This window comes from Talpa europaea, assembly GCF_964194135.1.
Source record: "Talpa europaea genome assembly, chromosome: 4".
In the NCBI taxonomy this organism is placed as follows: domain Eukaryota; kingdom Metazoa; phylum Chordata; class Mammalia; order Eulipotyphla; family Talpidae; genus Talpa; species Talpa europaea.
In genome coordinates, this window is record NC_140070.1 from 3,836,307 (window position 1) to 3,908,395 (window position 72,089).

General features: G+C 42.8%; 1 protein-coding gene across 2 annotated transcripts; it reads right to left on the reverse strand.

The window, feature by feature from the left end:
- Positions 1-2,591: 2,591 nt before the first annotated feature.
- On the reverse strand, positions 2,592-58,576 carry FZD3 (frizzled class receptor 3; the record flags this gene model as incomplete). 2 transcript variants are annotated; one of them, XM_084231361.1, is made up of 6 exons in its annotated part: positions 2,592-2,805; positions 8,751-8,984; positions 13,521-13,669; positions 41,738-41,988; positions 46,451-46,583; positions 58,388-58,576. In XM_084231361.1, the coding sequence occupies 6 exons, from the start codon at positions 58,574-58,576 to the stop codon at positions 2,592-2,594; spliced, it is 1,170 nt and encodes a 389-aa protein (XP_084087487.1). The 2 variants fall into 2 exon arrangements, with proteins under 2 accessions (XP_084087487.1, XP_084087486.1); XM_084231360.1 differs by having other exon boundaries at positions 41,738-42,755; positions 46,387-46,583.
- Between the last annotated feature and the right edge of the window lie 13,513 nt (positions 58,577-72,089).

A 72,089-nucleotide genomic window follows, 5' to 3' on the forward strand; every position in this document is an offset into this window, starting at 1 on the left:
CAAAGAATATCTACATATATATCAACAATCATCTTAATAGAGGCGATAAAATGAATATATAAAAATCAGGAAGCACAAAGTTAAGATTTTTATGGCAATATCCACTTCACTGTCTATACTTGGCCCACTTGTACAAGAAACTAATTAACATGTTGGCAATTGATGATATAATGCAGATGGTGATAGCTGACAACATCTTTGAGATCAAACTGGTACCTTCTATTTTAACTTCTTATTTTTGTATCTGAATGTTTGTTTTGTTCCTCTCATGCTGTTCTCAGGAGAGATTCTCAGACAAAAGTCTCATGAGTTACTGATTTATTTAGAAACAAGCTGTTACAGATTTGGTCATCAAAGAAAAGGTTTGCTGTGGGTGACCAGGGAATTCAGACTCCGCCTGTCCTGAGCACTGACTGCAGTTCCCAGGAGAGAGACAGTGACAACAGAGGAAAAGGAAAAATGTTTTGGGTCAAAAGTTCAAATACACCTTATGGAGAATTAATAACAGTGATGACTAAGCTATGAAAAGCAACAACATGACACACAAACAAATTATCATGATCAGAAAACTGTCTGATGAAAGCTTCTTTCAACATTTGATTTCTTGGTACTTTTGTTTTAAAGACCGAGAGAAAAGCACACGTGGATTAAACACACCCAGGGACTGTACTGCTGTTGCCCTCAAACTACTCTCTTGAATCCTCAGGAAACTTCACCCCCTAGTCTCACCTCTCACCATGCTTTACAGTTTTCAGGGAGTTTTCAGGTGGTTTTTCACATGCTCCCCATTTGCTGACTATGTGAGGTAGGTGTTTATCTTCTATCTTCATTTATAAACAAGTGATCGGAGTCTCAGGGAGGTCGACTTGTTAAAGGTCAAAAACCAGCATATGGCAAAGCCAGGCCTCTTTGGAGCCCAGAACGTTTTTCAAAGTGGGATTCTTGGACTGCCTGCATAAGAAATCACCTGTGGTATTTTATAACTATGGAGTTTAAAGTCCTACTGCCTTTGACTAACTGATTAAGAATCTCCAAGAGCGGGGCAGAATTCCACATTTTTAATGGACGATAAATAAAATGGAGAACAATCATATGTCAGGTAATGATATAAAAACACAAACATTGAGTCCAGCTAGGTGTCCACACGGTATAATAGGATGCTATCAAACCGTCCTCAGGGGCAAGTTACTTAAAACAGAAAGCTTCAAGCCTGGCTGCAGGTGAGAATCATCTTGAAAACTTTAAAAAACAAGCAAACAAAATAAACAATACCAAATCTCACCTCCATAAGAGGAAGGTGTTGGGAACGAGGTCCCCAAGTAATTCTCACCTATAGTTAGAGCTGAGGACCACTTGTTTAAATATGCTTTTAAACATAAAAAACACCCAGCATTTTCCAGAATTTTTCTTTCCTTTCTGATCATTTTCATGCCTAATAAAACAGTTTTTCTGTAAATTATTTAAACACTACGGGACAAGATATCATTTTTGAGTTGATATTTTTAAGATTAAAAGATACTTCACAGCAAGACAAATCATGCTTCATTTAGCTACAGTGATTTTTAAATACCGAAATGTCACTACTTTGGACTCAGGTTATATACATATACTTCAGTTGTAAACGAGAACAATCTGGAATCTGAAAATAAGGGTGTGGGGTGAAAGCTGTAGCCACTGGTTACTGGGCAAGGCAAGTGCTGCCCATCACTGCACCGAGTGGAGAGGCCTGGGCACAGAGACCTGGGCTCTGGCAAGGTCACATCTCACTGCACAAAAATACAACAATGGATACAGAGAAAACATTTTGCTGCTTTGCAACTGTGGTGACTACAAAAAACCTTACACTGGGTGATGCTTACTCTACCACATGCCTCCGCACCAGGTCTGAGCATGGCCTCCATGAGTCAACACGTCTACACGGGCGATGGTGGCAAATTAAAAATTTTCCATCATGCATATGGATGTTATAAAAAGTGTCAAAGTAATATTTACAAAAGTAATAAAAACAGCACAACTACCGAGGGATAAGTGCCCATCTCTGCATTAGTCCACGGCTGACCCTGACCCGCGCGCCTGGCCCAAGCTGTCCCCCTCTGGGAAGTGGCCGCTCCTCTGCTGCTGCGCTCGCGTTCCCGAAGCTCAAATACCCTTGCTGATTTATCAAATTCCCCTGCAGTTTAAAAACAGTTCTTTTTTTCACTTTGCGGAAAGAAAACTACAAAGTCCTAGGATTCATCTGAGAAGTAAACCTTGCATAGAAAATGTAATTCTGAGATTTTGCCTTATGAACAGAACGAGCAGAACGTCGCTCACGGCCAGTTCATGATAGGAAAAGTCCACTACAAAGCAGTCGCCGCACTCTGAGGAGCTCTCTAGATACAAAATAAGTATTGAATAGATTTATAAAAATGCTTACCAGACAAATAATTATCTCTTCGTAGCCTAGAAATAAGGATTATTTACGTGATGACACAATTCGCAGCACTGTGGACGCCTGGACGTTGGAGTCTGACGGGCAGCCTGACCGGGCCGCGGCCTGCTGGCCCCCCGGCCCCCTGGTCCCCCGACCCCCCTGGCCCGGTCCCGCCCGCCTAGGCGCTGGTGCCGTCCTCCTCGATGACCCGGTTCATGCTGGTGCCGTGCGTGATGTGGGTCAGCGGGTTGCCGCTCAGGTCGCGCGCGCTGCTGTGCCGGGACTGCTCGTTGAGCCGGTGCGAGCTGCTGTGGCGCGAGTGGTCGGTGAGCCGGGACATGCTGCCGTGAGGTAGTCGCTCCTCCACGCCGCGGTAGCTGCAGGGGGTGTACCTGCGGGCGCAACAGGTGAGAGATGGTGATGGCTCTGGCGCCCGGGCACCAGGGAGGGGCTTGGTCTCGGCGCTATCAAGCTCAGCGGATCCGCCTGTTCTGCTCCCCACTCTGTCTTGGTGAATCCTTTCACCCCGCACCTCTGGCCTGCACCCCAGCTCTTGTGTGCATGAATAAATAAATCTTTAAAAAAGAAAAGAAAGTAAGAAAGGGAAGAGCCGGCTGGTGATGCGCGGGGGCCTCGCCATGCGCAAGGGCGCATTGGATGCGGCGGCAGAACTGGCTGCCCAAAAGGGGGCGAGACCACCCCACCCAGGTGCAGAGTGAGGGCCCCTCCTCGCAGCAGGCCCCTCGCAGGTGAGGGGATGGGGCTGGCTGGAGGGAGCCACGCTAAGTGTGGACAAGTGCCTCGTTCAGGTGCGTCTGGACCAGGGGTGGGTTCAGGGGGGAGAGGAAGGAATGGAGACGGGCTATAATCGCAGCCATCTGCTTCCTCAAGGGCTGGGAAGAGAAGAGGCCTGTGAAATTAGTGGAGAAATTGGTGTAACCTACAAAAGAAAAAGGTGAATGAACTGGCAGGGGTGATGACGGGGTATGCCAACAGCTTCCTTCCAGACGGCCCAGTTAACAGCTGAGTTAACTACCTGTAAATGGTCTTAATTACTTTTCACTAGGGCTGGAGGCTGTGAAGATCCCATTTCAAAGAAGCTGCATCTATTTAAGCAGACTGGCAACCACGCTCTAATACTTTGTAACCTATATTCCTGTTAAAGCAAATTCTCTGTATTCCTGGCCCAAGACCCAGCCTTCCAGTCAGTCAGTTCCCGGCTCTGATCCGCAGGCAATCTCCCTGCATCACTGTACTTCACCTTGCAAGACAGATGTGCAGTTTCCTTCTGTTGGAATCCTGACTCACTGCGTCCCCATCAAGGGTAAGAAAACCCACACTCACATACACACCTTTTATGTGCGTGTGTGAATGGATGCATGCATATGCATACACAATATGTACATACACATACATAGATATGGTATTTAATTTAACATCACAAAGCTCAAAGAAAACTGAATATAATCTATCACTTTAATATACTGTTAAGTGACATTTCTAAAAATAAAAAGGATGTAGCAGAACTCTCCTTTTAAAAATAGTCATCAAAAGAATGAATCATAAGCAGCTGAAGACCTACTTACTGTCAAAAAGCATTCATTTGTCATAATAACAAATTTCATGACTCAATGTGAGTCATTTGTAAAAGTTAAGGACTTTAAAGGTGGTTCATTCACTTAGCAAGGTAACTAATCTTATAACGGAGCTTAAAAATTGAGTAGTCCTTTAACAATTTGTAGGGTAAGGAAAAATGTCAGGTTTTTCTGCCCTCCCGCCATCAGGATAGATGAGGGATCCCTGCGGTCCTGAATGCATGCCTGATGGCGGGCACCTGGAGTAGGGTGTGGGCATAGGTAGATGGGATTCACCTGGGCTGAGACTGCTTTTTAAGCGCAGCGTCACGGGGACGCCACTAGAAGCCGAGGAGAAGCTGAAAGAGAAGCCAAGAAGCCGAAAACGAACAGAAGCTGAGAGAGAAGAAGAAAACGCCGGAGAGCCCAGATACAGTGAAGACTTGCTGGGGGCTGGGAGGCCTGCCAGCCTCCCGGCCCCCCAGCACCCCTGCCTGCCGTGTACCTGGTAATCCCAATAAAAGACCTGCAAAAAACCACTGAGGACTCTGACTCCTCCTTTACCCAGTCTGCTGGATCCTAGAAAACCTGAACTGTGTCCATTCCTGCCTCTATACAATTACAAATGAAAGCATATCTTTTGTTTTCAATTTGAATAAAGTAGAAAAGAAAATTTAAGAATGAAAAGATACTTTTTAAATACTTAACAAATGTCTCATGATAATGGGTAAGAATTATTTAATTCTAATTTATTAAAAGGCAGTCCATGTTCAGGACCTAAACAGTTTTAATTTGGTTTACATAAAATAATGACAATATTTTCAAATAAAAATATCCCAGAATGTGCTTGTTCTAGTTGGTAATCATTATTTTACATAACAACTACTGCCCTAAACTGAAAGATTTTCCTCTCGATGACTTCACGTTTCTAGTTCAAAAAAATATGGCAAATGAAAAAAAGCAAAATATGATTCAGTATCCTAAGGTATCAAATCAAGAACAGACCGTACTTTACAATTTAAATTGGGTATTTTCTTAAATGAAACCTAAATCTTTAGGTTAAAAATAAGATTAAAAAAAAATTTATAGGAAAAATCACCATATTGAGTACTTATTTAAGTGAAATGTATGACTAGCCACAAAATTCTAGCATATGAACAAGGTACTCATGGATAATTAGAAATCAACTATGTAGAAAAACTAAATTATAGTACTTAACTCAATTGCATATGAGGTAATTATCAAATTTACTTATCTTTTGATAACCATTTAAACCACTGTGACCACATACTTTAATATACACTATGAAAAGGCACGGTGATTTTAAACTAAGTTTAAGCAAAACAACCATGAGAATGGCTAATTTGCTGGAAAGATGATATGGTACATTCCAAAGGCAAAGTGAAAGAATTTTGAAGATGATGTGTTTTTTTTTTTTTTTTTTTGATTCTCTACACTATGGCGTTCACTGTAGCTACACCAGGGTCTCAGTATTCATTCCCTAGCTTTTCCTCGTCATGTCATTCCCTTACTAACGCAATCATCCACTCCAAGCCGCCGTCCACCGACTCGCCCAATTCCTGTCCTGCCACCCTCTCTCTCTCTGGAGTTGACACACGTGTGTAGGTGCCTTTACCTCAGCCCGTGTTATTCTGCATGGCGCTGAGATCAAGTTACCTCTCGAGGAGTCTAGAGGGAGACTTGAGAAGCAGGTGTGTGTGCGCAAGTGCAACCTCGGGGCCAGGAGATAGTGCTGATTTGCAAACCAAAAATCGACTGATGCAGAAAGGTTTCCTGGAGATGGCTCTTGGAATCATGAAAACCCTTGTTTAGGTGCCATGTGGTTTGGGCAACTTTCAGACCTGCCCCTACGTCCTGCAGTGGGAAAGGGCCTACAGCGAGGAGAGCTCCTATCTGGCGTCTCGGAACACCCTAACCAGACAGACCCCGAGTTTCTGGGAAATGCCCACATTTCCAAAGTCATTAGTCAGAGTCATCTACAAAGTAGATGTATTTGTCCCATAACCCATTCATGCCTGACACTGCCAGATACTGCAGGGGGACAGCGGCACCTGCCACCCTGTTCCCATTCTGGCAGCCGCAAAACTACGTGAGGAAAGATAGTGGTAGTAAAAATAGACCACACCAAAAAAACTATAAAAAGTAATTAACTGCCATAGATAGGGGAATTAAGCAGGCCTTAAAGGATGGGCTTGACTTTGATTAAACAGAGGAGAGGCCATCACAGGAAGCCAGCAGGTAGCATCCACCCCGGGGTCCCTACGGCTCCACCTCCGAGTCCTGGGGGCCCACAGCACAGGCTCTGATCAAAGGCTGCTGCCCGCTGCCTGTATTATTTTTACTGTAAGTATTTACCAAGTGTTGTTCTTGATCTTTTTTTTTTTTTTAATGATTCGAGGAATTCTCACAATTTGATTGTCCAAATACCTTATACTAATGATTCAAACTTTCTTCTCTGAGCTCCATTTCCATTCAAGATATCAGAGACTGAAAAGCCCTGCATTTAACAGGCTCTTCTGTAAATGTTTCCTCGTTCCTACAAGGCTGCCCATGCCTACAATGCACAAATCATGCTTACCTTTCTTCTATATGTCTCTTCATACACAGAACGCCACAAGCACAGGATGTGCACTAAGATATTTTTCATTCTGCATGGGAAAGAACGAGGCTAACTCTTACATCAGGCTGAGAGCTAGCTCACAGAGAGCAGTGCTGAGAAAACCTAGTTTTAAAAACTCTCTGGCTCCCTCTTTATGGGGAGTTTAAGTTAGGAACCCTCATATTCTGTAGAAACATCCCAAATGGGCTTTTTTTACAATCTTCTTCTCCCTCATGCTGTTGCTAAGTGATCTTTTTAAAACACAAATCTGACTTTATCAGTGCCCAAGGGCCTTTGATGGTTTCTCATTGCGGTCGGGGAACCCATGCTCCTCACCAAGTCTCAGCTCTTGTAATGACCCAAAGACAGGGGACTCTGCGCCAGGCACGCCGGGGCTCTCCCACCTGCCCCCCTCGCCTCTGCATGCGTTACCTCCTTGTCTTTAATTCCCAGCTGCCGCCTCTGAATCTTATTCACACAAAAATGTGCTATTCGTTGGCGAGGTTTTCTCTGCCTTCCTGTGATGAGTTACGTGGTTTTCTGCCCCAGGACCTAGTGTCTCATCTCATTAAAGCCATGCTGTGCACTGTGCTGACTGTTTTCTCTCTTCCACCCCACGTCCCCAGCGCTGAGAATAACGCTTCGCACAGGCCGCCGGGTGAAAGAAAGGATCTTTGAATGGAACCGTAACATAGATCACCGGCGAAGGTGCAGTCCAGGTGGCAAAGGGGAAAAAAGGGAGCTAGGCAAGAAATGAAGAATGGAGTGGGAAGAAAGGAAATCTTCAAGAGTCATTTCAAAAGTCTAGTAAGGAGAAAGAAATGAATAAAAGATAGAAAATGTCTCATAGTCAAAGAGACTGCTGCTTTTTAAAACACAGAGTAGCTGACCTAGTGAGAAGGCAAAAGACAGCGAGTGGGGAGGTCTGAGAAGAGAGCTCAGCACCACCGGGGGCCCCACCTGCCCTGGGAGGCAGAGAGGAGCGAGAGGCAGGCAGGACGGGGCTGGAAGGCACAATACAGTTGTAGAGACACACGTTTTAAACGAGGAGAGAAGGCTTTCCTTTTTAGGCATCAGATTTTTCATTCCTCCAGTTTCCCAGAAATATGGGAAAAAAATCTTTGGCGCATGCCTTCCTCCAGTTGCCACTATTAACCCATAACCCACCTGACTCCTCATTTCTCTTTCTGAGTATCTGCTGGAGAGCGCCTCCTCTCCTCCATGCCCTTGCTCGTCCACGAGCCCTCACCGTCTCTCAAGCTCCTAGAGAAGTTTCTAATTCTTTCACATTTACCTCAAACATTCTCCCTGTGGAACTTTCTCTGATCCCGCACCCCAGCCAGAATTAGGCCCCCCTCCTCTCCGCGCAGGGGGGACACCTGCCCATTTAGCAGGGTGAGACACCTGAGTGGCTCCTCCTGCTGTGAACCAGCAGGACCTGCGCATAGCGGGGGGGGGGGGGGGGGGGGGCTCAGACCAGCATCCTCTGGGGCTGCAGAGATGAACAGCTGTGCCAGAGACCCCATCCCTCAAAGCCTCAAAGATGTGACCTTTTATGGGAAAAGTTGCCAGCCTCTGGACTACCCTATCACGCTTACTACTTTAATTGCTCACTTACTATGATAATAGAAGGCATTTATTGAGACTGATGCTGGGCCCAAAAATATATTATCTAACTTTGACACTGTTCCTGCAGGGGAAGATATTATTACTATTTCTACTTTATAGATAAGGAAACAGACTTATCATGACAAATGCCATTTTTTTTAATCTTTAGCAGATTATGCAAAAAGTTTATGAAGAACAAAGATCATACTTAAATCATCTTTGGGTTCCCAGAGGCCAACACAGTGCTGGACACAGTAGGTTTTCCATAGATGCCGTAAGTTAATCTCACCAGAAGCACTGCTGTCACCCTGCCTCTCCTTGCCAGTGCCCCACACGACCCCACCTCACTGCATCTCCTCTAACCACTGAACGCTCCTGACCGCCTTTGAATCTGACCGTGACCTGGTCAGCTGTACCTAGCCAAGTTGAAAAACTTAGTAACGTTCACCTTCTTCTCAGAACTGACTGCTGCTCCTCCTCAGGGGCGCAGCCACAGCCTGGCACGCGCAGTGGGCCTGGCTGCCTGGACTCGTACCTGCCATCCCGCGACCTGTGGAGGCTGCCATGGTAGCTGCTCACTTTGCTGTGGACACTCCCTGCTTTGCTCCTCTGATCATCCACCATGGCCAGCTGAGTGGAAGAGGCGTGCGTCGATGTTCCTTGGGTGGAAGTTCCTCTTGATTTTCTTATAATAGGAGTATTGGGATCCCGCAGGAGGGACTGAGCAAAATCCGGTTCCTGGAGCACCTGCCGACTCTCATTCACTATCCTGGACAGCAGAACAATAAGTTCAGTGTACAGGCTGACATACCCACAGGCCAATAAATAATGTTTTTGCGACACACTGGCATCATTCTTGAAATTAACTGCTCTCCAAATAATGCCTTTAGGACAGACATATGGTAGCATTGTTGGCCAAGAAAAGAATACAACAAAATCCATGCCAACCTGTCCCCTACAGTGGTGTGGTGGAAAGAGGCCTGTAGTGAAATAAGGAAATTGTGATTTTAGTTCCAACTCTATAAATAAACACGGGCTCTTAGGCCTAAGACTACAAGTCACTTCACTCACCTTCCTCACCTATAACTTGGGCATCTATAAAATGTCTCTTTCGGGTAGAGAAATTTATGATTCTTAAGGACACAGACATTACAAAGATATTAGTATATTTTCTTGCATGGTTTCTGGAAATAGTGGTGGCCTTGGTGTAGCACAGATACATTTTTTAAACTCGTAAGAGCAGTTATTTTAAACTATAAGTTGAGCTTTATGGCAGAAGTAGTTGTCCAGCGCTGGAGTAAACATACATAGTCATAGTTAGAATGAAACATGAAAACTTAATTTAAGCAAACATACAATTAAGTCCCAGACATATTAGAGACATATTAAGGGGGATGAAAATTAAGAGGATGATACTGTCGAGCAAAAGTTTTTAACTACTGTGAATGGGAAAAGCAGACAGCCATTTATCATGATGAACAAAGCAGTCATTAAATTAATAAAAGAGCCATTTAAGTAGTGGCAAAGCCCACGCCTCAGTTCAGGTAAGTGACAACTCTGGGAACCAAAGTCAAAGTGAAGTTAGGTGAGCAATGTTACTGAAAAACAACACTCCAGAATAAAAATGGATCCTACGCTGAGAAAGCGCATGTCCTGTTTTCAGACCACAGACGGGTCTGGTGTGGCTGGATTAGTGCTGGGTGGAGGGAGGGTCATGTGCCCGCATTGAGCGAGCTGTTTACATACATTCTCCTTGATCCTCTTAGTTTCATTATGGAGATCAATGTCCTAAGGGGAAACTTCTAAGAAGATATTAGATATATGCACTAATAACAAGAAGTGCGGTCCCCATTTCATAGACAAAGAAGCGAAGGTCCTAAGGTTAAAAAGCTTTCCTAGTCACTCAACAAAGCCGACAGCTGGGTATCAAACTTTAGTTTAAATGGCTTAAAAGTCAATCACAAAGTAGTGATGAATCATAATTTTATGTAGATCCTGAAAACAAAGTGTCAAAAACCAGCTAGAATAAAGAACAGTCCAAAATCATTTAAAAAACCCAGTTTTTGTTCCTCTGTCCTCAGTGACCCTATTCACATATAGGGTCGTGGTTACTAACGTTGTTTTCTAAACTTGGTTCAAACTGACTTCTAGTCTTTTCAAAAATTTAATCTACCTTCAGATGGTGAAGGCTTGTCCCCTCATTTTACAGAACAAAGGTTCAGAGACATTAAGTGAGGTGACCCAGATAATTCCAAAAGAGGACTTCTAAAAATATTTCAGGGTCAGAATTATTAGCATAAACATAGTCTTAAACGTGGCTTCACAGAGGGGGAGAATTTTAAATTTGATTAGCACAATTCTAGAAGCCAGTCTCTTTATAGCACAGTAGATAGAGTGGTTAGGAGCAAAGCTCAAGTCTTGAGTCAGGCTGCTGGGGCTTGAGTTCTAGCATTCACGAGTGATGAAAACCTTGGTCTTGTGCCTCAGTTTCCTTATCCATAAACTGATGATCTTCCCTCCTTTCCTCACAAGGTTGTTTAGAAGATTAAATCATTTAATAACACATAAAATACTTAGAACAGTGCTTGGCATATTAAATATGCTTACCTATTTGGTAACTGTTCTTAGGATTACTTTATAATCCTATCTCAAAGGTAAAACCAGACAAATGCTGGAAATAGTTTTAGGATGCTCACAATCTGTTAGTCTAGATTTTTGTCTATATTTTGCTAAGTGACAGATTCAAAAAATCCGGATTCAAAATCTAGGTTCTAGGGCCTCCCCGGTGGCGCAGTGGTTGAGCGCTGGGTTGCAAACCTCTGCAGCGCCGGTTCAATTCCCGGCTGCTCCCCGGCCACCAGAGGAGGGTCCCACATGGCGCGCAGACCTCTCCTGCTGCCCGCTGCTCCCCTCAGCAGTGTACTTCAGTCCTTCTGCCTGCTCTGCTCCCCGCTCTGGCTCTGGTGAATTCTCTCACCCTCCTGTGCTTCTGACTGTACCCAGTGTTTGTATAAATAAATAAATATATATTTAAAAAAACAAACAAACAAACAAAATCTAGGTTCTATCTAGAATAAGGGGCTGCCAGCCCACACCACAGTCCTGGCCTGGCGGATCAAAATGACTGTTGGATGGGGATCCATGACTACAGAAAACCCCAAATTGGAGGGTCCTTGGGAGTCCTAACCAATTCCAAAAGGATTCTGGCTTCCAAGCAAGATCCCCCAAATAACCAGGATGATTCTCCATAAGGGTATTTTGGGTTTAACTCTATTAGGCATTTTTAATACAACCCTACTACAAAAATTATTCACGTATGGTCTAGAGGGGGCCAGGGATGCTTAATTCAAACCTTTTCCCCAACACCCTATCATAATGTGATTAAAATATATTAAAAAATTTCCAAGAGTACACAGATAAATCACAGTGTATCCCACCAGAAAGGAAGGTCTATGACAACTGGGAGTTGGCCTGTTTTGTTTGCTATCGAATCCTTGGTACCCAGACAGTTCAAACCCCATAGGAAGCCTTCAGTTAATTTCTTAAAGGATGAATAAATGACTAGGAAGTACATTTTTGTAGACATTAATTGAATCTCTTTCCTTCTCTGACATGGGAAACTGTATTTAAAGAAGAAACACAGTCCCTGATCTTACTAGCAGCAGTCTCAGATAGGATAATAAATATATATTTTAAAACTGGTTATTTTTATCTTAGTCTAATCTTACTAACAGAAACTGCTAATTAATGGCATTTCAGAAAATACAAATTCTGTTGAAGAGGTACTTTAAGCTGTATCAGAGAAGGCAGAACATTTAAAACAAAATCTTAAGGGCTTTTCAAAGCACATATTCATGATCATCAGGTTAAGTAAAATCTGAAGAATATGGACTCTACCAACTTAGAATTTTTTTTTTTAAGATTTATTTATTGATTAATTGATACAAGCACTGGGTACAGTCAGAAGCGCGGGAGGGTGAGAGGATTCACCAGAGCCAGAGCGGGGAGCAGAGCAGGCAGAAGGACCGAAGTACACTGCTGAGGGGAGCAGCGGGCGGCAGGAGAGGTCTGGGCGCCATGTGGGACCCTCCTCCGGTGGTCGGGGAGCAGCCGGGAATGGAACGGGCGCCGTAGAGGCTGAGGGCAGCTTCACAACCCAGAGCTCAACCGCTGCGCCACCGGAGGGGGCCCAACTTAGAATCTGTGGTAGTTCATATATAGCACACACATAAGACATGAAATAAGTAAAAGGTTTGAAATCATTTGCCTTTTTGTGACTTCTGCGGGTTATGTTTTGTCTTTATAAACTAAGTATCAAGATTCCTTAAATAGGCCCTCAAAATTGGCTTTAGCTCTTGTGTCATGACCATAATACAGTGTGGTCAGCTAGGAATTAAAATAATTTCTTTAACATATTTCACTTTATGTACAAATGTTTGTCTATTTCGGCTTTTTTTTTTTTTCATTTGGCTTTAACACATACGGCATCAGAATGGAATAACATTTGTCATTTATGGTACACTTTGGGGAATGACAGCAAGTGGAAATGGAAATCTAACCTTAACACCTCTGTGCCTTTGGCCAGGACACTAAAGCTCTCTGTGTGCAGTTTCTCATTTGCAACACAGAGGTGATAACATACACCCACATGCACAGGAACAGCAAGAGGGTCAAATATGGATGCATATAAAAAGTGTTAGTTTGATTTTAATTTTAAGAAAACATGGCCTCCCTGGTGACACAGGGGTTAAAGTCTCAGTGCTATCAAGCTGTGTATCAGCATTATCAAGCTATGGCTAGCCACTGTGGCCTGAGCCAGGGAGTTGACCCACATGGTGCAGCAGACCTCTCCTGTCTCCCCGCTGCTCCCCTCAGCAGTGTATTTCAGTAGATCTGCTTATTCTGCTCCCCACTCTGTGAATCCTCTCACACCTTTCCCCCTATACCTCTGGCTTATACCCTAGTTCTGGTATGCATAAACAAATAAAAATAAATCTTTAAAAAAAAAAAGAAAAGTATCATTCAGAATTTTTAAAATAAAGATTGGCCTTCCCCCAGGTAATGTGAATTTGTAAGGAACACCCCTTCAGCCTGGTTCCGCTTGCCTACCTTTTCAGAATTAGTTTGCAGTTTTTAATTAAGATGAGCTACTATACTAATCATACTAACACAGCGGAGGTTGCAGTTTTACTGGAAGATTTCTACCATACCCAAATTGTTTTTTTCCAAATTGTTTTAATATAAACAACACAAAAAAATTACATGAATATGAGATTTGTGAACATCACGATTTATTTCAACTTACTCTTTTTTCCTACGACCATGGAAAAAACTGGCCCATTCAAAGCATGTCTTTTTGCTTCCAACCCAAAATATGGATGGAATCCCGACGATGAGAGCCATCAGGTACTTCATCAGAAAGAGAATCAGGTCTGGACGGCTCATCTGAGTGACCTATAAGAAGGAAGGAAGAGTGTCTTAGACATACCGAGGGAACTTCCTATTAAAGACCATTTAAATAAACAATAAAATAACTACAAATTTGATATTTTCACTTATACAGTTTTGAGGTTTTCTTGTTATATGGAAGAGGTACTCCTGAAAATGACAACAAATTTATACTCTACATTTTGAGTCCTATGTTCTTATTAGCTTGCTTTGGATATCTTCTAAAGAAAAAGATTATTAATGTAGAAAATAAATTATAAATAGGAATAGAGATGCAAACAATAGCTGCATTCTTCTCGGTCAGTTTTGCTGCTTCTACCATTCACCCTAACATAGTATTAGGAAAGTATTAACCCCCCCCCCATCTTATTGTTTCTTTTCCTACCTTTTATCCACCCTCCCTTTCCTTCTACCGACTTCATGTTTATGCTGCTGGCTGTTTTCAAGCTTCCTCTTTAGCCTATGAATTATTTATAAGTGCATTTTCTAGTCTGTAATCAGATGAGTTTTTTTTTTTTTTCTTTTTCATTGCTGGCTTCCAGTTTAATTACTATGGTCAGGGAACGTGGTCTATATGATTCTGGTTAGCTTAAATTGTGGAGACCTGGTGACTTAAGTCAGTCAAATTTTTAAAATAATCCTTACGGGCTCGAAAAATAGTGCCTATTCTCCATTTGTTGGGTAAAAAAATCTTCTATAGGTATTAGATCAACTTTATTAAAATTGCTGTTCAAACCTTCTACATTCTTGACTAATTTTCTGATTGCCCCTGTGTGTTTCAGCAGTTACAGGAACACCTCTCACGTAACTGGACCCATCAGTTTCCTTCCAGCCCTGTCATTTTTCATATTCCAGCCTGTTAGATGTGCGCAAGTTCAATAATGCCCCAGCAGCTCGATGTACTTTACTAATGCCCTTCCTCTAGACTGCACTTCACCTGACACCAACATTCACACATCCGCTCTCCACCCCAGCATACTTTCCAGGGATATTTTTTCCAATTACCAATATATTTCTTTCAAATCTGTCTGTTTGGGTTACACAAGTTTCTTTTAAGCAGTGTATAGTTTACTCCTACTAAAGTGTAAACGCCACGAAAAAGTCTCCTCTCCTCCCCTCTCCCCCCACTGTTTCATTTCCAGAACCTGGGCCAGTACCTGGCACATATTAAGTGCTCAGTAAATACAAGCACTTAAATATATATATGGATATTTGATTTTTAATAGAAAGAACTTGCAGCTAAAAATTATTCAGTACTTCCTTCTTGAACGAGCCAGTGCTCACTCTAGCTACATTTCTTGTTATTTTCCAGCGACTCATAACAAGTTTTACAAAATAATTGCTTTTGTTTTATCATTGCTAATTAACTTTGCAAAAAAGCACACCCACGCCTACCTTTGCATTCCCTCCTCTTCTTTCTAAAGATGCCTTTTAGACACTCCTACAGATGGGTATGCCAAATAGAGACCACTCGAGCCTTTGCCTGAAATTGCCCTTATTTTGCCCTCAGTGGTGAATGGTGGTTTAGATGGATAAAGTTATCATTTCCCAGCTACTCCAAGACATTACTTCATTGTCTCCTAAATCTTACTGTCACTGTTGAGAAGTCTATTTAATTGGCATTCTTTCATTTTTTTTCTGGTAGCTTTCAAGTTTCTCTTTGTCCTTTTGTTTATGTTTCTCATTGTGCTAATTTTTATCTTGCTTAGTATGCAGAGTACACTTTTAATCTGAGGACTCAAGTTTCAGCACTGGAAAATTATCAGACATTAGCTCTTTGTCTATTGCTTCTTATTCATTCTCCTACTCTATTGTTCTAGAACTCCTATTAGATGTATATTGAAGTCTCTTGATCTATTTTTTAGGTCTCCTAACTGAAAAATTACAATTTTGAGCATTTATATCTTTCTATATTCTATATTCTCAGTGAACTCTTCAGAATAATCTTTAGTTTCGCTATTTTAGAGTTTATTCTATCTACTGATTTATTTCTATAAATTCATTTCTAAGCTGTTCTTATACTTTATTCTTACATCATTCCTGCTAGTTTATCATAAATTTTTATTCTGTTAATTTCTTTTTAATTTACCTTTTGGGTCATCCTAAACGTCCTTATTTTTAAATAAGTCATAAAAAATTAGTTTACTACTTTTATTTCACCTGGAAGTGAATCCATCTTCCGATTGTTGATCTTGTTGCATGCCTTTCTAGGGTTTAGCTTTTTGCTTTTAATTGTGCTTTGAAATTTCACTTTGCAGATCTTAAAGTTCTCCCTCTCTCTCCCTCTTTCCCTCCCTCCTTCCTTACACTTTCTCAACCTGTCTCGTATTTGTGGTTGGGGCTGCAGACATGCTTGGCTGTCACTGATTCAGCTCTTGTCACTGCAGTTTGGCTTTGGTATTGGTCCCAAAGCTGCATTAGGACCTCCTGGCTATCTCCATAAGTATTTTTATGTTAACTACAGCTTCAGGAAACAGCAGGTAGCATTTTTATATAAACTTCCTTTCAGGAGCTAGGGAGTTCCCATTTCCAGTTCCCAATTAACAGTGAGTCTCAGCCCTCCCTGGTGAAACAAGGGATTAAGTCTCAGCACCATGAAGCTATCCACAGCCACTGCAGCACAAGTTCCATCTCCAGCCAGGAAGCTGACCCACATGGCGCAGCACACCTCTCCTGTCTCCCCGCTGCTCCCCTCAGCAGTGTATTTCAGTCAGTCTGCCTATTCTGCTCCCCACTCTGTCTCTGATGGATCCTCTCACCCCCCAACCTCTGGCCTGTACCCCAGTTCTTCTATGCATAAGTAAATAAATTTTAATGAAACAACAAAAAACAATGAGTCTAGTCCTGGTCCTGCCTTGCATGTGACACTTTTACTTCTTAATACCTGTAGAAACCAAATGCCCAGCTGCCTCCAGCCACTTCAGACCTGAAGTTCAACAGGTCCATGTGTTGCTCTCTGCTCATCTTCTTGCATTTCTAATCTACTAAGTAGTTTATCTTGCCTTTTAGATTTACTGTGCTTAGAATTTTTCTTATGGTATTTTATAACTGGCACATGATTGGTCAGTTTCACAAGCTTAAAACATGGAATTGAAATTACATTGTACCCTGAAATAAAGGTGTAATTCCTCTAGAATGTACATCAAAGTCAACCAATAAGTATTCATGGATCATCTATTACTCTAAAATTAATACTGTTGAGACCCAAGCGAGACTTATTAACAGAAGTAAGGTTTGATTAGTGTTCCCATCCAGCTGATAATCTAGATGAAGATACAAATGAAAGAAACCACATAATAGTTAAGAACTATAATTAAGAAGCAGATAAAGAGGAACTAAGACAGATCATAAATAAGCTCCATATTAACAATTACAATAGCTTCTTGGTGGCTAGCTTTTTTTTTTTAATCTACTTAGCATCAGCAGTCATTCTGATGACCATCTTATATTTCATGAATTTTTCATCTCCCCTGTCTTCTAAACTACTGCATTGCTCTGCTTATTCTCCCGATTAGGCATGACATTTTCTTCTTCAGTTCTTACTCTTGCTCTTTCTTCTACCCTGTCCCACCCCCAGTACCATCAATATATTTCTTAAAGTCACTCCTTATTTTCTCTCATTATAACCTCAACAAATCATTTAAGCTTATAAGCAATCTATTCTTACTCTTTATCTATCAAATTAATTTTCTTTCAGTTTATTGTTCTACCAAATATAATTGGTACAGAGGTACTGATAAAATGCAAAGTTGTCTCTTCCATGTTCAAATATCTCTAGCTGTTTTCCCATCCATCTAGTTCTATCCTCTGAGTCTATAAAGAATATGGTCACCACTTCAGAAGTTCTTGTAGATTCAATAAAAGATTGAGACAAAAAAGAATAAACTCCAAAGTTAGTTATGGGGAGGGAGAAGCACCTTCTCACCCGATCAAAAGAATAAAGGGAAGAAAACAGCAACAAAGAGAAGATTAAAAATAAGCTTTGCAGATTACTTTGCTCAATTCCATGCAAATAAAATTGAGAATTAGTGAAAACAAATGATAGGAAAATATAAACAAAATTGACTCTAGAAGCAAGCATAAAATTGTTCCTAACTCAACAGCCTCCATAAAACAAAAAGATACATTCTCACTTACTAATTTTTATGGAAAGAGAACTCAAAAGCAAATTCAAAGAATATTCCACAACAAAAATAGAAATGCAAGGATGGTTCAATATTAAGACACTGATTTATAAAGCTAACATATCAAAGGAAAAATCAAAGGAAAAATCAAAGGAAAAATAATCATTTTCATGTATGTTAAAAGGCATTTGATAAGATTAAATATCTATCCCAGCTTTTGAAATACTGTAATAAAACCTAAGTAGATGATACTAAGCCCTTAAAGGGACAGGATAAATCTTTCTCAATCCAAAATCCAGTAACATGCTTAATGGAAACACAAGAAGCCACTTAAATATCCTCATTAGTCATGAATATGAGAAGAGTATCTATTACCATCACTCTTAATCAACCTTTTTCAACAGTTCTAACAGATCACAATGAGACAAAAGAAACAAATGAAGGCTATAAAGATGATAAAAAATGAGATAAATGATTACTTACAAAAATACTATTTTTACCTGATACTAAGAGAATAAAGTAAAAAAAAAAACATATAAATCATAAACAAGGCAGCTAAATACAAAATAAAATACAGAAATCACTTTCATGTATATAAATTACCATCCATAGATAAAAGTCATCATTTGCCATTGTTATGGGCTGAACTGTGTCCACCTTTTAAAATTCATGTTGAAGCCCAACTCCCTTCACCTCAGATTGTGACTTAATTGGAAGCAGATTCTTTGAAGAGGTAATTAAAGTTAAATGAGGTCATATGAGTGGGTCTTAAACCAGTCTGACTGGTGTCATTATAGGAAGAGGAAATCTGGACACATAGACAAGAGGGTTGAGTGTCTACAGAGAAAAGACCACATAAGTAAAGAGCAAGTCAGCCATCTGCAAGCCAAGGAGAGGAGCCTCAGCGGGAACCAACCCTATCAGAATCTTGATCTTGGACACCCAGACTCCATGACTATGAGAAAATAAATTTCTGTTGTTTCAGCCACTGGCCTGTGGTGTTTTGATATGGCAGCTCTAGCACACAAATATAGCCATAGTAACATAAAACACCTAGAACTAAATTTATTAAGAAAAGTTACTGACGTGTTTGAAAAAGCTTTAAAACATACCCTCCTTAAAACATGGCTAGGAAGAATTGCTGTCATAAAAATACCAATTCTCCTTGATTTAGTCATTAAATTTCACACAATTCTGGCAGAAATTCAACAGAGTTACCAGGAATTAAAAAAGGTTCTAAAATTCATATAGAAAAGCAAATAAGGGCCTCCCTGTTGGCACAGGTGGTTGAGCGCAGTGCTGTGAAGCTGTCCTCAGCCTCTGCAGTGCCAGTTCGATCCCCGCCAGCCTTGGAGCAACCCACATGGCACAGCAGACCTCTCCTGTTTCGCCCGCTGCTCCCCTCAGCAGTGTATTTTGCCAGTCTGCCTGTTCTGTTCCCCACTCTGTCTATGGTGAATCCTCTCACCCTCCCACGCATCTGGCCTGTGCCCCGGTTCTTGTATAAATAAATAAATCTTAAAAAAAAAAAAAAGAAAAGAAAACAAGCAAAGACTAAGTGGGAAAAAGCTGAATGGGAAGAGAACTATAACATAAGGCTGTAATAAAACTGTTGAATACTGAGGTTTAGACAGATTTGGAATATACATAATATTTCAAACCATTCAGAAAAATATGAATTATTCAATAAATGGATTCTAAATGGCATCTAGAAATAGTGCTGAAGTCATGGCAGATTTTGTACCAAGATGAATTCCTAGATAAGAATTTCAAATGTAAAAAACAAAATTTAAGAATAACAAAAAAGACAAAGTTCAAGATGAAAATTTTTATACCCTCAGGGTAGAGAACGGATTTCTCGTTATTATAAGAACTCTAGAAGCCAAAGACGATGGATAAATCTGACTACATTAAACCCTGACACTCTGCATTGCCAGAACTTCCACAATGACCAAAAGATGATATAAAAGTTGGCATAAAATAGATGCAAATGTAGCATATAAAATGGGCCATTTTGTTAATTAAAAAAAAAAACACCAACTACAAATAAATGGCTATTGCCTAAGGAAACACATGCAAAAGAATGGATAGTTTACAGAAAATGAAATACAAACATAAAAGCTCAGACTCGTTGACAGTCAAAAACAATTCTCAATGACATGCTGATTCTATTTTCTAACCTACTGGGTAAGAGCCAAAGTCTGACAGTGCATTCGTATTAGCAAATATGAGGATAAATGGATACTTCACATATTGGAGATGGAAATTCGTACAACCCTTCTAAGAGAAAATTTGGCAATATTTGTCAAAATTATACCCTTTTGCTACAAATATTTTCACATATGTGTAAGACGGTAGCAGAACAGGGGCTGTTGGCCGTAGTGAAAATATTACAATCAATGTGGTTTATCCAATCAATGAAAGACTAGGAAGATAAAACTACTGAGGAAGCATTTGTGTTTTAGGTATTGATTTCCAAAATATATTGCTAAATGACAAAAGCAAGGTGGAAAGTTTGGTGTAAACAAGAGAGAAAAGGAATGTGCCTGCCTGTACATGCGTCCACACCTCTGAAAGGACTTGCACAGTCCTTGAAACATTCAAGTTACCCTCAGAGAGAGAGCAGTGGGAGCTGGGAAACCTGGGAAACACAGGCCAGTGGGAGGGAGACCTTTTCCTACATACTTTTGTAGCTTGGGGTTTTGAGGTATGTGACTATCTTTTCTAAAATATTAAGAATAAAACAGAGAACTTACGTCTTTAAAGTATGACTACTCCAATAAATTAAGAGCAGGAAGACTGTCCTCGTTGTTGAAGAGAAACATAAACTGGTATAATCAGGTAGGTGGCCTATTCATACTTACCAAAAATGTAAATATGTATACCACTTGATCCAGTAATTCTTTTTCAAGGAATTTATCTTACAACCAACATTTAGGTAAAACCTGAAACCATGACATATAGGGGAAAACACCAGTGATGCCCACCTTGATGCTGGCCTTACAGATGTCTTTGATAACTCAATTCCAAAACAAAAGCACAAATAAACAAATGGGACTATCTCAAAATAAAAAGCTGCTGCATAGCAAGAAAAACTATCACCAAAATGAAAACACATCCTACTAAGTGGGAGAAGATATTTGCACATCATACAACTGACAAGATAAATATAAAGAATTCATAAAATTTGCCAACAAAATCAAATATCCCAGTTGAAAAATGGGCTGGGGTTCCGAATAGACACTTCTCAAAGAAGACACAGAGATGGCCAACAGGCCCATGAAAAGGTATGCACCGTCTTTGATCAGGGAATCACAAATCCAAACAGTAAGATACTGTGAGAATGGCTGTCATCCAAAAGACAAGGAGCCACAGGCATCGGCGACTACATGGAAAGAAGGGAGTCTTGTGCACTGTGGACGGTACCTTGGTGTAGCCATTCTAGAAAGCAGTCTGGAGAGTCCTCCAAAAATTAAAACTAGAAATTCCTAAAGATCCAATTATCCCCCTTCTGGGTATTTATCCAAAGAATAAAAAAATACTAGTTCACAGAGAGCTATATTGATTGTTGTATTATTTACAAAAGCCAGGAGTTGGAAACAACTTAAGCGCCCCTTGGCAGATGGCTGGATAAAGATGATGTGGTGTAGACACACAAGGAATACTACTCAGCTGTCTCGAAAAAGAAATTCTGCCATTCGCAACAACATGGGTGGACTTAGAGAGTATTATGTTTAGTGAAATAAGTCAAATAGATAAACACAATGATTTTTCTCATATGTGGGAGATAAAGAAACAAAACAGGGCCTCCCCTGGTGGCGCAGCGGTTGAGCGCTGGGCTGAGAGGCTGCCCAGAGCCTCTGCAGCACCGGTTCGTTCCCCGGCCGCCGGCGAGGGTCCAACAAAAAACAAACAAACAAAAATAAAAAACAAAAAACAAAAAGCAAAAAAACAAAAACAAAAAAAGGGAAACAAAACAAATGAATTAAATGAAACAAAAACAAAACATTAGCCCACACTGGTGGTTATAGGAGGGAGGGGGGATGGGGGCGGACAACCAGGTATGAAGGACAGAAGGGACTTCAGAGGGGAACTCGGTGCAGTCCACACGGACGCCGCTTGTAACGATGCACACCGGAAACATGTTATGATGCAACGTGACTTCAATAATTGTTTAAAGAAATAAAATGACTTTAAACAAGAATTTACGATCACCTCTGACAGTCCTGTGAGATGACTGGGTTCGGCGGGTGACGGCCGCTTGTGCTGTCACATGCAGCGCAATCAGAAGACCCCAGGCTGGAATCATCTGAATGTGAGACTGAGCTGGACACTCCTAAGGGGGCTCCACTCAAGCACCTGCCGTCTCAGGGCTGCTGGAGAAGGTGGGAGCTGGCTGGCAGCCTCTCTCCCTCTCCCGCCCTTCATGCAGCCTCCCCACATCCCGAGGACTAGCATGGTTTTCCATACATCTGGTGGCCGCAGCGCAGAGGGACTTCTGACTGCAGCCTGGCTTCTCCCAGAGTCATTCCAAGGGGCCTTGGCAAAAGCTGCAGACTTCTGATGCCTTAGCCCGGGGGCGAGCGGAGTCACACCTGCTGCATTCTACCCACGCAAAGGGAGTCACAAGAAAGAATCACAGAGAGCAAGAACCCGGCTCACTGGCTGGAGGCGGGGAGGGGTACATCTCTAAAGGGGAATTACCAAAATGTTAGGAAAATACAGAGAACAATGTAAACAGGGGTTATCTTGATATGGAGGTGGAATTTCCCCCAGAACACGTTTTACAGTATTTTTTTTCTATTTTGAATTTTTTTTTAAGTGGACTAAACTATATCAACTCCACATTACAAATATGAGTCAGGAGGGCCTCCCTGGTGGCGCAAGGTGTTAAGCACCACACTATGAAGCAATCCGCACCCTCTGCAGCATGAGTTCGATCCCTGGCTGGCCAGGGAACTACCCACATGGCGAGGCAGACCTCTCCTGTCTCGCCTGCTGCTCCCCTCAGTAGTGTATTTCAGTCATTCTGCCTGCTCTGCTCCCCACTCTGTCTCTGGTAAATCCTCTCACCCCCTGCATCTCTGGCCTGTACCCCAGCTCTTGTATGCATAAATAAGTCTTTAAAAAAATTATTAAAAAAAAATTAAAAAAACAAATGTGGGTCAGGAAACATTTGCCATATTAACGGAATGCCAAAAGCTCATGAAGGACCATGTATGGTAGATATCTCTAAATGTTCTACAAATGAATTGCTCTAAGAAATTATCAAAAATTATAATGTACTCAATATAGAATGCATGAATATCCATAAATACTTAATCTATGTAAAAGATCAGAGATTACTAGAAAGAAAACAAGAATTATAACTGAATCAGTACCCAGGATTTATATTCTGAACTTGTATGTGAGTGTGCGCGCACACACACAACCTTCTTGTGACTTCCTTGCATTCACTGACACAACACTTCTCAAAGATAGGCGTTCACATAACATTAAGAATGAATGAATAATTGTAGTATACAAAATGAATGGAAACATGTAATGTACTTAGAACTGCGTCTGATACCTAATAAATGCTAAAATGGGGTACCTGGAACAATACCACCCTAGAAAATACTAACGGTGATCCATGACAGAGGTTCCGTGATGGAATGAAACCCGGCCGTCACCATGCCTCCCTGGAGATCGACATGCATATTCGTCACGTTAAGGAGGCTGAGAAGTCCTTTCCCTTGTTTATCTGTGTTTCTATGCTGCCTTCTATCTAGTTAATCGTTGGTCTGTTTATAAATTTCCCCATCTAAAAATTAAGGATTTGAACAGGTAAATTCCAAGGCTTATCCTAGTAGTTTATGACTCTGGTAATCTTGACAATTTTTCTAGGGGAATCAGAGATAAGTTATTAGGTTTAACTTTGTTCCAAAAGTTATTTTCCTCTTCCATGACTTAAAAACCTATCATCCTAGTTGACAAGCACATGGTAAAAATGACTGCAAACCTTCTCCGGGCTCACGTAAACAAAGTCTCGGTGACAGTGGGGGATTGGGGGATGCAGGGGGCCAATGTGGCAGATGAGAAGCATGCTCCAAATCACATGGTGAGAAGACACGGAAGAAAAGCAATTATTTGTAAGGATGTGGCTACATAAAGACTATAATGAAGGGAAAGCAGGCCAAGAACCTAAGAGTTAAAACTAGTAAAACCATAATCAAAGAAATATAGAGGGAGATGCAATCCCAGCTGAGCGGATGAGAGCTGCTGGGCCGAGAGAGAAGGGCAGCCCTGTGCAGTGTGACCCAGGTCAAGTTGCTTGTAAAGCAGGGGCTTGGGTTTAATGACCTTGAGGCTGCCTTCCAGCCACAGGCTGTTCATCTGTAGCCTACAATTCTCTTCTTCAAAGATCTTACAGATGCCGTCTAATCCCTTTCCATAGTTGTGTAATTAAGGTCTAGGGAGGTGAACTGATCTGCTCAAGGTCACATAGCTAATTAATTCGGTCACTTAAACACCGAGTGTCTACTGTGTGCTGATACAAAAGATACAGCAGTGTGTGCGTCAGAACATTCCCTGTCCTCTTGTGCTTACATTCCAGGGAGGGAGGGGGGTAAGGGAAGGGTGGCCTACTGTCAGTAAGCAAGGAAATGAAAAGAGGCTATCATTTCTGGTAGTCACAAGCTCCGAATGAGAGCACTTGGGATGTGATGTGTTGGAGGGGAGGTGCAGGATGCAACATTAAGCAGGGATTGGAATATATCCTGCAGTAAGAGTAATTCAAGCAGAAAGAACAGTGATAAGAATGTTGAGAGAATAAATGTGCCGTGTCTGAAGGACGACAATGAAGACATCAGTGTGGCTAGAGCTGAGCATACCAGGAGGAGGGCAGGAAGGAAGTGACAGCAGCAGGCAGGGGCCGAGTGACTTAGGGCGCTGCAGGCAGTGGTAAGACTTAGGGATCATACTGCAAGAGCAACAGGACCTCACCGCAGGGTTCTGTTTGAATGTGCAACATGATCTCATTAATATTTTTAAAAGATCCCGATGGCTACCATGTTGGAACTAAACTGTAAAGGAATAAGAATAAAAGCAAGAAGAGAAATTAGAAGGTCTTTGCATTAGTGTGAGATAGCTTGGATTAAGGTAGAAGAGGTGGGTTGGATGTGATGAGGTATGTGAAAAGGAGGGGCTCAAAGGTAGCCCCTAATTGGAGTGCGAGCACCTTGTGAATGAAGATCCCACTTACCCGATGGGGAAGAGAGGGGCGGGGATGCAGGAAGCAGGTTTATGGAGAAAAATTAAGAGTTCTATTTTAGACATGTCAAGTTGACATTTCCCGGTGGAAATGTCATATAGATAGACATATGTCCAGACCTCAGGAGTAAAAACCTATACAGTTCTGGGTAAGATCCCTTAGGAAAGAGGGGAATAAGAGTCTAGGCAGGGGACCCAGCCTTCTAAGCTGCACTGCAGTCTTTCATGAATTATAAACACTGCCCACATAACAGAAACCCTGGAATTTAGGGGGAAGGATTGTGAGGAACAAAATGAGTAATAACAGCAACAGCCCAATCCTCCCATTAGGCAACAGCAGAGGAGACCTGGGGGACGGAAGGGAAGCAGCATGGGATGCTGTGAATGATATGGTTCTGGTCAAAGCCAGGAATCCAGGGAGAGCCAGTGAGCACCTGCCGCTGGGGAGCCAGCAGCGAGAAGGCGTGTCCAGCTACACCTGCCTGTGACCTCGCCACAGGCAAACAGCAGTGCAGCCAGGGGCCAGGCACTGGGGAAGAATGTCCAGGCGCCTGCTTATAAATGAGGGAGAAGTGAAGGAGAACGCGCTGTCACCTGGTGACAGATCACACCGGGGACAGAAAAATAATTCAGGCAGTTAGTATGCAAAACAGGACCTACCCTGGCTAGAGAGGTGAAGTCCACTAAAGAAAAATGTTTAAATAAAGAAAAGGAGCACAATGTGTAGTTTTTCTTTCAAAATAGTCCTGCAATGGACTGAAAGCCTCTAGAAAATTTTTGAGCAAAAAACCCACAAAATTCTCTCAGGTTCTTGTATAATTAAAAAGGGCAAATTAGATACTTCATTCTTTTATAATTGCCCTTTGAAAACACATTCCGAGTTTTGAGAAAACATTACGTTCCTGATGATGCCAGAATCCATCACCTTCACAGCCAAAGCAGCGCACCTGAGCTATCATCGGTGGGAGGTGTCGGCGCTGCCGAAGGCCTCTCTCTTAGGCCTTTTTTCTCCACCAGCCAGGCTGGCTATGAACAGCCCGTGTTCACTATCTCCTGAACAACTGATCTCCATTAACATCACTCCAATTTTAATCAATAAAATTTTGCAATATGACTTTATCCAACCGTCATATGGAAAATATGTTCCCATATTTTGTTTTTCCTATTTAAATCTATAATCCACCAAAGACCCTGAGGCTTAAATTCTTTTTAATTAAATAGAACAAATTATCATGGAGGGGGGCGGCTAAAGCCGAGCAAAAGAAGAAAAGCACTGAGGGCTGTTTATGGTAATCGTGGCGGCTAACTTGAACTCTTGCTTCTAAGACATTGGCTCTGGATCGGGCTGGCAGAATTCTTGGCCTCTTTCCCTATCGATGGAATCTATACTTTACTAATGGAGTCATATATTGCATTAGTTTTGCTTTCATTAAAGAAAAAATAGACTCATTATAAAATGTTGGCTTGTATTCAGTCTGTGGTCAGCCAGAGCCCACATAAAAACCAACTACTGCTCGGCGGGGCAGAGTCTGTTGTAGTTGATGACAGTTCCAGAAAGGAGCGAGGCCTTTTGTGTCCAAATTTTGTGCACTTATTACACCAAACTTCTTTATCTACCTTCACTTTTATTCTACTTTGAAAGTCACCTACTTCTCGTATCAGATAGAAAGACCTGCTGGAATGCTCTAGTAATTAAGAGAGGAATAGAATAAGGCTGGGGCAGGGACAGCCGTGGGATAGAAGAGCAAAATAAGTCTCACGTATGGAAACATGCTAACGACACAGGCAGCATTTCAGATCAGCGGAAAGAGGAAGGGCTGGTCAGAAATTGATGCTAACTGGATACCTAAGTATTTAAAAGATGCTACCTACCCCTCATATCACACGTAAAAACAAACCCTATAGATTAAAAATCCAAATCCGAAAAGCAAAACTTGAAAACTGTTAGAAGAAAACACAGAAGAATATGTTTTATGACCTTGGGATACAGATTTCTTAAATGAGATACAGAGGGAGGAAGGCAGGCAGGAAGGGAGAAAACATACAATAAACTTTTAAACCTCTGCTCATCAACGGATAGCATGACAAAATGAAAAGTCAAGCCAGGTTATAAATATATCTGGAATGCATACACTGACAAAGAATCATAACCCAGAATATATGTGTGTATCTTTGTGTGTATAAACAAGCAATTCGCAGAAGAGGAAACCTAAATAGCTAATTAACATAGAAAAGCAGCTCAATCTTACTAACAATTAGGGAAATACAAACTAAAATAGCAATGAGGGTTACCAGTAAGACTGGTAAAAGTTTCAAAGTCTGAAGATACCAAACCAGGCTATAAAACAACAGAACTCTCCCCAACTTCCCACGGGTTTCTCCATGGGTTCAATCACTTTGGAGAGCAGTTTGGCAACATCGTGTCAAGTTGAAGATTCACAAACCTTATGAACCAGCAATTCCACGCTAAGTATGTATATGCTAGAGAAACTCACACGGATGTACAGGCAGCATTATGTGTAAGAAAGAAAAAAATAAGAAATAGCCTATAAATATCCATTAAGAGTCAAACAGATAAATACAAGAGGATGTTGAACAGCAGAGGAAACAAATTAGCGCATACATATCACCGCTGACAACTCTAACTTGACAAAAATGCAAAAAATACCTACAGTTTTGACACTATGAAATTTTAAAATGTTTAAACTAATACTAAATATTGTTTCAGGAAAAAAATATATATGTAAGAATATAATAAACAAATACCGGGCCTCCCCTGGTGGCGCAGCAGTTGAGCGCTGGGTTGCAAAGCTGCCCACAGCAGCCTCTGCAGCATGAGTTTGATCCCCAGCCACTGGGCGAGGGTCCCACATGGCACGCAGACCTCTCCTGCCGCCTGCTGCTCCCCTCAGCAGTGTATTGTGTCAGCCTGCCTGTTCTGTTCCCAGCTCTGGCTCTAGTGAATTTTCTCACCCTCCCGCACTTCTGACTGTACCCAGTGCTTGTATAAATAAATAAATAAATCTTTAAAAAAAAAAAGAAAGAATCCTTTTAAAAAACAAACAAATACCAAATATACAAAACACATGTGCGCACACACAGTACATACTCCAGGTGATGACCATTAGAACTGGGACTTCATCAGTGAGGGCAACTGGTGCTTTTGTTAGTGGTTATTAAGAGGCTCCACTGGTGTTCATTATATTATTTTTTATACAAAAACATTTGTTAATACCTTTTTTAAAAGGATAAAAAAAATCAGGCTCCAATAATTACAATATTCTCTGTTCCTATCAGGAAGACAATGGTTTCAAATTGAAGCTGCAGTGAGCAAGGCAAAGAAAACAGTGAGCAAGCTGAGTGATCCACCCCTGTAACTATGTCCCTACGTATCTTCCTGCCTTTACTCTCTGAATTCATCTTCTGCCCAGCAAGCTCTTTGTAAACCTGTGAAAAATAAGAATAGTAAGCTGGGATGCAATTCCCAAGTTTTCCTTCCATCATTACAGGAAATCATAAAATACAAATATTTCAAATATTTTGCAAATTTTTTTTCTTTTCCAAACACAAAGACTACCTTCTTAAAAGAATTCTTTCTTCTAAGTTCAAGAACGGCTATTGGCAATGGGGAAAACTAAGCAAATGAGCGAGTGCTGTAAAACTCAGGGGGATGGCCACTTCCAGGTAAATAAAAAAAGGTAAAGATTAAGAAACAGATGTCTGTGCCACTATTGAAGGGACACGCAACTTCCCAAGCAAAGGTTGACTAGACAGGCAGAGAGATGAGAAAATGACTTGATGAGCAGACAGACAGGAAATCTAGCAGAACTCGCTAGAGGAGGAAGGAGCTGACGGGCATCCAGCATCAAGTGCTCAGAGAGAAAAGCATTATCTCAAAGACTTATCATGACATCTGGATGTACTGTGCCCATTATTCAATTAACCTCATCGAAAACTCACAAATGAGGTAAGGAATGGCTGAAAGCCAAAATTCACTCATGAACTTGGAACAAAAACAGAAACGACAGCTATCTCAATTCTATTCTGTTCCTTTGCTTTGATGGCATTATGGAATAGAAGTTCTCACTCCTTCAGAAGTTTCATTTGATGAATCAAAGGAGAACCTTGAACCTTCCTCCAAATTATACCTGGGGGGGGGGGTTGGGGGGAAGCCATCTGTCTGATGTCACTTTAGTCTTAGGAACTAGAAATGGGAAGACACCCCTCACATGCCCTTCCACCAAGAGGTGCAGTCACACGCTGGAGACGCGAGGTTAGAACCTGTAGAGCTCATGCTCAGCCTCGATGACATCAGGACTCTAGCCTTCATCCACAGGATGACGAGGCTCACTCATCACGGGAAAAGCGCAATTTTCCTTTTTGGACTAAAACAATAAACTACTGAGTTTTTCACCAAAGAGAATCAAATGAAAGGTAAATCACCTTGAAAATATCTATTCTCTAAGTATGAACTGAAGAACAGTCAAAAAAAAAAAATAAGTGAGTTTGTTATGAAGTATTAACGCATGAGACAGAAAACACGGTCTGGGCCTGGCCCTGGAGAGGCATCACCAGAGCACACTGGCTTCCCCTGATCTGTGAAGCTCCTTAGGACACAGGCCACGTTTCAGAAATATTTCTGAACTCCTCAAAACTGTTCTGTGATCTCATTATTTACAAGTTAAAATTAAAAAACTGAGCTTCCATTTTTATAAAACTTGAAATGGTAAGGCCTTTTATTCTGAAAAAGACAGGTACAGCCAAGCTCTGATTTCATGAATATCACATTCTGAAACACCAACACCACTCAGTATTTCCAAGACATCCTGTGTTCTGGGTTCACGGTTGTGGAGAACCCTCCTGCCATTCCACTTGTCTTTTGAGGCGATCTGCCCTTGTTTTGAGACAGCTTCAAGACTTTTGCCTTTGGTGTTCGCAGTTTCAAAGTGTGAAATAATCTTATTTATCTGCCTTCGTGAGCAAATTCACATTTAGCAGTTCTGGAAAAATTATGCCCATTCTTTCTCTGAATATTGTGTTTCTATATTCCCTCCTCCTGGGGGCTGACAAGCTCCTCACTTTCCCACCCTCTCTTTCTCTCAACATGTCTTCCGTATTTCCTTTGTCTCTTTTACTGCATTCTGGGAAATTTTAATTTCACTTACAAGTACTGGTTCACTAAATTTCTCCTCAAACAGCAACCCACACTGCTACTGTACATTTCAAAATTTCATCGAGATTCTATTTCAAAAATTGTTTTCAGAAGTCTATTTTTTTTTTTTTTTGTCTACATTTTATTCTCTCTCACTCAAAAGAACAGAATTTTTGCAATTCAAAGTCAGGATGAGGGTCTCCCTGGTGGCACAAGGGGTTAAGACAAAACCTATGAAGCTGTCTGCAGCCATTACAGCATGAGTTTGATCCCCAGGCTGGCTGGGAGTAACCCACGTGGTGCTGCAGACCTCTCCTGTCTCCCCTGCTGCTCCCCTCAGCAGTGTACTTCGGTCAGTCTGCCTGTTCTTTTCCCCACTCCGTCTCTGGTGAATTCTCTCACCCCCCACACCTCTGGCCTGTACCCCAGTTCTTGTATGCATAAATAAATAAATCATAAAATAAAAAGTCAGGATGAGGTGGCATCACCTGGGGAGGGGCCTGGCCCAGGTGCAGAAACAGAAGAGGGGACAGGCCTGACCCTGCTCTGCCCCCACACAGATGGGACCCTCCCTGGGTTCTCCTCAGTAGCTCAGAAACATGCAGCTAGCCCTCGCCAGGCCCAGAACCATGGCCAGGTGTCATCCTGGCATAGAGGCAGGGCTGCTCCAGCACAGCCTCTCTTGACCATCGGCCAGGTCTGAGGGTTCTGCAGCCTGTGCCCGGTGGGCAAGGTAGGGGCTGCTGCCCCTGGGTCCTAGGTCACTTCCTGTAATGACCGGGGCTCCTGTGAAGGTGAACTTCAGGAGATAGGTGAGCAGCAGGCCACAACTTCATCACTCGGGAGGCCGTGGCAGATCCTAGAGGAAAGCAGTAGCTCCTGAAAAATCTTTTCTTCTTGAATCTAATTTCCCAAAAACCCATTATTCATTCCAAGAAATCTATTGCAGATTGTCGCTGCATCTGTCAGCTCCTTACAGATCACACACTTCACGCTGTTATCCGTGTCTGCAGTCTCAGTGTCTGCAGCTCCGATCTGCTGCTGGGTGTCATCCCACCCCATGACTCTGTCACAGGAACTTGCTTTCTCGCGTGCTTGCTGGCATCGTCGCGTAAGCCATTTGGTTCATCCCTCAGTGGGAATCCCGCAGAAAGGATCTGCTTCTGCTGAGTGCCAGGAGTACAACTGGCACTGCACACACTTCGGCCTCTGACCTGGCGGCACAGGCTCAGGGACTTCCAGGCTCCCTCCCCCACTTCCCCTCTCAGCCAAGGCTCCATTTCTGCCAATAACAGCCAGAGCGCCTTCTTGTGCTGGCCCCAAGTTATTATTTCTGAAATGGGGAACATTATGGAGCTTTCCCTGATGTCACGTAAGATCCGTGATCTCTCAAATGGTGTGTTCTTTCCAGATTTTATTGGCTCAGACTTTGCTGATACTCCACTTCAGATAAATTGTCAGAAGTCAAATGTCAGAAGGAACTTGAGTATATTCTCTGACTTTCCTAACATTCTATTTTGAGACAAGTAGTAGCTCTTTCTTTTTTTTTTTTTTTTAATAACTGATGGGGAGGTCACCATGATTGGTGAGATCTTTTTGCAGATAGTAGCTCTTTCTTAAGCTAACTTACAAAATATTAGTGAAGTCACTGAACTTAACAGTCTATAAAGCCACTGACAGAATGTCTGTGATTCACCAAAGGAAATGCAAGATGTCATATTTGACATGATCAGCACATGGCTAGCATTTTTTTTTTTAAGTCCGGTAAAGCGAAAAAACAAAACCAAAAACACAGAACACTGATTCATTTTAACTTAGAATAGTTAATCATCTGATGTGAAGCTGAGGCCTTTCCTCTGACTACTGATCTGTAATTAGTATTCCAGTTTTTCTTACACGCTAAAACTTTACTCATCATTATTTCCGGTGTCTATTTCTTTAAAATGAACAGAGAACTCAAATATTTATAAAGCAATCAAAGTGCAAAATCCAAGATTTTTTCAATCTCCTCAACCCAATCATTGGCAGTTCATCTTACTCATACTAACTGAAACCATTTTGTAAAAGTAAAACAACTTGCCTTTACCAAGTCCTTCTGGAGCAGTTTTCCTGCAAACAATACTTTCTTTTTCAATCCATACATCACTGGTTTGCCTAATATTTAATTCAATTGTATACTGAAAGTAACAGTCACAAACAAGCTTTAAAATGAACATAATACATTTAGAGTAGACACAACATCATTAACATCTAACTCTATTGGTAAGAAAGAAATATGCAGATTCCAGAAAAATGCCTTAGCAGCCAGGCATGGGTACCGTTCACCTTACAGCAGTTCTGAGAGGCATCTATGGTCTAGCAAGTCAGCTAAGGTGAAAAGTCAGTGATTTCAGGTATCCTGTTTATGACTCTCGAATCTTGAAACCAACTCTCCTGGTTCTACCCAACAGGTGTTTTCACGTGGGCTGGGAACAAAATGAGTCTGCTGAGAGGCCCAATAAGCCCCTGCACAAGAGTTGGCCATTTTGTAGGAGGATGAGGAGAAAGGAATGGGACTTGGAGACCCGACCCCCGCTCCCTCTCTTCCCAGGAGGACACATGCCTTCCACTCGGGCACTCTCAGAATCAGAGACGGACCTGGAGGAGGCCTGCATGGGGCACCTGGGCCATGTGGCTCAGCGTCAGGCCAGGTGAGAAGAGATGTTTCCAGACTTGGCTGGCTGCCTCCCATTAGGGCAGGTGGCGCATCTTTGAGGGTCAAGACCAGGAGCAGACCCAAGACAAAGACCCACAAAGCAGAAAGTCGGCCTTTCTTTTGCGAAAGCGAGCAAAGGAAGTCCACTAGACAGACATACAGACTCATACACGAATTCCTGTCAAAGACCAACATAAGCCATCAGACAAGGATTCAGACATCAAAATGACAGTCGCCATTCTCTTTCCATGGATAAGCAAAACACACCCTGATGTTCACGCAGGAATATAGTTTTGTACACATAGTGCTGCATTGGCGGCATTCTTAAGACATCACTTCCTGTTTCTTTTTTCATAGTTACCCTTTGGAATTAAAGTACAATATTTTATTTGAGAATAAAAACATGGATCTGAGAAACTATAAAAGTGATCACGTGGTCACTTTTAAAATAGTAACTCAGAGAAGTTTTTCTTAATTTCAAGATGTGTATTTTAACATGGCTATGAAGAACTCTCACTGGGAGTGCTAAAAATAAATGGCCTCTTCCAGGTTAATCTTGGTAAACTTACCAAATGACTTTACTAAAATGACTTACTAAAACTGTTTTATGGAAGAATAGTTTCGAGAGTCATTTAATGTTAGACTGTGATGAACCTCAGCAGTTATTCAAGGCAATCCCCTAATTTTTAGAAGGGAAGAAATTATACCTTAAGTGACTGGTCTAAAGTCACACGGGGTTTTAGACAGGTGGCGGGAAGGGGCCTGTAGGGAAGGAAATAAGTCCATGTGAAAGCCAGTGTTTAGAAGGAAAAACTGATGAGTCAAGGGCTCGGAAATCCTTTCACCAACCTCAAGAATTATGTGCTTGTGCCAACACAAGTGAGTACTGAAATTTTTCTTGGTAAAAGAAATTTATCTCTTGATCTTCATAGTCACCAATGAGGCAGCTATTACATCTTTAACATTACTTCCTGCAGCTTACATGAGAAAACTGAGACTCAGAATGGCAGAGGCGGGACATAAACCAGCTTGTTTGACTTTAAAGTCCATGCTTTTAACCAGTAAGTTATATTCCTACACTTTTCTAGAAATACAACAACCTTTAAGACTTGTAACTCCTAAGATGCTGAAGCCTCTTAGAAGGTGCTAAATAAACTGGAGATACTTTTAAGGAAAAAACCCCAAGCACATGGAAAATTATTAATATGTTATTTGAATAAAACATAAGATGGAAACATATTATAGGAATAAACTTTACTGACTTTAAACTGTAAAATAAACATCATTCTGACAGACAATTCAGGCTCTATTTCATAATTAATTCTAGATTCAGGCATTAAATATTACTTTCTCAAGCATTGCTTAACACATTGCTAAAGACAGTATAAAGTATTTTAAAATCTACGCAGCACATTTGTGTTTTTGGCAAGCACACTCATTTAAAATACTTTAAACAGACCTATTTTGTTCAAATTATGAACTTAAATACATCAATTTGCATTAAATATAATTGGCACTTTGATACAAATCAATTTCACAATGTATTTTTCAAATGTTTGAAAGATTCAATAATATGAGAAATGACAATAAAACCACCTCACTGCTTATTAAGAAAATATGCAAGTATCAAGTTTTCTTTTCTAACCTGAAGAGACTATTCCAAGGATATCATTGCTTAATACATTTAAAAACTTCTCATTTATGAATTATCATCCTAGTCTTCTAAGTGTTCTTTTAGGTATGCTCAGGATTGCAAATCATGTTCAATTATATTTGGATATTACTTTAAATAGGAATTTAACATCCCTGGTGCGCAATTCACAGACCTATAGAAGATTCTGCTAAAGCAAAATTCAGAATGTAAACTACATTAAAATCCTAATATTTAAATATTAAAAAATATTTAAAATAGGACATAAAATAGGACAAGTAGTGTATGACTTCACTGTGTGAGGCATGGAGAAGTCAAATTCAGAGACAAGTAGGACAAGCAGGTGGTTGCAGGGGCTGGGGACAGTGAGGAACAGGGGTCAGTCACAGAGGCAGTTTCTGTTCGGGAAGATGAAGGTTCTGGAGGTGGGTAGTGGTGATGGCTGCACACTGATGAGATGTACCAAATGGCAAAGAACTGGACAATTAAAAAGGTTAAAATGGGGGCTTCCCTGGTGGCACAGGGGTCAAAGACACAACGCTATCAAGCTATTGCCAGTCACTGCAGCATGAGTTCCATCCCCGGCCAGGAAGTTGACCCACATAGTGCAGCAGACCTCTCCTGTCTCGCCCGCTGCTCCCCTCAGCAGTGCATTTCAGTGGATCTGCCTGTTCTGTTACCCTCTCTGTCTCTGGTGAATCCTCTCACCCCCAACACCTCTGGCCTGCTCCCAGTTCTTGTATGCATAAACAAATAAATCTTAAAAAAAAAAAACAGTTAAAATGGTAAACCCTGTGTTACCATTTATTTTATCACAATTTTAAAAGCCTGCTAACTTGTCAGTGGCTGTAGTTCGGGAGGCTGTGGTGTGCCGGCGCCTGAGCTACAGTGGCCATGCAGCCAATTCATTTCCTCGTGTTCCACTGTCCTCCCTTTGAAACGGCAGGAGTGAAGTCATCCTGCCTACTCCGTAAGGCTGCTGTGGATATCAAATAAGATCAAAGATTTTACCCACAATGAAGTTCATACAAACATAAGAGTTCTTAGCATCTTATCTTTTCGAACAAGCCAGGTTCAGTTCAGTATCTATTACATAAGCTTGAATTACATAAGGTTGAAAAGCAAAAGAGTCAGAAAGGAATCCATGGGACCGACACACAGAATGAAGTTTTAATCACCCCTGCACTTACAGAAAAGTCACTGGGGTATTATGCAGAAGAAAAGGGTAAATGCTAATTCTGGGGGAAGCTCACACTGCAGGGAATGAAGATGCCTGTATGTGAGTGCTGTTAATTTAAGAGGTGTTGCTGTGAAAAGGTCTCCTCCTATGAGGCTGGTGAAACTTTTATATGAATAAAAAAGGTCAAAGATTCCCCAATGGGAACTAATAAAAAAAAAAAAAAAAACTCTCCCCAGAGCCTCCCTTGTGGCGCAAGGGGTTAAGATGCAACCTATGAAGCTACCCACAGCCACTGCAGCTCGAGTTCGATCCACGGCCAGCTAGGGAACAACACACATGGCGCAGCAGACCTCTCCTGACTTGCCCGCTGCTCCCCTCAGCAGTGTATTTCAGTCAATCTGCCTGTTCTGCTCCCCACTCTGTCTCTGGTGAATCCTCTCACCCCCCATCTCTGGCCTGTACCCCAGTTCTTGTATGCATATATAAATAAATCTTAAAAAAAAAATCCTCTCCCCTAACATCATAGTGTGAATCATGTATGAGAAGCAGAATGAATGGCCAATCCGGTTAATAATAGTAATTTGGGTTAAATTTTAAATTACTCTTAAAGGCATTTTAAAAAATTAAAATATATTAATAATACATTCATTAAGTCTTCAAGTCAAGATTCTAAAAAATTAAGTAATTCTAAAGAAATGCAGTAGGAAGATAAGGTGAGAAATAACTGAATTAAAAAATATAATCCTCTGACAAAATTAAGACTGGTTAAAGGGAAATAAGAACATACACTGAGAAGTATAAAGAAAACAGTAATAATTTTTCAAATAAAAAAATATGAAAGACCTACCTCAATGTACTTTAAAAGTTACATGGCATAATTTTCTAGAAAAATATAAATTACCAGAAACGCCTCCAGGAGAAAATAGAATAGGATAAAACAATAAATACTAAAGAAAGTAAAATGCTAATTTAAAAAAACCTGGTGTCTGACACAACTTCTCTCTCCTTATGTCAACGATACGAGGACAGAATTTTTACGGAACGATACACACCAGCCTTTTCCAAGAGTAGACAGTCCTAATTTATTATAAAAACTGTTTCAGAGAATAGGAAAAAAAAAACTGTATAAAGCTACTGTAGCCTTGACTATCAAACAGAACAAAGACAGTACAAGAAAAGAAAAAATTATCGTACTCTATCTCACTCATGAAAATGGGGTAAAAATTTTAAATTAAACATAAGAAAGCAAGAGACAATTTGTCCTTATTCACAGACAACAGGATTTCCACAATCTCTAAGGATCTCTAAGACAATCTACACATAATCAGAACTAGCAAGAGTTCAGCAGGGATGTTCAATATAAGACTAATTAAAAAAATGTTCTTATAAAAAATCACAAAGAAAAAAGATCCTGCTCACCACTGTAAGAAAAATTTTAAGAACAAATGCACTAAGAACAAAAGGAACAAAAGAATGGTAAAACACATACATAAACACAAAGATATGAAAATTCTGCACTACAAAGATGGCCATTTCTCCAGCTTCATTTAAAATAAAAACCAATTTCAGTAAAAACCCAACAGTGTTTTTTATGGGCAAATTGATTTTAAAATTCACATAGAAAAGTATCATGAATAACTAAATTATTTTGAAAGACAAGAAAAGGGAAATGTGGAATTAACCTTGGGTTGTACAAATAGAACAAAAGCAAGAGCCTAAAAGTAGGACTTGCATATGACAGAGTCTGCATTACAACTTAGATGGGCTACCAGAGAAATGATGCAGAAAGCATACTGCTTATTCATATGAAACAATAAAATTATGTTCCTCACAAAATAGACAAAAATTAATTTTAAGGGATTAGCGATAAGAATCAAAAAATCAAATTTTTAAAAACTACTAGAAAACACATTCTATGCCTTTCTAGGCAGGGGAAGATTTCTTAAAATACACAAAGCAAAGAAACACAAGAAGTCTGCAATGCAAATAACCGTTAGAGAATTAATTCCCAAGAATATATAAACAACAACAATGGAAGGCAAATAACCTAACAGAGAATGAACAAAGGTAACAAACAAGGCAAATCACAGAAGAGAATGCCAGTCAATAAACATGTTCAACCTTACAAGTAATAGAAATAAAGAAATAAATAGAAATAAAATAAAAATCACTGTCTCGAAAGCTGGCAGAAACCTGTAAGCCTGAGGACATTAAGGTGGGGAGAATCAGCAAATGCACCCTCCACTGTGAGTGCAAAGTAACCGCTTGCGTTGAAGATGCCTTGTTGTGGCATAATTTCATTATCCATGGAGACCCCTGGACATGTGCAAGACAAGAATGTTCACTGCAAATGGTGTATAACAGCATAAAAGACAACGCTGACAGCTACACAGCCATCACCAGAGCGGGAGGAAGGGCAGGTGCCGACCCAGCACCAACTCCTGTGGCCGCACAAGCACACTGGTGCCGTCCCTGGCACCACTTATATATTTTCTCGAGAACATGAAAGAAAAGTGAGGGGGAAAAGTAAGCTATGACATGATGTCACTTACATGGACTTTTAAAATTTAGAATACAGAAATTTTATAGAGACATCAATATTCACCCATAGTATAGAAACACTGGGAAGAATGAGAAATAGCATATTTTCAAGAAGGGCTACCTCCAGGGAGGAGGGAAAGGGAATGAGAACATGGGAGGGAACAGCGGGGCATCAACTGTGTGTTCAGTGACAGCCAGCCAGCCAGCCAGCCAGCCAGACGGACAGATAAGAAGATAGGCAGGTAGACAGCAGATAGACGCACAGGTAGACGTGACATAACGTTAGGATTTCAAGACAGTTGCATTGTGCCACATGAGTGCTTGTTAATGTTATTCTTTTCCTGTGAAAGGAAGACATTTTTTAAAATGAACTAGAGCTAAAGCATTAAGACAAATACACCTCAAAAGCTAAATGCTAAATTTAAAACATAGGTCATTTACATATTACATAAAACAAAATTTTTCACAGCTACATACAAATTGCTAACTTCGTGGGAATGACAGTTCCACATGCAGGTGATATGCCTTTGGGGTAGGGGACCATACGTAGGGAGCTTCAGACGAATCTGGAACGTGAATTTTTTTTACAGGTCTGAAGCAAACATGGCATTTGCTACAGTTTAGTTAGTGTTGGGCAGTTTAAAAAAAACACATTACGTGCATGTGTATAAAACACCAGCAGCCACAGCAACAAATCATAGAGCCAACCCTGGAGAACTTTCTATGTAGAACACACTCTTCTTCTTTTTTTTTTTTTTATTAATATTTTCTAGCACCATCTATTTTTTTTTTAAGATTTATTTATTTATTTATACAAGCACTGGGTACAGTCAGAAGCACGGGAGGGTGAGAGAATCCACCAGAGCCAGAGCGGGGAGCAGAGCAGGCAGAAGGACCGAAGGACACTGCTGAGGGGAGCAGCGGGCGGCAGGAGAGGTCTGCGCGCCATGTGGGACCCTCCTTCGATGGCCGGGGAGCAGCCGGGGATCGAACCAGCGCTGCAGAGGCTGTGGGCAGCTTCGCAACCCAGCACTCAACTGCTGCGCCACCGGGGAGGCCCTGTAGAACACACTCTTCTAAGTGTGTGTGTTTGTGTGTATAATCCTACACCCTAGGAGGTCGATTCTAATACGATCTGTATCTGACACTACCTAACACTATTCCCATTCTGTTGCAATTAGATTTTATTACTCATTTTACAAAAGAGGAACTGAAGTAGGATAGAGAGCTGTGAAGTGGTCCAAGATTATAAAAGTAGTAAATAATTAAAGTAAGAGATAAGTCCAGGATTCCTACTGCCTAGTTTACAGCCTAATAACTAGTATTGTTATATCACTCCCTAGTCTTCTCAGTATGTCGGAAATATTTCACAAATATTTCATTTCCAACATGATTTCTGAATGTTGGACATAAAAATCACTTTCAATCTATGGGTACAAAGAGATGCACGCACACACACACACACACGCACACACTTGTGCATACCTCACAATGGTTCTGAAGATGCTGGGAGAATTCCATTGATGTGTTTAAACACAGCGCTGCAACCACCCTCACTGGCTCGCCTGCATGAGCGCTGGCATTCTTAGGTCATTATTTCATAGCTGGACATTAATTTTTCAATAGCCCTAAGATAATACATACAGTAAGCCTTCATGTAACACTGCAGCGCTTCTTGGACAGTGGCTTTAAGCAAAATGATATGGAATGAAAGCAGTTCCTTGAATAATTAATTCCATGAGGGTTGGGACTGTTTTTTCTCCACTACTTTATAATGAAAGAACACTGAGCAAACGGTGTTATTTGAGGACCCACTGTTATTTGGAATCCAAGATAATTTATATAGGGAAGCATATGATGTAACTCAATCACTTCCTTCCCTCACTAGAGGCAAAATTTGATTACTTAGCTTCAGGTCTGAAAACTCATTATGAAGAGTTTTTAATAAGTAACTCTGTTGAGAGATTTAAATCAATTTCAATTATTCATTTTTCTGGTCTGTTAATCATGAGCTGATTCATTTTTTAGCAGTCAGTAGCTAATATTTATGTAATAAAATATCACCTTGTATAGGACTATTTATACCACAAAAATAAAAGGGGGCTTTGCATTCTTAGTCATCAAATATTTATGAGCACTGAGTATGTGGTGATCCCCACATTCCTTGTCCCCAGTGATACTGTCACTATTTCTCAAAAACGTTTTTTCAATCTACTGCCCACACTCTCAATGCTATTACTTATGAGTCAACATAATATACCTCAGAAAATAAGAAAAGGAAATCCCTGCTTCCAAAGAGTTGCCTTTTGGAGAGAGGAGACAAGTATACAAGTTATCTATAATACACAAGTACTTTAATAAAGGTGTATGAAAGGCACAGAGGCACACAGGTTGGGGGAGCCGAAAGGGCAGCTGGAAACCGCGAACAGGACACACGTCAGACGCCAGGTAGAAACAGCTCTTCCAGGGCCTCCCTGGTGGCACAGCAGGTTGAGCACCATGCTGTGAAGCTGTCCTCAGTCTCTGCAGTGCCGGTTCGATTCCTGACCAGCCAGGGAGATACCCACATGGCGCGGCAACCTCTCCTGTCTCGCCCACTGCTCCCCTCAGCAGTGTCTTCAGTCCATCTGCCTGTTCTGCTCCCCGCTCTGTCTGTGGTGAATTCTCTCACCCTCCCATGCCTCTGACTGTACCCCAGCTCTTGTATAAATAAATAAATCTTTAAAAAAGAGAGAAAGGAACAGCTCTTCCAATGACTGCATCTTAGGAAGAGACAGTCAGAGCGGGAAGCCCCAGTCCTAGAGAGGGCTCTATGGTAACAAAGACTTAGTACCAGCTCCTCTCAACTGCTTTCCTGGTCCCCTCCTCTCCGAGGACTAAATCCTGGCTGAGGGAGAGCCAGCGACTTAACATTTCTGAGCCTCAAGTGAAGTAGATGTTTAAGAATTCCAAGTAACAGAGGGAATCTCAATACATGATCTCTAAAGTTCTTTCTAGATCCAAAATTCTCTTCAAACTCAAAGGTAAATCACAAAAGTCAGTAAGCCAAAAAGAAAAAAACACCACCAATTAAGAAATGCACCAGTCTGTACAAACGCATTTTATCATTTTTGCAATTCCTGTTCTGACCACCAATAAAATTTCCACGAAGACAATGTCTTTTCACCAGAGTTGGTAGAGTGCTCCCCACCCCCAAACCTGCAGACATTTAAAGACTCACCAAGTGACCGTTTTGTGATAACAGACGTAGACTGCTTACAAGTCTGCCATTTAGACTTGTAAAAGTCATCTCCTTTAAGGAAAACATTTGTGTATGACATGAATACAACATAGTCATCATTATTTTTGCTCTAAAATTTTCATGTACAGTTGCAGGTTCATGAAGTTTCTTTAAAAACCCAGCCATGACGGGGTCTTTACCGTAACATGCTCTCTTTTCACGGTTACACATTGTGAACTGTAAAACAAGCTTTTCCTTACCTGATATGGACACGGAATGTGATACTCCCGGCAGCGTTCTTGTATCCACGTGGTCTCCCAGATGCCCCGGTAGGCTTGCTCATAAAAGTAGCATCCAATTACAACCAAGAGCGGCACGAGATACAGAATGCTGAAAACACCGATTCGGATCATAAACTTCACCAGTTTATCTTGGTTCTCCTTTTCTAATGGAATCTCAATGCGAACTCTGTTTAGGGATATAATGCCCGCTAAGAGGAGAGAAACCCCAACTACCACATACAGGCAGAGGGGTGCGAGAACAAAATATCTCAATGCATCAACGTCGTAGAGGCCAACAAAACACACGCCACTGATATTGTCACCTTCAATTTTATTCATCGCTAAAAGGATGATAGTTAGTGTTCCGGGGATGCCCCATGCACTGGCGTGAAATAGCAATGCCTTCTTCTCAATGGCTTCACTACCCCACTTTGGCACAGCAGCCAAGAACCACGTGATGGTAAGAATCACCCACCAAACGCTGCCAGCCATAGTAAAAAAATAGAGTACCATGAAAAGCATGGTGCAGGCTTTATTGTGAGATCCTTGCGTCACCGTGGAAGCCTTATACTGCGCGGGGCTAGATGCATTGCAGGCCACTCGGTCCTCAAGCAAAAACCCAATGAAGAAGATCAACGAAACCATCATGTAGCAGACTGCGTAAAATATAATGGGTCTTTCCGGATAACGGAATCTTGTCACATCGATCAGAAAAGTTAAAAAAGTAAACAAGGTGGCAGAAAGGCAAATGATTGAAATCAATCCTATGAAATATCGAGCAAATGAAAGTTCTTCTCTCCTAAAGTACATGTTTGGACAAGGAGGCGAACAATCACGCACGTGCAAAAAGGAATAACCAAGGTCAGGATCAATTTTCAGCTCTCGGGGACACCAAAAACCATAGTCCCTTTGCACTGCCACTGGGGCGCCTTCGGTAGGATCTCCAGCTAGGTCCAGATCCACGAGGCGAGGGTACGGCTCATCACAATCTGGGAACCTACAAAATACAAGACGAGGCGGCTTTTACTTAGTGGGAAATCTACTGGCCATGACCATATTTACTCGAATGTCCTTGGAGCACAATTACAGTAAGTAGAGTAAATGGTGCGATCGTGTTTGGAAACTACACAACTAGATTTTCCACAGCTTAGCAAAAGAATAATATGGTTTTATGCCCAATTCTGTTTGGCTTCAAAAACAGTCGTCTTTATAAAAATATTGAAGCACAGTCATCAATAAATAACAGTGTACATTTAAGACTATTTATTCAAGACACACAGTTTAGAATATATATAACAAAACAAATACATAAATGCATATAGACCCAACAGAGCTAGAGTTCAAAGTAACGTTTTTCTACCCTTTAAATACAGAATAGTTCTCAATTTACTCTAAGCACCAACAGAACTTACGTATGAGTTCAAAACACCCTTCATCCATGGCCCAGCAAGTCAAGTTAGAGTAGCATTAAAAATTCTTACAAGTGGCTTAATTTTCAGATGTTTTCTCTCTTCTAACTTACATTCATTCTGTTTATCATATTGTTTTTCCCCCAAAATAAAATTATGTTTACTGAAGTAAAGCTGGCTTACATCACTGTACCTGCTCCGGGGTTATAGGTTTCAACCTCTACACATGTACATTTTCATGCCCACCACCTGCCCCAACAGCTCTCCAGCGGCTGCACTGGGCCCCTCCCTCCGCACTTCTACCCCACTCCACTCTGGTGCCCCAGTTTTGCAGTCAGTCATCCAGGGTTTGTTACTGGTTTGGTTCCAACTGCCGCTTTGTTTGTTTCTCCATATTCCACATATTAACAAGACCATCCGGTATGTAAAGGCCTTCAAAGGTGTCTGGTGTCACCAAGTTCTTCCCTACCATCCTGAATTTCTAGCCAATCCATGGCATTCTCTTATCTGGTTATGCTCAGGCTTTGGAATGTGCAAGCAAAAGTCAGGACCTTTTTTTTTTTTTTTTTTTTGTGGGACCCTCGCCAGTGGCAGGGGAATGAACCAGCGCTGCAGAGAGGCTGCAGGCAGCCTCGCAGCCCAGTGCTCAACTGCTGCACCACCAGGGGAGGCCCCGCAGGACCATTTTAAGAATGCAAATTCTTGGTCCCCACCCCCGCAAATCCTATTTCAGTCTGCCTGTGTTAGGGCCCAGAAATCTTCATCTTAGCAATTTCCAGAGGGATGTGACCTACAGAACTAGAGAGTGTTAGACCCCCAGGACAAAGAAAACGGGGCATTTTGTAGGCACACTCACATGACCAAAGGCACAATTTCATGAACTTCCTGTGTCTTCAATTTCTCAATGTATCGGTTCCTAAGCCTTCAGACTCCACTAACTAAATATTTACTAGTTTATAGATATCAAATAGTTTCCAAGAACTATCACTGATACTAAGCTTGCCAAACACATGCATACCCTTATGCTACATCTGATTAATCTTTTATTTTCCAACAATCCATTTTCTTCAAAGGGGTTGGAATTATAAAGGCAAATGACACAAATATATTGCGCTCAATGATTTATTGGAATCCTCATTATGCAAGGGTTAAACAAAGTACCCCCCAAAAAAGCAAAAACAAAAATGGATCTCTATTCTTCAATCTAAAAAGAGAAACTTGGAAACACAAAATTCTGTAGTGTGATACCAAGGCCATCAAAATTTATGTAAAATATAAAAATGATAGAGAAGGATTAGTTACTTCAGGGGAAGAGGTTATGAAAGACTTCACAGTGTAAGCCCTCGGTACGACACAGGATTTTGAATCAGAATTTGGCAGTATTGTCATTATGTCAATCATTATTTTAGCAAGAAATGCAAGCAAAGGCATAGAGGTGTGAACAGGTGAGTATGTTATCACTTCACCTTACCCTGTCTTCCTTATCAGCATTCATTACTACCTGACATTGTCTATTTTTATCTCCTACCACCACAAGTCACTAGAACTTCAGCTCTGTAAGAAGCGGACTTGTTTCATTCACCTTCAGCATCTAGCCTGGTGCCTGGCACACAGGACACATGCAATTAGTATTTGCTCAATTAATGACTGTTGAATAAATATAAATCACATAGCCCTAAACCAACTAATTAGAAAGATGACTTGTGTAGAAGACAGACTTGAAATGGGGTCAGAGATATCAGCTAAGCCAGAACTCACACCGGATAAGGCAATGAGAATGACAAAGACAGGAATTTAAACAAAAACAATAGGAATTGTAACTGATTGGATATGGAATCTACTGTCAAAGAAGGAGCAATAGTCGATGACTTCCAGGGGGGGGAAATGAGCAACAGAATAAAATTAATCAGATGACAAACAAAACTAATTCTAAACATGAATGAAAAAAGAATGTTTTTAAGTATTACTTACGAGCAAGAACTTGGAAATAACCTAAATGGCCATCAGTATGAAACAGCTAAATAACTTCAGAATAATAACACATTTATTCTACATTTACATTATATAGTTCTTAAGAGGAATTAACCAGAACTAAAGATATAAATACATGTGTGAAGAAAAACATAATGCTGTTGGGTGGGGATACATGTAGTAAGAAAATAAAAACAAAAAACAGGAATGATTAACAACAAAGTCAACACGATTACTTGATCTTTGCGGAGGAAAGCAGGAAGGGAAATCAAGATGAACCAAGAAGGAACCTTCAACTCTGTCTCAATTATTAAAAAAAAAAAAAAAAAAAAACACCTGCAAATTGTTAGGATTAGATAAAGCTAGATAATAGGTTATGCATCTATTCACCTTACTTTGTGCCCTTGACATATTTCAGAATACAAAAAGGCACACTATTAAAGAAGAAATAGAGTCCTGCTGCATGTTATTACTCAGGATAATGCTCTCTCTTAAAAACCTAAGACAATTTCTAATAAAATCCTCAAGCCCTTAGGAAACGCTCCCATCGGAAGCAGCCGGCATCTCCTGGGTCTGCTGTGTTAGTACAGAACAGAAAGCAGTGACCAAACCATTTTATTAATGAACACATTTAAATCATAAACATATTTAAATCCCACGACATCATCATTAGAGCTATCTAGCAATGAAGGAACACACGATTATTTTCTTTTCTGTATTTTCTAATTTTTCATAAATGCCATAAACTTTATAACCAAAACCTTTCAGGGGGCTAAAACCAACGAAACATCTTGATTATGTTTTCCTATACTTAAAAAATTTTTTTTTCTTCCTAGAAATATGTTTCTTTTTTGGGCCTCCCCGGTGGCGCAGCGGGTTGAGTGCTGCGCTGTGAAGCTGTCCGCAGCCTCTGCAGCGTGGGTTCCATTCCCGGCCGGCCAGGGAGCTACCCACATGGCGCGGCAGACCTCTCCTGTCTCCCCGCTGCTCCCCTCAGCAGTGTGTTTCAGTAGATCCGCCTGTTCTGCTCCCCACTCTGTCTCTGGGGAGTCCTCTCACCATCCCACGTCTCTGCCCTGTACCCCAGCTCTTGTATAAATAAATAAATCTTAAAAAAAAAAAGTGTTTCTTTTTTAGTGTTTCCAACCCCTAAGGAAACGCGCAACGTGAGCTGAAACTGCGGCTTCCGCGCATTTCCAAGCACGCGCTAGTTTTAACCCAAAGCCCCGGGAGCGCACGCGCGGGCACCTGCTGCACTCCATGTCCTCGGGCCAGGGCACCCCGAACATCTCCATGAGCTTGGCGCACTCGCTGTGGGCGCGCTGGCACAGGCGGCGGCAGGGCAGCGTCACGCGGCCGTACTCCATGCAGATGGGCGCGTAGAGCGCGCAGAGGAATGGCCGGAAGTCGCGCGAGCAGTCCAGGTTGACCATGGGGTGGAACGGCTGCGGAGAGGCAGAAGGCACGTCAGACACGGGCGCGTCACACACGGGCGCGTCACACACAAGGCGCGTCACACACGGGCGCGTCACACACGGGCGCATCACACACAAGGCGCGTCACACACAGGGCGCGTCACACACAAGGCGCGTCACACACGGGTGCGTCACACACGGGCGCGTCACACACTGGAGCGTCACACACAAGACGCGTCACACACGGGCGCGTCACACACGGGTGCGACACACACAAGGCGCGTCACACACACAGCACGTCAGAGCTCTCCACAGGAAACACCGGCGTTTCCAGCGTTTTCCCATTCAAAAAACCAGTGGGAAGGTTAACACGAAGTCCGGAGGGGCACGGACAGAGACGTGTGCCTGAAGCAGCGCCCTCGCGCCCCTGCCCCGCGGGCTGCCCGACCGCTGCACCTCGGGCCTGCGGGCGCTGCTGGACAGGGGGGCTGGGGCCACGCAAGGCTTCCCACAGGGACCCGCCTGGGCCGAGAGGGGTTTCGGGGGGTGATGAGGTCACAGAGTGTGGGTTTTTTTTTTTTTCTTAATGTATTTCAATGTTCACATTTTCTTCAAGTAATGTAACAGGAGAGAGTGGGTAAAAAGTGAAAGGCGGGCAGGAGCGCTGGAAAGACTTCCCACAGCAGCGTGCTTCTGAGGGCGCGGCCCTCCAGGGGCAGATCTCCCCGCCTTTGTCTCCTATTTTCTGGTTCTTGTTACATTAAAAAGCTGTTTTTTAAAACAGAGCTCTTTAATCTTTGGAGGCCCTTGATGTACACAGCTAACACTGCAAGCTGATATGAAGGACACACAGAGAAAGAACAGTGGCCCCAACATAAAATGATGCTAAAATAATCATTAAACAACAGAATAGATCAAGTATCTCCAGAAAAGTGCATGTGGGCTCTGACTACAGATTATTTTTTTCCCACTTGTTTATATAATAGTTTCAGAGCTGTGGGCTGATTTTGAACTAATAAAGGTTCAGAATCATTCACTATTTCCACCTTACCGTGTGCTGGTTTCCAGAGGCCGCCTATGCAGAATGGAATCAGAAAAGCAAGAGCCACGTAAAGCAACTGGTGTCTGACAGTGGACTGTCTATGGAGGTGACAGCAAACTATGATGAACCACGCGTGACCCACATCCCCGTGCAAAGGAGCTGTTTGTGTTCAAGCAAAGCTTCCACCAAGACCAGCTCCAACCCAGAGGAGGAAACTTTTTAAACACATGAAGTTGCTGGACAACCCCTAAAGCGAAGGAACCATGCAGGAGAGCCTGGGGAGCGCAGCCACTGCTCCAGGAAGCCGTTTGCTGGATCCGGGCCTAAGAGAAGAAAAGCGAGTTCTGCCATGGCTGGTGCTAGAGAAGCAAGAAACCGGCAGAATGTTGGCGGTCTTGTGACGCTACCAACAAGACTCTAAAACAGAGGACCTAGGTGAGAAGGGCCATGCCAAGAACTGGACCTGGCACAGAGTCCGTTTTCTCTTCAAGATATTTGAGAGATATTTGAAAATTCTGCTGCTGCCCAGTGGAGGAGGCTAAGACACTGAGCAGAAGTTTCTGAAAGCAGCATGGTGATTTGGGCAGTTTTACAAGCTGAGGAAATATGCCTTAGCGTTCAAAATCTGCCAGGAGAAATGAACATAGAAGACTCTTGGCAGGCAGCCCCTAAATGACTGTACCCCAGTAGCAGGACAAGTCAAAGGGAGACCGGAGCCTATCACAGCTGCAACCCAGTTTCTACTCAGCTCAGTAACTGGCTGAATTAAGGGGATCTTCCCCTATTTACATGCTAAGCGGAACAAAGGGGGAGCTTTCTGGAGTAATGTAACATAGCCTGGAGCCTCACCTATATTCTCTAATCCAATATTCAATAAAACATGACTGGGCATTCCAAGAGACAGGACTATGTGGCTGAAAAACTTGGAAAAAATTACATTGATATAGTTATTACAATAATAGAGAAGACTGTATATAACTACACAAATGTGTTTGAGAAAATAAAGAATTTCACCAGAAAACTGGAATCTATCATGAGAAGAATCAAACAAATGGACACACATAACACTTGTATTAGCTTGCTAGGCCTGCCATCTGAAAAGACCACAGGCTGAGTTGCTTTAACAATGGAAATTCACGGTCTCACATTTCTGGAAGTCTAGGATCTATGTGGTAGTAGAGTCAAGCTCCACTGAATGCACCGGGGAGGATCTGTTCTAGGCCTCTCTCCTGGATTCTGGTGGCTCCTTGGATTGTGGAAGCATAAATCTTGTCTTCACATCCCATTCTCCTAGGTCTATTTGCATCATCTTCCTCGTGCATGTGTCCAACTTTCCCTTTTATAAGGACATGTCATATTGGATTAGGGCCCCTCCTTACTCTAGTTTGACCTCAACTTAATTACATTTGGAATGATTCTATTTCCAAATAAGATCACATTCTCAATGCTGGGAGCTAGAACTTCAACACAGACATTTTAGAGGGGACTCAATTCAGCCTGCAACGATACTGTCCATAGACTGGAATTACAACATAAGAAGATGTCAATTTTCACACACAAATTAGACAAACTACAGTGGGCTAATTCCTCAAAAACTTACCCAAGATGAAACTAAAAATCTAGAAATCTAGATCTGTAGATAATGATCTCTACATTTAATGAAATTCCTATGAAAATCCAGCACTTTTAGTAAAGACAAACTTATTCTAAAATGTGTATGAACAAGCAAAGGAAATGGGAAGAAGTTGAAAAGGAAGGAGAGAGACACTATCCAATGTTCAGACTTACTAAGCAGAAGCTAGCAAGACAATGAGGAGACAGTGAAGAAAGTCACAAAGGTCAACAGAACAGGACAGAGAGGCCAGAAATGAGGCCGCACAAGCACAGCCCAGTGAGTTTTGCCAAACCAACAAAAAAGCAATTCAATGGGAGAGAGTTTCAACAAGTGTGCTCAGGCTAGTGAAGTTCACAGGCAAAAAAACCGAACCACACCTTATGTAAATTCACTCAAAACTGATCCCGGAAATGGAAAACATGAAAAATAAGATTCTTTTTTTAAAAAATGAGAAAATCTTCCATGCCCAGAATTAAGGGGAGGGGTCTTAAAAATAACACCCAAGGGAAAAATCAACAAACTGGGATTCATTAAAATCTAAAATTCTGTTCTCCTAAAGACTTTGTGGAGGGGATGAAAAGACACACTACAGAAAGACAAACTGTTTGCAGATCACAGATCTAACAACCGATTTGTATCTAGAATATATAAAGAACTACGAAAACTCAGAAGTAAGGAACATGTCAATTGGAAAATGAACAAAGGATATGAACAGACATTTTACCAAAGAGGACATAAGAATGGCAAATAAGCACATGAAAGGCCGTTCGATATCATGAGCCATGAGGGAAACGCAAATCCAAGCCTCTCGAGGGCTCACTGCATGTATGACAGAAGAGCTGAACTACAAATCAGTGACACACGGCAGTGAGGATGCAGAGAAAGCAGAGCTCTTATCCATGGGCTTGCTGGTCGGAATCTAAGATGTATAAGACCATGGAAGATTGCTTAGCGTTTTCTTAAGCACCGCACTATGAAGCAATCTGCAGCCTCTGCAGCACGAGTTCAATCCCCGGATGGCCAGGGAGTTACCCACCTGGTGCAGCAGACCTCTCTTGTCTCGCCCGCAGCTCGCCTCAGCAGTGTATTTCAGTCATTCTGCCTGTTCTGTCCCCCACTCTGTCTCTGGTTCACCGCCACCCCCCACCCTGCCCCGCATCTTTGGCCTGTGCCCCAGCTCTTGTATGCATAAATAAATAAATCTTTAAAAAAAAAAAATCCAAACTTAGAAGCTCATCATCCGAACCAGCAATCACACACCTGGGGCACTTACCTGCCCAGAAGAAAATGTGTGTCTGCTGCAGCTTTATTTGTAACAGCAAAGAGCTGGAAACAAGCCAGTGTCCTCCAGTGAGTGGCTGGCTGCACAATCACGGTAGTGCCGAAACAGACTAGCACTCAGCTTTTGGAAACTGTGACTATTGCTACACGGACAACTCAGAGGGATCTGGTGAGCACTGTGAAAAGTCAGCCTCAGAAGACCACACACGGTACGACTGCACTCACACAACAGTCTTGCAATGGCAAAATCAGAGACACAAACTTAGACAAATTAGTGGTTGCTTGGGGTCAGGAAAGGAAAGGAAGGAGAAAGGCAGCACCAGGGAGTTCCTTGGCGGGGGGAAGGGATGACAGGGTTCTGATGACAGGATGGGGCTCACTGAGTGGGGGCCGTGGGTCCCTCGGAGAAAAGTTTCAGCAGAGTTCCCCTTTAGTGGCACACAGTGTGGTTGCCAAGGAGGCGAAAACATTCGCACAGGCACAGGCCGGCAAAGGTTACACCCACAAGCACAGGTTTACTAGAAAAAAAGGAAGGGGAAGAAGCCCTCGCACTGCCGCTGGCCGGCCAAGAGCCGCATCTGAAAGGGACGGCCTGTTAAGAGCCGCCTGCCTGCACTCAGGGGGGCTTCTTGGGACCAGAGCTGGCTTTGCCAGGCCAGGAGTTGTTCTGATATAGTGCTGCTTTTTGGGGTGAGGGGTTCATTCCCTTGTGAAATTTTTAATCTATTGTTAAATTAATCACGTCTAGGTGTGACTGCGTTAATCAGTAAGGGCCAGTGATTCTTGGCAACCACCCTCCATCTCCGTCTCCCACCTCCGGTCTGCACCTACTGGTAATTTCCTAGCAGTCCTTTGTCATGACTCACAACTCCCAAAACCCAGCTCCCAGCCACACTTCAGGGTGTTTCATTTCTACCCCCAATTCCAGTTTCTGGTCTTGTGACATCTCCATCCAGGTTAAAACACTCCTGTGTCTTCACTGTAGCAGTGACTACACCAACCTACACGTGCGATAATGCTGCAGAGCACACACATGTAAAGACACACAGGACAGTGCACACATGTGCAAAGAGGGAAAAAAGATAAGGTCTATAGCTGCTACCAATGTCGATGTCCTGGTTTTGAGACTGGATAATAGTTGGATGAGATAGTAAGACTGCGGAAAAACTAAGTAGAAAACACAGACTCTCCCTGTGAATCTATAATAATGACCTTAAGATTAAAAGTCAGATGCTGATGTATGTACACACAGTGTACATATATGAATATGTTTTAAGCAAGTCTCACACTTGGCTGATAATGAACAATGCATAAAACACCAATATGTTACTCTATTAATAAAACCTCATCTGTGAGGCCTACTGTGAATCATAAAAGTAACTTGAGTGACTATTTTTTGTGCTGCTTACACTGAGCCTAAAGCTGTAAATTTATCTTCAATTAATTTATTTAATTGCATTATTGCCTGTTTTTATTATGATTTTGAGGTAGCATTTGGTGACAGTATTGTAAATGTTTTGGGTAAAGCTGTAAGTTTATGCTTCAGCCACTGCATGCTTTCAGCAGTGTGTGGGGTGTCCCCGAGCACTGAACAACCCACGCCGGGCCAGGCAGTGCTGGGTGCCTTACGCTCATCATCTACTTCAGCCCTGTCAATCCTGTAAGGTGGTGCTACTATTATTAAGCCCATTTTATAATACTTGTGAAGAAAATGGGACATGTAAAGTTAAGTAACTTGCCCAAAGTCACACAGCTGTAAAGATAGAGACCCAGGAGCCCAAGGCTGGCTGTCTTAGCAACCCCAAACTTAGTCCATCAGTTCCCCTTAACCTCTCTAAACCATCACTTTTCTCTTCCATAAAACAGTCTTAGCAGCACGTAATAATAGCAACATATAAAACAAGGTACAGGCCCAGTGAGTGAAAGTCAACTGGGATGATGTTTTAAAAAGGAAAACTAAACATGCAAAAATCTCAAAATCATCAGAAACCAGATGTGAAAAAAAAGACACTGTAAGATTATATTTATGTAAAATTCTAGAAAATAAATCTAACCCACAATAATAGATCAGAGGTTGCTTGAAGAAAGGAGTCAAAGGACCACAAGAAGCTTTGGGGCACCTGTTCTAGATCCCGGTTGTGGTGATGGTCCCAGGGGTGTAAATACAACCGTGTTCAAACTCATTGAGCCGAATACTTTAAATGGTGCAGTTTACAGTATACAAATCACACACCAATGAAGCTGCTACACAGAAACAAAAATATTAATATTTTTCCAATAAGCAAATTGCCTTGATTTTAACCCTAACAATTTTTAATGAAGGCACCCAGATATAGTAAAGCTGAGGAAAAATGTGAAAGATGCAGAATTTCTGTGAAGGAGCAAAAGGGAACTTCAGCTGACGAGATTTTTAAAGACACTTACCAAATACTTCCTCGGACAGGATACTTTTGTTCACTAAATCAAGACCAGGGTATAGAAGTTTACAAACTGGAAAGTAACTTTCTAAAAATTAAATTTCTGGTTTCTACAACAAAGGTGCACTACATGGAACCTTCCATTCTTTGTTCGAATTCAAATCAACCAAGCCTTTGTGCGTGCATTCTCTTTCTTCTTTCAAATTTCCATTCCTGTTACCATAGGAACCTGCAGGCTGACAGGCCTTCAAGCATAGCAACAGCCCCAGCTTAGCAAGGGGTGTGAAAAGGGAACAGAGTCAAAGGCCAAAATTTGACTCATGAGAATCAGAATTCCAATCTTTGTCCCCCTACAAAGGATTTGGTAACCATAGAAACTGTATCCTACTGAGTTTGGGAATATGAGGACTAAATTCACTAAGTGTGAAGCCATACATGGAATGCCCTTGAAAATTCAAAAGTGATATTCTATTTCAGATCTACACTAGAAGTAGAAGTTATTACAAAACAACTTTTTAGGATAATTGTAAGTGATTAAAATCAAGGTCTTTTAAAAACTCCTCTTCTGTAATAAAAACACTCCGAATGAGGAAGTCTAAAGCTTCAGGAATTATTTTGTAGACCCAAAAAACTAGGTTTGTTAAACAACTTTTAATCCCATAGATGTGTTTTCCTTTTACAAATCTTAATTAAAAAAAATGTTTTGTGATGGCATATTAAATACTTTCCAACAGTCTTTTAGTAAGTTCATTTGCAAAAATTTGCTATCATCACAGGGGCATATTTATCGGAAGTCAAAGGGGAGTTCCCTGAGCAGCCCATAAAATCTGACTCTTTAGGAAGTAAACTTTTAATATTTCAAACATTATGAACAGTTCTGAATTACGGTCTGTCTCAAACTATAAAACTGTACAAGCCAAAATCCACCCCACTTAATAATTTAATTGAGAACAAGTGTTTTCACTCCTTTAAAGTGATTTGTTTACAGAGTTGGGCAACTCTACAGGACAAGCATTACAAGAAAAAGAGGGAGGAACTATCAGCTAAAAGACACTTTAAAAGAGAGACGCCAAGCAGACATGCTTGAGTGCAATTCATGGATCCTCACTTGAGTTGTGAAACACTCAGAGTAAGTTGAATGTTAACTGGCTATTTGATGATACTGAGAAAGTGATAAAGGTATTGTGTTTATGTATTTGGAAGAATCCTTACTTGTCATAGAGATATACAGAAATATTGACGGGTGACATTGTGGTGTTTGGGATTTGCTTTAAAGTAACCCAGCTGGTCAAAGCATTCATAAATGAAACAAAACTAGCTACCAGTTGACAAATTCTGAAGCTGGATGATGGTCTATGGCATTCATTTGTACTTCATCTACATGGAATATATGTGGCATCTATTTCTATATAACTGAATTTTTCCATAATAAAAAGTTCTTTAAAAATAAAAAGTAGCCAAAATTTGAGTTTGCATTACTGGGAGGCTGGTTCAAACATGCTTCATTCTTCATGAACCGACGGGCCCCAGGGATGTTCAGGCCTTTAGACCGTGTTCCCACTAGAATGTAGCCCGCTGCCAGTTCCCCGTGCGATAGAAAATCGTGAATGAGAATGGCAAGAGAAAACAGGAAACAGAAGTAAACAGAGTCATGCCAAGAGTTTTTCCTCTGAATATCCTATAGCTAATCTAGTTTCTTAAAAAAAAAAAAAATAGAGTAGACAAGCAGTCAACCTTCCACAGAGATTAAAACTGCTTATTCTACACACCAACTGATATCAAACAGGGTGACAGCAAACAAAGAAGAATGCTCTGCGTTCATACAGCATGTAACTTTCCTGAGTTCTTTGTATACATGACACTTATATCATTTGATCTTAACAAAAACCTTGTAAAATAGACAGGGAAAATTCACTATCTGGAGCAAACCGATGCACACAGAAGTCACAAAACTCATTAATGTCAGAATACAAACCTCCTATCTCTGTTTTCTCTGTTTCAGTGCTTTTTCCTCTAACCTGTCCTCTTCCGACTTTGGGGAGGGGAGGCTTTACTTATTCAGTGTAGGGGGAAAGATTGCTCAGATCATTTTCCTTACCACCAAGGTCACAGACACCTGATAATATAAAGATATTATATTATCTTGTTAAAGATAACCCGACAACTGTTGTCTGTGCTGGACAGCTCCCCAAAACAATTTGGACAGTTCAGAATGGTTTGGGAAACTCGGGAATGAGAATATTTTCATTTCTATCAAAAGTCTCTAATAAGGGGAAAAGACATCCAGTTAAAAACCTACAAAAATTTAGTATGTGGATTTGTACAGATGTGCATGTTCTGAAAGGTGGGGATAGAGAAATAAAACATATTAGCAAGGAACTTCTTTTCCAACATAATGACTTGACATGTATCTCATTTATTTAAACATGTTTCCAATTTCAAAGAAAGTCTGGACTAGGAATCCTCTCTGTAGCGTGTAAGACCACCCTTCTTGCCGATGGTGAAGAAGCAAATCTGTAATCGCCCAGACTGCATGTCCCCTCACCTGTGGCTTCCCAGACCCACTTCCAGGTACTATTCTGTCTCGGGCACCCATTCTGGCACCCAACATCAGTATAGGAATAACCCCAGGGAGACCTGAAACTGGGCCTGCTGAACAACACCATACCTAGGAAATTCACCCAGTCCCACAGAGAACACTCCAGAATGTGCTAGAATGTCTGCTCCAATTCCTTGCTCTCAGCGAAAACACATTCCTTGCTCTGGCAGACACACACCCAGAGCTCCTGGATCAGAGGTGGAGGGGGTCATCAGCAGCTCTAAGTCTTGTAAGGTTCCAAAGATCTTCACTTCCACCTGAAGCTGTGCTGACTGCCAACTGTCTGTGTCCTTTGCTACTAGGGAAACGACAACCACACTCACACTATCTGATTGTGTCAGTGGCATCACCGTTGTGAAGAGGACAACCATGTAACAAACAACAATCCCAACAGTCTTACTCCAAATCCCTTGGGCCTCTTAAAAAGTGCTGCCTGAGCAAGTGCTCCCTAGAAATGTGCTGTGCAGACAGCAGCAACCACAGCCAGGCAACTCCAGACCACTCGGGCAGGTTTGAGAGAGGGCGGCAGCGGTATACGAGGCCATCACTGCGAAAGCCCCAGAGCCCACAACTGGGGATGCACATTCGTTCAGAGCAAATACATCATCTTTCTAGTACTTTCTCTCAAGGGTTATTTAGAAATAGAACTTGGGGTTTTTTGGTGGGGTTCTTTTTTTTTCAAATTGAAGTTGCCTGGCATAACATTACTGAAGCCTCAACTGCACATCACCAAGAATCAGCACGTGCGTGTACCCCATCCAGTTCACCACTGGAAGTCCAGTTCTCTGCTTCACCCTACAATGGTCCCCATTGTCCCGATCTCCTCAGCCCCTTCCTCCTCTCCCTCGGGTATTTGGAATAGAATTAACATTTGCAGATTACCTCCCGTGTGCCATGCATCAGACTAGCTACTGCATCAGTCTTTCACTTACCCTAACTGCCCTGCCAGGGAGCTTTATTATTATTGCCTTTTCGCAAATGAAGAAACCAAGGGTCAGGGGTGGTAAGTGACGTGTCCAAAGTCTTAAAGTCTTTCCAGGTTGCACCGAAAGCTGAGCCTGAACCCATGCAAGTAGCTTCTGACTTGCTTCTAACCACCCCATTTGCTTTCTAGAGGAGTTTTAAGACTGATGATACGAGAAACAGTGGTATTCATACTTTAGCTCTCTGTGAGGAAATAAATGACTTTAATACACAGCTGGGAGACTATGCCTGGAACCAAATTCCTGAATTAAACTAACAGTCATTTCCATCCAGCCCAACCTGCCAGTCTACCCCAAGCCCTTTATGGTCGGGCCTCATATACTCACCCAGAGGAAGAGCAAAAGTTTTGTTCCACCTCTACAGTATTTTCAAATATTTGGGGTACATAAACTATCCTCCACATTTCAAAATCTGTGAGTAATAGAACTTCTACCGATTTTCCCAGAGAGATGTGTGTTAGTCTATTTGGAAGTAACGAATCTTTGAGTTTTACTATAAAACGAAGATTCCAGAATGTACAGACTTCAATTTGCGGAAAACACTGTCATAAGGGATTAAAGACGAAAGCACAAAACAGTCTCTGTGGTCTGAGTGTGCTCCGTAGCCCATTCACAGGACATGGATATATGGTAAAACCTGCCACCTTTGGAGTATGCTTGTATGTGCCAAAGATTGTATACACATTTTCATTTGTACTTTACAAGAGCATGGAAGCTCCACTGCACAAGCGAAGAAACTAAAGAAACACAAAGTTCACGTAATTTGCCCAAAGTGCAACAGCAAGAAAGTGGCAGAGCTAGAACCAAGCAGGTTTACGCAAGTCTAACGCCATGTTCCTCACTGCACGATTTACTGCCTTCTCGTGCATACCTGATACGCCTCTCCTTGTCCACAATTCCACTACAGAAACATGTATATACTAATTTAACCCGAATTTTAACCGTACCCATGAATTTGTCATAAATTCTAAAGTCGTTAAAAAGAGTCTGAAGAATTACCATTCCAAAAATTCAAGTAAGGCAGCAAATTTTCATAAAATCCTGAAAGGTCAAGAAAAGATAACTCGGGCCTCCCCTGGTGGCACAGGCAGTTGAGCGCCGTGCTGTGAAGCTGTCCGCAGCCTCTGCAGCACAGGTTCGATTCCCGGCCGGCCGGTGAGGGTCCCACATGGCGCTGCAGACCTCTCCTGTCTCGCCCGTTGCTCCCCTCAGCAGTATACTTTGGTCGTTCTGCCTGTTCTGCTCCCCACTCTGTGGTGAATCCTCTCACCCTCCCGTGCCTCTGGCCTGTACCCCAGCTCTTGTATAAAAATAAATAAATCTTTTTAAAAAATCATCCTTAAAAAAAAAAGAAAAGATAACTCACAGAACAAAAACATTTTTGTTGTTTGGGAGTTAGGGTTCTTAAACTGACTGAAAGTAATAAAACCAGGAAATCACTTTACGCATTTAAGAAAATTCAATTACTGTGAACCATTGGCCTAAAGGTTGAATAAAATAACGCATTTTTCAAAATCACGTTACTCTCTATACTTAATGATGATCGTGATGATTCTTATATTCTGCTCTGAATCTAAAACTTTATTATCAGCCAAATGACAGAAAAGATACAATCATATCAAAATGCTAACAATGTCAAACTCCTGATGGCTATTCTCCCTCAAGTTCCAAGTTTCTTTATCTAACTATATGCTCTAAAAAATAAGTCAAGATCACATTCCCTATGCAAGAATTCTTCAATCTATTAGAATTTGACCTTCAGGACAGAACTTTCTAGTACAAGAGGTAGTTAAAAATAACACTGTTTCCAGGTTGCTGATCAGAAACGTTCATTAGCATAGTAACGTGACAACAGAATCACTTTCTAAGACACATCAAAGAATAAATCAAGTCTTACCTCCATTGCTAACGCTGCCGTCTGTTGGTCATAGTGATTCAGAAGGTTAGGCATGAAGGTAGTATTATAAGGCAAATCCTGGCACATCCTCAAGGTGATAGGTTCACAAGAAAACAAACTGTGCCCACCTACCGGCCCCGCGAACATGGTCAAGGGCCAAAGAGAGAAGACGAGCCAGTTCGTGGCCATCCTTCCTGGATCTGGTTGAGATTCAGACGATCAGGCCTCTCGCTGTGTACTGCACACCTGTGCACACCTCTCCACACCTGCGGCTCTCAGCCTGAAGGAAGTGCTTCTTCTCTAGCTCAGTGCTAAGTTCTGCAAACAGTTCGATACTCTGCGCCGTCAGAGGTTGGTTAGCTTGGCCTCACAAAAGGCGTTTGTTGTTTGTTTCACAATATGGGAAAATGACATCATCTTGTCTCCTCTCTTCAGTTTATTACACAGGGCACATCTGGCCGACCTATCAGGTTGATCAGCCACATTCCCAAACAACAGATTCCATCTTAGGAGAAGAGTGATTTCTTCCTTTGATTGAAATATCTGAAAAGCATTTTTTTAGAAATGAGAGACATTAGTCATTTCCTCTCGAATATTCTGAACTTGATATTAAAATCATTGATGAGCTTCAGAAAAACTGAAGGATGCAAAATCAATACACAGACACCAGTTGCATTTCTATCCACTGACTCTATGGTATTTCATGATTTAGCGACACTAAAGGCAAATCCTCCCTAAGATGTCTAATAACACATGGGTTAATTTCTGGTCTACAACTCAATATTAAATTTGTCACATGGTATAACTGATACATTTTGAGCTATTGTCCTAAAGTTCATCTGAACATCTTATATTTATAACCTAAGTTAGGGGATTTAAGGATTTATTGTATGTGCTTTAACATTAATCATAGATTTTTTACATTAACGATTAGGCAGGTGAAATACAACTAAATCAAAAGATACGAATACACACTTCTCTGTAGCTTTGTGAATGCAAACACGTGTCACTTAACCTCTCTCACTTCAGGATTTTTCTTCCTGAAAACAGCACGTCTCATGACAATATGAGTGACTTGGGGGATAATACATGTAAAAGCACATGAAGTGGTTTAATTACTGAAATACAATTGATACAGAGGTTACGTCTATCAACCATTACAGAACTGGCAAATAGAAAGTTCTAAAAGTAAACTTAGTACATTTCCCCAGCATTACTACATCTCTTTGGATAGCGTTTGTTTATTACCAGAGACATAGAAAACCTGACCAACAGATGTTTCACCTTGTAGCCAGGCTGCAGAGAACTGAAGTCACCTCTAAAAAGTCACAGCAGCCATGCGAGGTATCACCAATAATTGTTTCCACTCAGCCTTAGAATCTCTGCCCTTTTCAGGGGTAAAAATACACCTCGTATGTGGGGCTGGGCGAGTGCTGGTGGAGCAGAAGGTAGGTCTGCCAGGAAAATAGTATATTCTAAGCTATTGTACTTTCAGTAATTTTGGTTCAGTAATTCTATTAAATCTGTTTTTATTTTGTTTTGTTTCGTATGCACTGGATAGTTCTGTGTTTGTCAGAGAAAGCCTAAGTTGGGAGAACATCAGAAGTTTGGGTCGGAAGTTCTCAGGGTAATGCCAGGACCCACACAGCCTCCCCTGGCCTGGCCTCAGCAGAGCAAGACGCGTCCTTCCCTCACTGACCGTCAGTGACACGACATCTGCACTCTAGTATTTACTCACTCGACAGAAAGAACTTCTTGGAGAAATTAAAGCAGTTGCTGAATTTCCTCAATATCCCCCTCTAGTAGATGGTCTAGAGGCCTCTAGAGGAGGCCTGAGAGATCAGCAACCCTGAGATTACCAGCAACCCCAAGATTACCAGCACCCCGAGATTACCAGCAACCCCTCCCCCAAATGCCTGATTTCTCTAGACTGAGATCTCTAGGTTGGAGACATTACTGACAACTTCGTGGTCTGCCATGTTTGTTTCCTCCTTGAAACTGGCCCCATAATGTAAGATCTAGCAATAGAAAACTAATATTAAGCACAGTCATTTATATTTAAGCTTAATTACATGTAGCACAGTAACAATTATGCATATCATTAAATATGTCAAATAACTGCTGAACGTTTTATTTGGTTGCAGTATTGAAATGCCCCATTAAGTGAAGTCTTTGTAGTTTGTTGCTTATACAACATGTTCATCTGCTTGCAACTAAATAAAGGGAACACACCTTCCTATTGAAAATGTGTAATAGCAAGAATTTTTAAAATTTCATTTATTTTATTTTTCATATGGTTATGGGCTCCAGGTTTATGATCCAAAGAAGACTACTATTTAAAACTAAGGAAAAAACTGAGCAATAACTTCATTGGGTTTGTAAAACAAGATGGGACACTCCCTTATAAATCCACCTGCACCATCTAATTTATCTAATTTCCTGTTAGTTATTCCTTTTGCCTTGTTTCCAAGTGAAATTTCCCACCATCATACAAACACGCTTCCTTTATGCGCTACGGCATTCAAATCACCTTACGTCAAAACACTTCTGTACAATCTAGTATGTGAGGCTGGGCAGGCTGAGAATCCTCACACAGCAAGGCTGCAGTTTATGATTAGTAAAACAGGTAAGAAAACATTAGGATACATGCGACAGGAACACAGGAACAGCAGAAGCCTTAAGCAATGTCTGCTTCCCCGCATCAGAGGTTCTCCGATTCTAGCTTGTTCAGATTCCTGGTCCCCGTGGTCTGGGATGCCTGAGTCTCCGGAGAGTGAGCCCCATTCCAGCCATCACCTCAGACCCTGTTATAAGGGTCCACGACTGTGTTTTGAGAAACATTATCGTACAGTAATTTAAAAAAGCATAGATCCATTTTCTATGTAATTATATGTTTAAGAAAGTAACTAATAAAAAGAATTTTAAAAATAAAAACAGATGAAGAATGAACACTTTAGTAGAAAAATGAGAAAAGGGCATAAATTTGCAAAAGATATACAAACAGCCAACAAACACAAGGAAAGATATGCAACTTTAACTGCTCACAAAAAGATGCCAATATGACTAACATCTTTGCCAATCAGATAAAACCCAGCATAAGAGAAGGTGCAAGGAAAAGTATCTTCTAACATTCCAGTGTTTTCAAATGTGGCTGGTGGGAAGAGAAATTAGCTGGTATTTAAAAGAAGAGTTTTTGGGACTCCCTGGTGGCGTAAGCGGTTCAGCGTAGAGCTGTGAAGTTGTCTGCAGCCTCTGCAGTGCAGGTTCGATCCCCGCCGGCTGAGGGGATACCCCCGTGGCAGGGCAGACCTCTCCTGTCTCACCCACCGCTCCCCTCAGCAATGTATTTCAGTCATTCCGCCCATTCTGTTCCCTGCTCTGCCTCGGGTGAATCCTCTCACCCTCCAGCACATCTGGCCTATACCCTGGTTCTTGTATAAAAGTAAAAATAAATCTTTAAAAAAAATAAAAGAACTTTTGACATCAAAAATCTTTAAAATGTGCCCAATTTAATCCAGCAAATCTACTCTATCACATAAAAAGTAAATACACAAATAGACATGATGTGTAACCAAAATATAACACCGATGTTGTTTACAAAATTAAAAAAACTGGAAAAAAACTAAGTCTATCAATAAGGAATTGATATCAATTAAAAAATATGGTATAACCACAAATCAAATATTACATAGTCACTAAAAATGATGAGCAAGATCTGGATTTATTGACACAAAACAGCAATAATACAAAGCAAAAAATAAAACGAAAAAAAGTTACAGAAGAGCATATATCCCTTTTTTGTGAAAAAATATATGTAATAGAATAGACTAAATTATTTAAATATAAAATATAATGCTCTGAGATTTTATAAAAGAACCCATGGCATATTATTTTGTGTATGAGCCAATAAACTGCGAAATCTACTAGCATGAGCTGTCTGGTTGATAAGAATCTAGGTGAATCACTGATTTAGTGGCTGCTAATTAGGCACCAAGCCAAGAGACATACTACTGTAGGTGGTAGGAGATGCAAATCAGCGAGGGTCAATTTAGGATCATCAAACTGATTTTTAATAATAAAAAAGACACACCACCTATTTGCTGAATCACATGGTAGTCAAAACTTGCCAAAAAACTTTGGGTATCTATTCAAAATCACTCTCCAATGACAAAATGAAATATTTACTTCTGAACAGCGTCATGTAAACCTAGGTAGCAAAAGTCATTTTTCCTAAGATAGGGTCATCCATGAGAAAGCTCTCAACTGAAGTTCTGAACTCTCAAGGACATAGAGAAGATTCTGGACCCAAGAGATCCCACCAGAACACAGCAGCTCCTTAAAGGTTAACAGTCCTTTTGGCATTCTCAGTGATATTTTTTTCCTACAGGAATTCAAAGCATCTCAACTGAATAAAGGAGCCTGCAGGGTCAATATAACTAGACTGAGCAGCTTCAGGGGCCAGGGCCCAGCAAAAAGTGAATGACAAGACCAGAGCTGATGGCCAGCCTCTGGGAGAAGAGGGACATTCATGTCTCTGTCTGGCAATCAGCATAAGATTTGGAAAACTGATTTCAGATTAAGTTACCTAATTACCATTCCATGGGAAACAAGAACTTGATACGTTTAAACCTACATTTTCACTTTTATGAATGTGTGACATCAGAAATCCGATATCCCCCAATTATGTTTTCTTTTAAATAAAATAAGCCAAGCATTTCCCCTCCCAAGGAGAAACAAAGGAGGAGGGTGAGATCTTAGAAGACTGTCTTTCCCCAACTGACTGCAAAGACAGACCCACAGAATCAGGTAGGCAAAGCAGGAGGTGGCACTGAAGAGAAAAGCAGGCTGCATCCCAGAAGAAATGAGGACCAAAGTGATGGGGGTGGGTGGCTTGTCAACAGGGTCCTGCACCAGAGGTTATGTTCAGCGATTCTGCTCCACTGAATGTGCCACTGCAGCACTCTCTGCCGAGATTTGATTTTCTTGACTCCCCATTAAATGTAGACAACGATTTGCATTTCCAATTCAGATACACCGACTCACACCTGGGCTACAGTGGGTATAGCAGGGAGAGTTTCTGTCTTCTTGCAGAGTTTTTCAAGAATGCCCTGAAGGCCTGGCAGAGAGCACCCCTAAACAACAGCTTCTTCTCTCCAGGAAATGATTGTGTTGTTAAGTGTCAAATGCACATCAGTATATCCACTGCTCTGAGAGAGACTTTCCTTTCCTGCCTTTAGCCTTTTGTTTTCCATCTTCTATTCTAAAAATCATCTTCTATTTTAAAAATGCAAATTTTATAGATTTTATAAATATTCTATTTTTAAAATCTTCTATTTTAAAAATAAATTCTTCAAAATATTGTCTCCTGGTTGCTAAAAGAAAGTTTATGTAGCTGTACATTTAAGCCACAGGGCCTAGATTCCTATTCATCTGAGTGCCTCCTTTCTGATCTTTCCTACTTTAGCTCTAAATTTTAGAGCTCTAATGATCACAGCAAATAATCTAACCTTCCAATGTGCTGAGTGACAGGGCATTGAAAGAATAAAAACCAAGAAAAACGAATACATTCCAGTTCAAAATTAAAGTAACAGGCATCAGAATCCAGTCCATTTGACAATTAAAATATTTTTGTAGACTGCAATAAAACCGATCTTTTAAAATGAGCCTGAAAACAAAACTGGAGAATTAAAAGAAGGCTAGATTCTAGACTAAAAAAAAAATCAAGTTGAATTCCAGCCCAGCTTTCCTTTCCAATTAAAATCTGTTCATCAGAAAACAGTCAGGCCCCTGATTTTTTCCCCCTTAGCAAGTTTGTAAGGTTTGTATGCTTTGACTTCAGTGACAGAAAGTCTGGGGACCAGGATTTTCTTTAAGTTCACTAGGCTAGTTATATTCATCTCCAACTTTATCTGTAATACATTCCTTGGATCCACCAAAAATGTGAGCAGTTCTCAGCATAAGGAATTGGAAAGTAATGAGAGAAAATTAATTTCTGACAACAGTTAAAACTTTCCTCACCAGAGAGAAGTTGTTACTTTTCAAATATTTATTCCAGCCTTATGGAAATGCCACTATCAAAAACGTTCATTTCTTGCCCCGGTCCCTGCTACACATCTTTTTCCAAATCTAAATGGAATAATTTCTCCAAGCCACTCTTTATTTACATTATTGCTCTTTCTGTGGAGAGCTGCAGCTCTAAGCAGCCAGAATGCTAGCATTTTAGGAATAAAGAAAAAAATAACATTGCTCTCCTCTGTGAAAGAAGGTAAAGAGATACAAGACCATTTTTTTTTTAGGAGCCGGCATGAAGTCAACAGCAGCCTGGCCTCAACAAACTCATATGCTCAGAGTAAGTTCTGAATATAAAATCTTACAGCTTACTAACAAAGGAGTATGAAATTTAAGTTGGGTAGATATTCTTCCTTATGTCAAGTGGAACAGAGGGCTACTGGGAGTTGACTCCTCTCTCCTTCCCAGTGATAAAGACCTTTCACATTGTGCTATGCAAAGAAAGACTGTGCACTTTGCTATGCGATCCACCCCCCCACCCTCGACTGCAAATATCTCCACCAGGGAACGGCCCAGAAAAATCTGCCTAAAATACTCAGAGGAAAAAATAAATCTCCAAGGAATATAGTAGCTAAGACGAGGAAAGGGATGGAAAGGCCTGGAGCTCTTTCTTCTCCTTCTATTAATGAGACACATAGATTGAGGAGAGAGGCAGAGCTGGAGAATATCTCCAGTGGGTGGGAAAAAGCAGGAGTGGAGAGGTGGTGGGGTGTGAGGCTTTGCAAATAACTTATTTCAAATACTTTCAAAGTATGCGGGTGGAGGAGAGCATGTTATTTCGCTGAATAAAAGGAAGCACATGTCTTAGACACATTTGATCCCCAGCTCTATCCTTCCAAGTCCCTCTTCCCCCAGGAAAGCGGTTCCATCTCTTTCCTGTTCTAACTCTGAATCTTTTTACCCTTACATTGGGGTTCGCTAGAGGTTTTTTCCCCTGGAGGAAGAAGATAGTACTGATTCTCGGAAAAGTAGGGATGGCAAGCATTATCTTAGTGACCCTGTTTAGCAACAGAGCTAAGGATTTACCTATTCCTCAGCTGGTCACCACTGCACCAGGGGCTAAAAGGTTGGGGACGGAGGAAGCACCCCCAGTGTCATCAGCCGCGTCTTTGTTCCCTGGCTCGAGTGGAACTGGCTTTGCAAAGTAGCCCATTTTCCGAGCAGAAACACCACAGGTCCATCCAAAGCACTTCTCCAGCGTGAAGATTTTGCGTGGATGCTTTTCCTTGGCAGCATTTACAGCAGGGCTGGCTGGCGGGGCTGCACCTGCCTCCATTCAGCAGGGACCCCACAAGCATGCGGCCCGCCGGCCTCTTTTAAAGGAGCAGATATTTATCAAGTTAACTCTGCTCCGAAGCCCCAATCAATGGCACACGCTTTGTTCTCAAAGAAAAAAAAAAAATTTCTCTTTCTTTCTCTTCCAAAGGAAGCGCCTAAACCCAAGACTCCGGAGACTGAAGACGCCTCCAGGAAGGGGGTTAAGCGTCTGGAAAGATGCGAAGAACCCCTTTATTTCCGAGGCCTCTAGGAATTACTAGCAGGACGGGGGGCCCACGGGCCGAGGCGAAGAGGGCGCCTCGCCGGGGAGCCACCACTTTGCAAAACTGATGGGGCGCAGGGGACAACTTCCAGGGGCCGGGCGGCGAGAGGTCGTGCGGGGCCGCCTGAGGCCCGCAGAGGGGGTGCCCGCTCTCGCGGGCCCCGGGCGCGCCCAGCCCCATCTCCGCGCGGGGCGCCCGGGGAGCGCCCCCCACCCGAGGCGCAGCCCCCGAGCACGCAGCCGCCGCGGTCCCCGGGGCCAGGCGCCCCGGCCAGGGCGCCGCGCGCCCCACGCGCCCCACTCGCACAGGTTGCCCGGCGCCGGCGGGGGCCGCCGGGGCTCCCCCTGGGCTCCCGCTGGGATTCCCCTGGACTCCCCACTAGACTCCTCTGGGCGCCCCCCGAGCGCTCCCTGGTCTCCCTCCGGCGCCCCCGATCTCCCTGAGCACCCCGGGCTCCCGCGGAGGGCCACCTGAGCGCCGCCGTACTCCGCGGGTCTCCCCTGGGCGCCCCCCGGGCAGCGGGCATCGGCCCCGCCGCCCCCGGCCCCCCCCCGGCCGCCCCCGGCCCGCCGCCCGCGCCCCCACCCCGGCGCCCCGCCGCCGCCCGGCGCCCCAGGCTTTTGTTTTGGCCGCGACGCGAGGAACGATCCCGGAGGAGGGGTGCGGGCGGCCGGGGGCTCCTCGGCAGCCGCGCGGGGGGCCGCCCCGCGCCCCCGGGCCCCCCTCCCCGCGCCCCGGGCGGGCCCCCGCCGGGCTCACCTCCGCCGCGGGCCGGGCTCCGGGCAGCAGCGCCGACGCGGGCGGCCGCGGGTCCCTCGGGTCCGCGGGGCGAGCAGGACCGCCGGCGCGCGCCTCCGAGACCGCGCGCCCCGCGAGCGCCCGGCGCGGCCCCGACAGCGCGCGCACGCACGGCGCAGGCGCCATCGCCGCACCCCCGCCCGCCGCCCCGGGGGACCCCGCGCTGCACCCCGCCCGCCCGCGCGCGGCGCCTCCCGCCGCGCCTGGCCGAGACCCGGGGACCCACGCCCGGCGCGCTGATGCCAAGACGCCCCCAAACCGCTCTGAAGACGAGTCCGCCGGCCCCGGGGCCTGGGTTTGGCGGGGCCTGGACGCGGGTCACCAGGCGCCCCGGTGCAGCCGCCCGGCGCGCGCTCGGGGCTGAAATGACAGCGCAGGAGGACACTGCCCGGGCCAGCGCTGCCCTCGGCCACGGCCCTCTGGGCAGGTGGGGCTGGTGCTCATGGCTGGCGTCTCTCCGGCTTTTGCGCCCTGGGAAATGTTGCCCCCCCCTTTTTCTACCTACACAATCTCTGGAACAGTTGGAACAGGTCTTAGAGATCATCTAAGGCCACGCTCTCCCTCGGGAGAAGAAAGTGTCCATCACGTCCCCACGCCGCGCGCGCGTGGTTACAGGACAGCGCCTCGGCCCTTCTGGACGACGCTGCTTCTCCTACCTTCCTTCTGCTCCGCCTCCTTCTCTTTTAAACTTAGGCTTCCCAGGTATCATTCTGTTCTGTGGCACAACGATGTGACTGTACTTAACACTTAAAAATGGTAAAGATGGTAAATTTTGTTATGTGTATTTTACCACGATTTTAAAACGCGCTCAATAAACCTTCAGCAAATACTGCGTGTTGCGTCTGGAGAGCCGCAGATACATTTTCATGTCAGAAGGTGAGCCATGGGGAAAAGCGTCATGAGATGTGAAGAGGCATTTTAAATTTTCTTCAATAACGACCTGTGCGGTAAGATTGTTTTTGTAAGTAACATTGACCCTCAGGATGACTCTCAGCAAACCTCCACGTCCTGGGCTGGACGGCTGCTGTGTGTGGGCCTCGGTGCACAGAAGTCGCTGTGTGCACAGAAGTTGCTTTGTGGATGTGTCCATCCCTTAAAAGTGGAACCTCTGGAGATGTGCCTCCAGGAGCATTTGTATGCACACCATCCTCAAAACTGTCAGACACAGGACATACAGCCCACGTGGGGAAGTGGGAACACCACAGAATTGATCCCCTGGGGGAGCCACATGAAATCCCAGAAATATCCAAGTGGGGCAGGAGCTAACCACAAGAGATGTAAATGACAACAGCTCTTTAAAACCACTGAGCCATAGTACATACGGTGAAGAGGACAAACATGTATGCAATATAGAATAAACATGTATGCAATATAGAATAAACATTAAAAATGTACCAGTAAGGGGCCTACCCAGTGGCGCAGTGGTTGAGCACTGGGTTGCGAAGCTGCTTGCAGCCTCTGAAGCGCCGGTTCGATCCCCGGCTGCCAGGCCAGGGTCCCACATGGCGCGCAGACCTCTCCTGCCACCTGCTGCTCCCCTCAGCAGTGTACTTCAGTCCTTCTGCCTGTTCTACTCCCCGCTCTGGCTCTGGTGGATTCTCTCGCCTCGCCCCCCCACCACGCTTCTGACTGTACCCAGTGCTTGTAGAAATAAATAAATAAATCTTAAAAAAAAATGTACCAGTAGGCTACACACCAAGTTCAGGACAACACCTCGAGGCGAGGTGTTGTCCTGAACTTGGTGTGTAGCTAGATTTGGGAAATGTGCAAGAGCTTCTACTGTTACCACACAACAAAGCAGGATGCTGATGCTCTTAAAATTCTCCGGGATACAATGGTGTTCCTTAAGCAATTCTCTAAACTTCTCCTTAGGTTTGGAAGTTTTCAGTTAAAAATAACGCTGAAGTCCTGTGGACACCAACTGGTGTGCCCACTAGGAATTACTTGCATGGTGGCGGGGAGAGAGGCGGTCAAGGGAAGGCCTAGAGGGTGCTGGCCCAGAGGACAGACACCAGGAACCTTATTTTCAAGGATGAGAATATTCACATCCCACAGGGATGGAGTGAGATGCTCTTTTACCAGGTTCTCTTTCATTCCGTGTTGCAACCACCAATAGAGTCTTTAATGAGCAGGAACTTCACAGAGCGCAGAGGCACCCCCACCCCTTGTTAAAACTGGTCTCTTTCTGGATGAACCCGTTTTGAAAGCACAAATGTTAGCTGGTCATGCCCGCTAATTTACTATTACATCTAGCAGCTCCCCGAGGTGCCACCCCCGCCCCTGTGTTGATTCATTTACCTACAACCTGATCGTCTGGGAAAACACTAGGTTGGCTCTGACAACCTCGGTTCCAATTTCAGCTTAGCCAGGCCGACAGCCCTTTGTTAACACAAAGAAAGCAACAATCTCCACTAACTTCACTTTTCTTTCTAGACTGGAGACACACAAATGCTGCCTATTTCAAAAAGTCTGCAGACACAGGGCTTCCCTTTGTTGGATGGAGGGATACTCCTACCTATTTTAAGAAACACAGGGGGCAGCCTGGGTTGTTTGTTATTTGTTGATGGTGTCGCCCAAAAGAACTGCTTTGCCTTTACCAAGGAAGCTGCATTCTGGAATTTCGAATTGTTTGGTCCTCTCCAGCACGGGTTTGGAGTCTATCACGCAGTGGCGCAGAGGGCCCTCCATTCAAACTCCATCCTATTTCCCCCTCTTTTTTATCAAACTTCGTTTTTATCCTCGGATTCTCACTCCGACCCTTGCTACCTCGGGGACCACCAGAGAGGGGACAGTACAGGTCTAAATTAATTAAATCAGGCCGGACTGTAAAGTCTCCCCAAGCTGGAGTTCTTCTTATTAATGCATGCCACCTGCTGGCTCGCGGCTGTACCTGTCAGTCAGCCCGAAAGCCTGGATCCATAAATTAAAATCCACGTTGAGGCATTTGTGAGCTTGTGTGTTGGGCAATTTCCCCTGTCCTCCCACTTCCTGCCCAGGTGCCTTCTCTCTCCCACCTGGGCGTCCATCCCTTCCCTCCGGGCCTTTTACCTGTCGGCCACTCTTAAAACCTGGAAAAGTGGAGCTGGCACTTCGGAGCCCCGGAGTGACCAGCGCGCGGAGCTCGGGCCTGCTCGTAGCTGAGGCTGAGCTGAAACACGGAGGTGTCTGCATGGGAGGGTTCGTGCTGCTCGCTGTGGGGTGGACGCCCTTCACCCCAGCCTTGTGTTGGGGTGCTGCGGCCCTCCCACCGCCTGGGCGCGCACACCGCTTAGATCTCTCCGTGTGCCCAATTTTGGAGCCAGCCCTCCTGGCTCTGTCCTGGCCAATCAAGAGACCACACATTGTTGCCTGAGAGACCCCGGATGCCAGGGGGAGGATTTATACGTGATGATTGGGCCTCTGCGCTCGGGGTGGGGGCTGGACCGAGTCAGAGAAAGAGCATCTATGGCAACACCGGCGCGCGAGGCTGGAGCAGAGGGACAGGACGAGCAGAAAGAGGTGAGGGCAGTGGGAGGGCATGAGGACCAGGGCAGTCCTTTTTGGACAGCTCCCCCACAGGGTTTCTTGGGCTGCTCACCAGCCGTCAGTGCTTTGGGGGTGACCTTTTGCTCTCCCCTTCCAGATGCAGTTGAAGCCCCTGAAGCTTCATGTTTATGGCATTCCCAGCCAACACTTCATTGTCTGAGCAGGCCAGGGCTCTTCGCTTTGTATTACGGTGTTTGCTTTCTTTCCAACTAGCTGGGTACAAGACGAATTCGTGTGTAAATCTAACCATATTCAATTTCCTGATCATTTCTGATAACAGCTGAGGTGGTGTTGTCTGAGGACGCTGCAGTGACCCATGGGTGAGTTGTGTGTTATCAGAGAAGCAAAATCCTATTCTCCTCTGTAAACGTCCAGTAAAAGTTCCATAAGCCTGAGTATGATCCCAGTGCCCCATCCATAGTGTTCTGAGTTTCACGCTACGTTTCTGCATTTTAAATTTTAACCCCCCCACCCCGTTGTATTCATTCATTCACTCAGTTGATATAATATTTATTGAGTGTCTATTATGTACCACTGAGATGGAGGACTGGCAGCAGACTCAGACTCAGAAAAACATCTCGGCAAAGAAGCTACAGCATCGTGTACCTTGTTTATTAAGTGATGGGAAGTTCTGCGTGTCTGGGCAGAGAGTGGAAGAAAAGAGGAGGGGCTGCAAGGGTGGGTGGAGGTAAATTCATGTGAACCTCGACTTGCAGGAAGGAGGTTGGATTCTGTAGCCATTAGGGAGTTTCTGAAGATTTTTGAACTGAAAGGGACACTATTAACTGTTCCTTTAAAAATACTCCCCAAGTAGGGGGATGGGGGGCGGGGAGGGGAGGGATTGGGGTCAAAATAAGGGGGCTGCAATTGTATGGGGAATATAAAAATAAAATTTATTTTTTAAAAAGACTAAAAATAAAATAAAATAAAATAAAAATACTCCCCAAGTAGATGGGTGGCTACCTGGGGTTGGGTGTGGGTGGAAGGGGAGATAGTAGTCAAGGGTTATGTACCAACTTTCATTTGCCAGATGACTACATTCTGGAGAACTAATGTTCAGCATGGGATGTGGACTTCATAATAATGTGTTACATACTTGAAATTTGCAAAAAGAGTGGATCTCAAGTGTTCTCTCCGGACACACCAAAAAAATGGCAACTATGGGAGATGATGACTGTATTAAATAGTTGAATTATGGTAATAATTTCACAATGTATACATACATCAAAACCATGTACTATTTTGATTTGTCAACAAAAAAATCCCTCTCGCAACAAAAAATAGTAAACAGTAGATTTAAGCTCCACAAAAGCAGAGTCTCCTGCTTTGTACCTTGGATGCGGGCCCTGTGGGTCCTTGGTAACCTGAGTCATGGGCACAGTGTGAAGAATGGCTTGAGGGTAGGCTTGGAGGTTTGAGGGTCCCTGGAACTTTACCAGAGACCCCATCCTTACTATTGCACACGGAACTGGAGCCATGCATTGAGGACGAGGACCCCAGAGACTTTTATCCCAAAAAACGTTAACAATGAGCATTCAAAGACAGCCATTCAGGGGACACCAGAAAGCGCAGGCAAGTCTCTGTGGAAGGAGGGAGACCATGTGCTCTGCCTTGTTGGTGGAGCGAGGACAATTGTTTTCTCTGCGTGTTAGGTAGGAGTGACAGGCCTGTCTTTGTACCAGCTGCGAGTGGTCTGCACCACGAGCGTGAGTGCGCCCGCCGACGCCCGTTGACGCCCGCTGCCCATCTTCCGGAATGGAGGAGCGAGG